General features: G+C 44.2%; 1 protein-coding gene and 4 non-coding genes across 5 annotated transcripts; 4 read left to right on the top strand and 1 right to left on the bottom strand.

Annotated features, from left to right (window-relative positions):
- The first annotated feature begins 3,262 nt into the window (after positions 1 to 3,262).
- On the top strand, positions 3,263 to 6,511 carry LOC120837997 (progranulin-like). Its single transcript, XM_040207713.1, has 3 exons — positions 3,263 to 3,348; positions 3,433 to 3,734; positions 6,061 to 6,511. The coding sequence occupies exons 1-3, from the start codon at positions 3,263 to 3,265 to the stop codon at positions 6,306 to 6,308; spliced, it is 636 nt and encodes a 211-aa protein (XP_040063647.1). The 3' UTR covers positions 6,309 to 6,511.
- Positions 6,512 to 17,011: 10,500 nt separating this feature from the next.
- Trnat-cgu lies at positions 17,012 to 17,083 on the top strand. Its single transcript has one exon. It is a non-coding gene; the product is annotated as a tRNA-Met (tRNA).
- Positions 17,084 to 18,419: 1,336 nt separating this feature from the next.
- Trnam-cau lies at positions 18,420 to 18,491 on the top strand. Its single transcript has one exon. It is a non-coding gene; the product is annotated as a tRNA-Met (tRNA).
- Positions 18,492 to 29,048: 10,557 nt separating this feature from the next.
- On the top strand, positions 29,049 to 29,120 carry Trnam-cau. The gene has a single exon. It is a non-coding gene; the product is annotated as a tRNA-Met (tRNA).
- A 28,384-nt stretch (positions 29,121 to 57,504) lies between these two features.
- Trnac-gca lies at positions 57,505 to 57,576 on the bottom strand. Its single transcript has one exon. It is a non-coding gene; the product is annotated as a tRNA-Cys (tRNA).
- Between the last annotated feature and the right edge of the window lie 3,372 nt (positions 57,577 to 60,948).

The following is a 60,948-nucleotide window of genomic DNA, read 5'->3' as shown; positions in this document are numbered from 1 at the left end:
TATGCTAAAGCCTGCCATGCACACGACTTTGAAATAATGAAAAATAAATGCTCAAGAGCTCGGTGGTTGCGAGCGAAATGCTGGGGTGAACGAAATTTGTATCAATATGCCAACGAACTGAGTGTAATTCCACGCTTCACAAAAGTCTCTTTAGGTGGTGCATTTATCATACGCAAATTACGTAAATTTTAATTTGGGGGAAAAAAAAAGCCTAGATCATTTTTGTTTGTGTGCGTGTGTGTGTTTGTGCGTGTGTGATTCTTTTTTTTTTCCCTAAACACAGGGAGGAAACGGGTAAAGCCGTCTGATTGACGCTGGTATATACATATATTCTCACGAAAGCACAACGCAGGGTATAGAATAAAAATCAATATGATTTATATTCTGATTTAAATTATGATCTAAATCGTGATTCAAAGAACACCAGTTTTGCAACGATAGCATAAACTAATTCCCTTCCTGTAGAAATTGTAGAGACACAAGAATTGGCCGACCGACTGGTACCATAAAAACGGCATTTATAGAATCAAACGAGGTCTCACAGTCGGCGCTCGTAGCTCGAGCACGGCGAGCCCGAGCTCTTGCTCCAGCATGGTTGTCCCGGCATATGAATCAGGAAATGCACGCTACAATTAAAGCCCCTCGATGTTTAGCTACAATAGCCTCTCCCTTAAAAGAAAAAAAAAGAAAAAAAAAATACAGATGGGAGCATGTTCAGGGAATGTTCATGGTGTCTGGGCATGTGGTAGCAGAAAACGTACGAGGGAGCTTCGTGGCTGTGTCGAGGCGTCGCGTGAACGAGCAAAGTCATGTGAGCGTGCAAAGATAGCAGAGATTGGGTATATGCTTCATGTGTCCTGTCAAGAGATTGGGTATATGCTTCATGTGACGATTCTTGGTAGGCTGGTTTCAAGCGGTCAATGGATACCGTTTCTTGTTGGCCATTAATATCAATCGTGAAAAGTTTATCACCACGAGTTATGACTCGATATGGGCCGTCGTAAGGGTACTGAAGTGACCTTCGCACAGCATCGCGACGAAGAAAAACGTGTGTGCATGAATGTAGATCGGCTGAGACATAGACGGCTGACCGTTGTTGGGGGCGGGGAGGGGTAGGTCAGATGGTGCGCATTATCCGCTTCAAGTTTGTCGCGTAGCTCGTAGGATCCGGTGCTAGATCTTCTGGTCCGTTTGAAAAAAAATCTCCTGGAAGTCATAAAGTTGTGCCGTAGAGCATTTCCGCAGGGCTGCAATCGATGTCAGTCTTCAAGGCCGTGCGAAGCCCTAGAAGAATAATAGGGAGTGCGGAATCCCAGTTCGGTCCTATATCTTGGGCCCCAAGTGCGGTTTTGAGTGAGCGATGAAATCGTTCTACCAGTCCATTGGATATAAGGTGATATGCTGTTGTATGAATGCGCGAAGTTCCTAATATAGTCATGAGTTCGCGGAAAAGAGCAGACTCGAATTGGCGACCGCGGTCTGTTGTAAGGTATTAAGGCACGCCGAATCTGGACACCCAGTCGTTGATGAAAGCTTGGGCGTCCGTTTCTGCACGGATGTCCTGGATTGGGATGGCTTCGACCCAACGTGTAAAGCGGTCAATGCAGGTGAGAAGTAAGTATAACCACTCGATGATGGCAGCGGTCCAACTAAATCTATGTGGCTCTGGCCAAGTCGAAGGTCGGTAGGGGTAAAGGAAGAGAAAAGCGAAACTGTGTGTCGATTTATCTTTGAGCGTTGGCACTGGAGGCGTGCTCGGCTCCACGCCTTGACGTCGCGGTTCATGTTAGGCCAGATAAATCTCGAAGATAAAAGTCGTCGTGTTGTGTGTATTCCAGGATGTGACAAGCAGTGGAAGGAATCGAAAATTTGTTTCCGGAAACTGGATGGCACGAAAGGGCGGGGAGTGCCTGTCGACATCTCACAAACAACTGTCTCGCCGGGCATTTCTGAATGAATTTGCTCGAAGATAAGATGAGGAGATGAAGTACGAAGTTTGCTGAGCTCTTGATCATCTGCCTGTTGTTGTGCCAAGGCTTGGTAATCAAGAGATGGTGGTAGCAAAACTTGTGAAGCCATGACAATACGAGATAGAGTGTTTGCTACATTGTTGTCTACGCCGTTCACGTGACGTATGTCAGTGGTAAATTCGAATATGAAAGCCATATGACGAATCTCGCGAGAAGAGTGGTTTTCATTCGCTGATGATAAAACAAATGTAAGGGGTTTGTGATCTGTGAGTACGTGGAATTCGCCGCCTTCGATGTAATGACGAAAGTGTTTTATGGCCAGGTAGATCGCCAGCAATTTTCGAACTTCCATGGCCACCTCGGGAGGAAGGCACGCTATAAATGCAGTTTTTATCGTACCAGTCGGTCGGCCAATTCTTGTGTTTCTACAATTGGTGACCCGGATATGATGGAATTTTGCTTGGCTGAGTTGTAAATTGCCACCACTAGATGCCTCTAGAGGTGGACAGGTTTGTTTCCCGACGCCAAGCAAGGTTGTCCCGGCCTATGAATCATGAAATGCACGCTACAAAATAACCCCGAAAATATTTTGCGTTTACTGCTTGTCTATTTTTTCATGCTTTTTATGAGATTAAAAAAATTAAATAAGAAAATTAATAAAAAAAAAAGGAAGAGCCTGGCCACGAGCAAGAAGTGCTCTTTTGATCCAACCAAAGCGTTGAGCTGCATTCCACCTTCCATTTTGTTTGCCAGCTAAGTAACGTACCTACTACAACAAATTCTGAACGCAAGAGAAAGAAATGAAAGCTAGGAAAGTTATGGTCCGATAGCGACGAAATCGAAACGTGCAGCAGAACTATATAATATTATATTAAAACAGTTTTTTAACCGACTAAAATAAATTACTCTGTTTTTTCTAGCATAGTGTGGATTACATCAATAAACATTTGTTTAGTAAATCTTAAATTTACATTGATTCTTTCTTCCGCATCACTGATCGGACAAATTGATAAATGAATCTGGTACGTCAAAGAATCCAACTAGCAGTAAAACCATTTTCTAGCTACAGTGATGTTTATTAAATAAATTTATCTTAAATTAAATATATCTTAGTTGCCCAAGTTTAAAAACAAAAATCCGCTTTTTGGGGGCATTTTAAAGCTTGCAGACTTTTCTTTGTATCGGCGATTTCAATACAAAGGCTCTGGGAATATTGTGTCCTCCAAAGCCTTCCAAGCAGGGGTCTTTCGACGAAAAAAGGAACGCTCCGAGTTTGAATATAGAAATCAGATATGTCGTCGAACTCGAAAGAATATCTTTTTCCTTTGAAATTCCTCTGCAAGGAGAGGAATAAGACGAAACTTCACAAAAAGATAACGTAATATTTACTTTGTTTCAACTCTAATTTTTCTTTTTATGAGGGCGCGAGGGTATTACGAGGGCAAACGATTTGATTTTAAAGAACTCAAAATAGCAAACAACCCACGTACCGGGGGTTTCTCTGCCCTACAGTGACAGACCACCGGTGTCCCGACGGGGCCGAATGCAACGACGACCAGACGTGCTGCGAGCTCGCGGACCAAAGCTACGGCTGCTGTCCCTACAAGGACGCAGTGTGCTGCTCGGACCGCGCCCACTGCTGCCCCAACGGCTACACGTGCGACACCAAGGATGGGAAATGCGTCAAGAGCCACCGCAATCGAACGACGGACTCCCGGAGAAGACTCTCGCTTCGTTCCTCCCTCCGCCCGGTTGAGGTCAGACGTGAGTGTACGCAGCAGGCAACCCATTCTTCCTTCTATGTGGACCGCCAGTTCGTCTGCTTCTTTTGAAGGGGTTGTGATGACGTCAGGACGCCGATATCTGATTGGTCCAGACCGAAATATAGTGGGTAGACCTCAAGGCAGCCTGCTTCGAGGTTTACCCACTATACTTCAATCAGAGCCAATCAAAGCTCGGCGTCTTTCTGACGTCAACGCAACTCTTGCGCAAGAAGCAGACGACAACCAGACACGATCTTCTGCAAGGCAGAAGATCCTTCTCACCATGGGGAGAAGGAAACAGGCAATGGTGGACAGGGTAGAAGGCGGGAGAAGAGGAAGCGGGGGTAAAGTGGAAAGCGCAAACTGGTCGTCGGTCTTTAGTTAAGAAACGCCGCCTCATTGCTTGTACACCGTACAAAAGACGTGGTCTTCGTTGCAGACATGATGACAAAATAATTTTGCGGACGCACCTCAAGCGCGTACGAAGTTCGTTTACGCTTCGTCGTACAGATGTAGGCTTTTAAGATGTCTAATGCGTTGGACGTGTCTGAAGCCGGGGTCACATGGCTTACACGTTCACAACAAAAGAGACATTGTCCACGGACATCACTCACCGCGATATCCGTGGTACGAACGTCGCGTGCCAAGTCTTCTCCTCGAGCTCGTTGCCTTGCGGCATTCGAAGCACGGGCACGGATCTCGTGGTGACTTTGCGTTCGGGAATCCGTTTGCAGACTGTCGTTTTGATATGATGTATAAGCAGCGTGCTCCCGGCTTGATGCGTGTCTAATGCATCGTACAAAAAGACAGTCACTGTACTACGAAAAGACTGTCATTGTATCTACAGTGCGCACCATGTCTTTTGTATGATATAGGAGCAGCTTTTACCTTCAAAGCCCTACAATGCGTGACACTCATTGTGGCTAGGGTTCCGTGTTTTCGGTATTTACCGATAAACACCGAAAATCAACCCTCGAGGCGGTTTTTGTGAATCGGAGAAACAAAAAACTAAATATTTACTGTCCTTAAGCAAAAACCAGAAGAAAAAAAAAGGTCAGCTTCACGCAAAAAATTTTCGACCCTACCCTTTTTCTTTTGTCTCGTTGACGCAGAAGGACAGTTCAGCAACACTGAACTGCCCTTGGGGTTATTCTTTTCTATCGAAACTACATTGTTTGCTCCCTGTTCCTTTCTCTCATCTTTACCAGCATTCTTAGAGAAAACATTATAATTTATAAATAATAAGTTACAAGATTTTCTTCTGTAATTATATGGTTGCTTTACAATGCAAGCCCGATCTACACCGACTTGTCTCCAGCATTGAAATTGCACACCTAAAACAGCAATTCAAAGGGAAAAAATAAACACCGATAAATAACCTCCGAATTTAGAGGAAAATAAATAGCGAAAACATGGAACCGCAATTATAGGGGACTTGGTGAGGAAACTGGTGTGTCACGTGACGTGCATTTTCCCCGCTATACTTAGTGGAGAAACTGAATGGTTGTATAGGGGACGTTACGTCAGGTCAGGTCACGTCGATTTCTCCCGCTAAATTTAGCAGGGAAGCTGGATTGGTGTCTACACTCTAAAAAATGCCTGCGCGTCCACTTACCCTCAAAACACTCAAAGAGCCAATCTCTGCGATCTACGAAATCAATTCAGCGAATGATGAGGCGGAACATCCGTTTAGACTTAAAAAAATGAAGTTTGTGCTGTGGCATTATGTAATGCAAAACGTCATGCTTGCATTGCGTGATGCCACAGCGCAGACTTAATTTTGAGGTCTAAACAGATGTTCCACCTCATCATTCGCTGAGCTGATTTGGTTGATCGCAAAGATTGGCTCTTCGAGTGTTTTGCGGGTAACTAGACGCGCAGGCATTTTTAAGAGAGTAGGTCACAAGACGTGAATTTTCCCGCTAAATTTAGCGGATAGCTGAATCGGCATATAGGTCACGTGACGCTCATTTTCCGCTAAATTTAGCGGCGAAACTGAATTGATCTTTTGCCCACAAGACTTCAATTTTTCCGCTAAATTTAGCGGGGAAACCGAGTTTACGGAAGGGTCACGTCCCTTCAATTTCCTTAAGGTGTATAGGTCACGTTACCTCAAGTGACGTCACGTGACGCCACTTTCCCCGCTAAATTTAGCGGAAAATAAACAGACGTACGGACGGTGCATGGACGGACGGACGAACAACATTTTGGCATTGAGTGGTAACGTGAAAAAAAAAAAAGCATTTAAAACGAAAACAAACGATACAAACAAAACTACGAATGGTTAGATCTACGGAGGGTAATGTGACGTGTCTCACGGTTCCCAGTTCTGGACAACACGTGCGCAGACGGCCACGTCTGCCCTGGGGAGACCACGTGCTGCGTGACGCCCAGCGGCACGTACAACTGCTGCCCCTTCGCTTTTGGGGTCTGCTGTTCGGACCTCACGCACTGCTGCCCTCAGGGCTACACGTGCGACGAGAGCACCCAGTCCTGCAAGCAAGGCGCCCTTTACCCCTTCCTAAGAGACCTGCCCATGCTGCCAAAGTTTCCAAGCTCGTCAAACCGGCCCTGAGCCACTTGAAAGATCGGACCCGAAGCTGAGCTGGAGCGAGTTTGGTGGGATTCGGCGGATTGCCAGAGCACGTTCCGGCGGATCGCCAAAAAGTTGTGTGATAATCGTGTTTGCTTTTGTTTTGTATTGTATCCTTGCTTTATACGGGTCTCCACCTTTGGTGTGAGCGCCTAGAACAATAAAGTGCTCGCTTATGCGTTGTACGTCTGGTGGATCGGCCAATATAGATGAAAACTGAGACCGATCAAGCCGGAAAAAGGATGCCAAAAAACGGAAGTGTGTGTAAAAGCCGATGTGGTTAGTTGGTCATTTATTGTAGAGGATAAAAGTGCAAAAATATAATGGACAAGTGAACGAATAGGGAACATCACAGAGCGCCTTTTGGTGCGTTCGTCATTCTTGTCGCCTTTCCATTCTGTCTTAGTCCTTCTATCCTCTGCAGTGAGGTGTGTCGTCTTATTATCGGGCTTCTTTCTCCTTTTACGGACAAAGGTTTCAGTTGTGGTTAATCGAGCCAAATTGGTGGGGCTAATCGTAACAATAAGCCGGATAATTAACCAAACTATGCTAATTACCGTTTTGGTTATTGAAAATAAACATATGGCTCCGGTTAGAAACTTGCTGAACGTCATCGAAAACCACTAATTCAGTCAATGCTTGCAATAGTTGGGGCACGTTTTCATCCCAGCCTTGTGCCTGTTGCACGACGGGTGACTTTTGCGCACTACTGCGCTTCCATCGCGCTCAGAAAATGTCTAATATTGACTGGTTCAGAGGTTTTCGATTACGCCTAGCAAGTTTCTAATTGCACCCATATGTCTATAATCAAATAACTAAACGTTAATTAACAAATGTGTAGTTAACTGTTCGACTTATTGTGACGGTTAGCCCCCTATTTTGTGTTCCACTGACCGTGTAGCTCACCCGTACAAACCGCATTGGTGTAAGTTTGGCGGCTTTTTTTTTCTTAAACAAATATCTGGCGTATGGAAGAGGAACTTGCGCCTCCCGCCTTTTCCGTGAATCAGTTAAGTTTAGGATTACCGCGAACCTGCCGAAGTGTAGTTCGACCAGCTTCAACATTTTCGAACTTCCAGTGGACAAAGACTTTTTGTGCGCACGCACAAAATTTTTAAAGCGAGCTGACTCTACGTAGCAGAATAAAATTGGAATAATTTTTTTTTGTAAGCTTAATTTTATCGTTTTACATTAATAATCTAAATAAAGCACTAAAAATATGCATCTTTAACTTTAAATACTTGAACACTGGTAATAGTTTTGTAAAATATGAAATAGGCTACTTTATGAATTACTTGTACACCAAAATATGAAATTTTCGTGTATAAGTCGGGCAACACTGCTCATAAGTCGGTATTCGCCGAAAAGTCGAAGGTTCGCTGAATCAGTCGATTCACGAGGTTCGACCCAAGCTCGTGACACCTCTAGTTGAGTCGCTGAAAAGGCCGAAAGATGGTCCCGATAAAACGTGGCGTCCTAATATATGGACCGAAAAAGTGGCTCCGGAAAAATGATCCCGAAAGTAATTTTCCTCCCTGGTAGGTATAAAAAACCGTAGTGAGCTCACTCCATCATTCATGGCCTGGGACTGCTGCATAAATGCATCCCCAATGTGCCGCCGTAGAACCTCAAAGGGGTACCTCGACACTTTGCTCAGACACTTGCCACGATCTGCGAAGCCTACGGGGAGGAGTCCATGCCAAAAACACGAGTTTTCGAGTTGCACAAGAAGTCTAAAGAAGGAAGGGAGGACTTCAAGGAGGCGCAAAGCGGAAGACGTCGGTCAACAAGCCCAAACGAGAAAAATGTGGCAAAAGTAGAAGAACTTTTGTACTCTAATCGACGCGTGAGTGTGAGAATGATTGCAGAAAAGTTGAATGTACAGTAATCCAGCGTGCATTGTTACACGATTGGCAGCCGAGGAAGTTTACGAGGCTAGAAATTAAGCAACACTTAACTTACCAGCTGAAACTTGCTGGGCCGGGGCAACTTGATGTCGCTGGAGGGTATTTAAAAAAAAAAAAAAAAACTAAGAAGCTTTACAAAAAAAAAAAAAAAACACGTTATCGCCGTTGAGCTTCAAGCCCACGACCGGCTGGCGTGCTGAATGGAATATGCCCGCACGACCCTTGTGAACCCTTCCCGTATTACACTTTGATCGCTGACCTCAATTTTAGATTAAGAGGTCAATTTCTTCCTCTTGTTATCTCCTTGCTTCCCGAGGCAACGGTGACTCTCGCCGGTGAAAAAGCGGTGAATCTCCGACAGACGCAGAAAAGGTAAAGCAGCCATCGCTTTGACTAGCAGACGTAAAGCAGACGACGTTAACTGCGCCAACCCGCCGACGCCGTTAAAGAGTGAGGGGTCTCGCCGCACACGAATGGAGGGAAAAAGTATTTGGGAGGGAACTTGCGGACACTAACGCGCTCACTCTCGGTTCTAAGCAAACAAACCTCGGCGCCTCGGGACACCTCGCCAGTGAGTCCTTTCACTTCCCTCCTTGATGCGCGTCTGCTAGTTGTTAGACAAAAACAACGTACCGCTCGAGTTATTTCGTCTGCCCTCTTTTAATAAAAGCGAAGTCGAGTTCGCTCCGAAAGTCGCAGGAAAGGTAAGACAGACGCAGACGACGTTGCGAGCAGACGACGTTGCAAAGGAGCAGACGATGCTGAGATAGGGGGACGCGATCAGCCAATCAGGGCTCGGCGTTCTGACGTCACCGCTACTTCCTTTATCATGCGCAGAAGACGAAAATGAGCCCACTTGCGAGGCGTATTGAAAGATGAATGTCGTGGATACTTCTAGATTCCACAAAGTCACTACTTTCTATTTCGATGTTTGTTACAAAAATCAGCTTAACAGTTTTTTTTAATACTTGAATAAACTGAATTTCGGTTGTTTCCCGGTTTTTATGTTTAAAGGACAAAAACAGAAAAAAACAGCTATTGTTTTAAAATTCCCGGTTCTCTTCCGAGTACGTCGCAACCCTACTACAATGGCGTCAACTTGCGCCCCCTGCCGTTCAGAAAACACACTTCAGAAAGAAGTAGTTTGACCGGAGTACGAGAGATGGCGACACGTGTGACGCAATTCTTCAAATATCGGACGATTACAGAGACAACTGTGGACGACGTTATTATTTTTTTTTCTTGAATTAGCTGACAGCTGTCACACGAGCATTTACTATGACCATGTGACACGCTGCGCTGAAAGGTTTGTGTCAAAGGTGTCAAAGGACCGGGAATCCGCCATCCGCCGAATGGAGTATCTGTTTTCCTCTTGCGATGAAAACACTCGTTTCCCGCTCTCTTGTTCCACGTTCAGCGCGTGTCTCAAACGAACTCGTTCTGCGGTAGTGCAGTTGAAGTTTTGCGCGCCCGTACATTAGTGTTTTGTATTGTCTGCTCCCTTGTGATCTCGTTAACTGCCCTAGAGAATGGACCTTTTCTATATACCGACGGCACCAGGCGGTGGCTGCGCGAGCTAAAAAATCGAGGAAGTGACCTGCGCTACCAATCAATAATGGGAGCTACGTTACCAGTTGCTTCGCTCTCTGAGCAGCGTCGCGTGCCCAATGCAACGAGGTAGGCCTAGCACGACTTTAAAGAAGGAAATCCGTAGCGTCCACCCAAACGTCGTGTTTTTCTTTCCGTCCACTTTCTTTTTTTGTGTAACACAATTATATATATGCTGCAATTACGTGTTCTACTCGTCGATTTACAGCCTCATTCCGAATTTCCTCAATTTTTTCGTGCCGACTTCCACCGCTTGGCATCGGGCGCTCGCGCGTGCGCAGAACGCTTCTCGGAAAAGGTCCATTGTTCAACTTTGATGGGTAGAGGAGAGTAGAGGTTCTACTGTACTTACACGCAAATTCAGGTGATGTCAGCTGTTACTGGTCACGCGGGAAGAGTCTCCCCGCTAAACTAAGCGGGTAAAGGAAGCCCTTCTGTGTACGAATGACGTCACGCAACGTAAATTTTCCCTCGACATATAACGAGGAAGTGTAACGGGCGTCGTAGGCACGCAATGATATACTTCGTACACCCTGAAAGGGGTCATGAAACGATATCGGGTTGGAATGTTCATGACTTTGCCGAGGCGCACTGGTCCTAGTCTCGCCCCAAGTATACTCGCAAGGACTACCACTGATTCAGGGGCTTCTTTGTCGCGGTGACATTGCGAGGATAAAAGTGGACTATTTCTTTCAGTCTTGCCTTCGCAAAGCTTGATGACGTAATTGTGGGATCGAAATCTCCCGCCTGACGAGAGAGGAGCGCGGCTCATGGATTGGAGACGAGAAATGCGTGAACACGCGACTTCGGCTCGTAACAATCAATGCCTCGGCGGACAACTCAGGTGGTGGCTTGTGTCCGACCACTGCGATGATGAGAGAATAGCCGAACTCTAACAATGCCTGGAACTTAGCACGCGATTTCAACTTTGCCGACCCCGTCACGTGGCTATGATTAACGTTGGCAGCCTAAGATATGAACCAGGTCACGTGGCCGCTTGTTCTCGCTCCGAGTTTAGGGGATGAGCAATGCTCATATTTCTCGAATTTTTTTGGCAACTGCCGTTGCATAAAAAAAAAAAAATAATAATAAAAACTAAGGCAAAACACACGTAACCCGGATCGAGCAGTGGGAAGGTCTTTGTGATGTAGGCTCTCCTAAAAAAAATTGGGACCGCTGACTCGCCTGCTGGCTGCAGAGCACATAGCGGTCCCCAAAATTTTCATCGCGGACGTTTCATCGCGGAATTGAGGCGCACGACCTATTTAGCGGGTGTAACGTGCTCAATTCATGTTGTTGACGAAAAAACAGTCATACATGTTTTTTATATTAAAGGAACATTCTAGCATTCTGACTTTCAATATTGAAGAAACCCGAGTCAAAATATAAAGAGACTATGAACCTTTCTCAACACACCCGCTGCTGGCAGAACGTGTGTTGCACGATGAAGTTGCGATGAAGACCTTCACCACCGCGAGGGGCGCTGCTGCAGTCTGCAGGCCAGTTGTTTTCATCGCAACTCTACGCAGCCCTTCGCCCCCACCCGTCACATTTCCCCTTCCGGCCACCACACCACGTGACACCACGACTTGACGTCGAGTCGCCCCATCACGCGATCACTTCGCGTGACCTTCAGGTCACGCGACGTCTTGGTATTAGGTAACGTGATCCCACGCAAACTCAGAAAGAGCGCCTGCAGAAAAGAAAAAAAAAAATCTTTATAGTTACAAAACGAGACATTTTGCGGGTGCGTAAAACTTCATGCCCCGTGACCTGTGACACGTTCTAAGTTACCAGAAACTGTATACAACTTCATGCCCTATGACCTCAGGCATATTCTCACCATTACACCAAAGAAAAAAAAGTATTTAAAGAAAGCCTTAAGAATGATATCCAATTTCTGGTGAACGAGGAGCACACGAGTCAGCTTTATCCCTCTTTCTGCCTGACAGTTTTCCTTACACTGAAGAGCTCTTCATCAAACCGCTAGGGCATGCCTACTTGCTGATCACTGGATAACTGGAGGTATTATACGGCCCAAATTGTGATTACCTTGTTGGGTCTCGTTTTTAGTTTACCCCACCCGACGCATAAAATTAGAATGAATAAGATTTTCTATCTTTACTTATTCCAGTGATAGCAAAAGTTGTTTGAGTATTTCAAAGGAGTTTCAGCTGAGGTAAGCTGAAGCCGCTCATGATAAAGTGTGTCCACGCAGGCGGGGTCGGAAGGGCCTATCGGACGACAAATGATCCTTTACACTTTTGTTTTCTTCAGTGCATGCGTGAAGCCAAGATTCTTAACTTTTGAACGTGGCGCAACTTTGGTAATTCTAGACCAACTCATTAATCTCCATCTACGCTTAAAAAAAAGAAAAACAGGGGCCGGTCGTTTTTGTTCTCTTAACGGCACTCCCCTCAAACTCGAGATCTCTTATCTGCGGATGCGCTTCTGGGTGTTCGCTGAGCGCTTCATCAATGTTAATGTGAGATCATGTTGCGTCATCGAGCAAGGTTTGTTTCCTCGGTACGCGATGCGCATGGTGCAGCGCGTTAGAAGCCATCTGGTGTTTTACCGGCATTCTTGCCGCTGGCATGACCGCGCTGTAGGGTCGACTGGGCAGGGAAAGACGCGGGTAACCGATACCAAGCACCGAGCCTTCCGCAATAACGAGGGACTGCTGGAGCCCGCATGAATCCGCTCGAGTGAGCAGTCAACCTTAGATGTAACCTTAGCGTACTACGTGGAATACTATGGGTGAGAAACAAAAATATTTGTAAATGAAGCTTTTTTTAACCACCTGTAGATAAGGAAAACATGATTTTTATTCAAGCAAATGTTAAATGGACATTATCGAGGTGGGTCACCATCCACAAAATGTCCCCCCCCCCCCCCCCATACACACACACAATTTTTTTTTAATCGCAAAAAATAAATGCATAGTACAAACTACCGAGAACGAGCTCATATACCCCTTGAAAGTTTCACAAAATCGGTTATGAATGGGATGACGGTCACTTCTGAAACTGTGATATCTGGGGCGGAGACCGAGCTTTCGGGGAAGCGTACTTTATTTTTGCATTTAAATAGAAACACTTTTGTTTGCTTTTTGTTGTCGTATATGTTGGATTCATATATGTTGCATGGGCATGCTGCGTCCGCTAGGAGCCACTACCGATTCGTTTGCGAACAGCGCCGCGCATCCGTCGCTCGCGCTGCCCCCGCGCTTCCGTCGATAGAGAGTTTTAGCAGATAGTTTTTTCGCCCCGATAACGACACCCGATAACGATACGATGCATTCCCAAGGCCGTTGAGGGGAGAGGAGATATCGCTATCGAAGCGAAAAAAACGATCTGCTAAAACTCTCTAATGTGGTGGTAGCCCCCAAGCAGGCATGTCGACTTTGCAACATCCACCGGTGTACCACTGCAGTCGAGCTGCGACCGCCGAGGTCGTTTCCCAATGAGTACGCGCGACGCCGCCGCGCGAGGCGCGCGTATCGGCACTGAGTTAGATCTGCAGGGTGCCCATGTGCAGCATGCGCTCGATCTACCCCTCTCACATTATTTAGTCACTACTTACGCGGCTATATCTCAGTGTCTAAGATACTTTTGCGGACCCCTGCTTGGAAACTGTGTCGATTTTGAGTTAGAAGAGATCACGTGGGAGTGAAGTGTCCGGTTCACGACCTTCTCCACTTTTTGTGGTATCGTGAATATCGCTGCGAGGAGCGGGGAGACGGGCTGTCGCAGGTGCCGCGAAAGCGTCAGTGTTCACAAGCCTGCGGCGGCCAGCTCGAATTGAACACCGCCACTGAGCAGACGTCTCTCTCGCTACCAATCATCGCAACAATATAATGACTCCGACGGACCGCAATACCATCTTTTCACTGAAATTGGCCTAACTGGGGACCTATAGAGAGGTTATATTTTTAATTTTGTATACGTTTACGAAATTATTCACAGACAAGCGTACAATACATACACACACAAAAAAAGAACGGCTGGTATAAGAGCACACCATGGAGCAAACGCGGGCAAAGTGCGGAGGAGAAATATAGAACAATATACTTTGGGTCAAATACGAAGTCTTGTTTTATAGGAGTGCACCAGACTTACAGAAAAGATCTCGCACGTGTCACCTGCCGAGAAGCAAAATTGCAAAATATTGCAGCCAATGCAATTCTTGTATGAAACTTTGAATCGCGTTGTTTGTTTGCCTGTGACGTAGGAGAAGAGTAATAATCAAGAAAAAGAAAACAAAATTACTGGACAACTTACTGGACTTATCAAAAGTCTGTGTGGCGAGACGACCCGGTCCGTCTCCAGCAGTACAGCGCCGTTCTTTTTCTGCGGTTTGTGTGATGATCAAGCGTAAGAAAGGTTTCTTCACCAGGTGTATCTAAAATGTCTGTTAGATATCAGCTGAGATGGGGCCTTGGTCAATACACGTTCTATCGTTGGGGTGGTGACATTTCAAAGGTTGTCCACGCTCTGTTCATCTCTAGGATTTAGTAGCGGATCCGTGCGTGCTGGCAGTACTAAGTCATGTATGTTCCTTCTCTTTGTCCTTGTCTTATAGGGCTGTTTTCCCCTAATCACGCACAACAACTAACAACTAGCTCAACTACCTACCTTATTATAGTACTCAGATTGGTTCGGCTTTCTGATGTTCAAAACACCTTCCGATAGCTCACCGGTCAGTTTAGCCGAGAATGCCTGTATGAGGGCATCCCCGAAAATGTATTTAATAAAGTCGAATTTCTATTTTATCGCCGTGTCAGATAGATCCAGCACAAGGATAGAAGTTGTAGGCCTGGGTCCCTACCATCCGGACACTTGGCGGAAAAGTCAGTGAGAAATGCGGCGGCTATGATTGGCCGGCACCGAGATCAAGTGCGACGTTATCCAAACATGGCCGCCAGATTTCTCGCCGACTTTCTCGCCAACTGTCCAGATTAGGGCCCCAGGTCGGTTCATATATAAGACGAACATGTGCGATTCCTACGGTCATTTAGAAGCAGGTTCATTATAAGAGCCGTATATCGGCGTCTGGAATTCAATGGCGATGTAATATAGTGATTATCCCCCATAACGACGCCGGTGTAGAGTTGGCTCCAGCCGTAATTATAGGAAATGTAGTGGTCGAAATTGAAGGGGCGATACCCGTTTCTGAAACGGGCTCTGTGTTTGTGACCATTGAAGCGAAGGCAATGTAGGCATACAATCGAAGGCAATGAACTGAAGGCAATGAACCAAAGGCAATGTACGGCGCTGCTCTCGAAAACCACGTTTTGCGCATGCGCGTTCTTACGTGCTCGCCGTCACGCCTTTTTTACTCGGCTTCGTCCGACGCGCACGAGATGATCGGGACCGGCGCAGGATGCTATTTTGTCAACCGCCATGCCGCGTGTCTGCGTCAGTCATCGCGATGGGTGACGAGGCTCCTCGAGTGCTCCAGCTATTGGCTCGAGGCACCCTTGCGCCGGTTCCTGTTTTCTCGTCCGCGTCGGACGGAAGCGAGTAAAAAATATACGACCGTGAGCTCGAAAGGACGCACAGTGCGCCTCAAACTTAACGCCGACACGGCAATTGCGGTTTTTGACAATGCCTGCGGCGTCCAATTGAACAATCTGACGAATGTTTCGGTTCTCGGTTTCTAGCCCATCCTGAGAAGGCATCCCGAACGTTTTGACGACAAATCTAGCAGTAAGTAGCCCACACGAGCTCAATATTTGGGAACCCAGTGGAGGCGTTAAGTTTGGGGTGTATACATTCTCAAAGCGTGAGTCTTGCATGGGAGCGGCCGCGAGCCGTCGGGAGGTGCAGCAAGTAATTTTGGGCTAGCGCTCCCGTGTGCCACAAACTATTGCTGCCGACTGCTCATCGTAATCTTTGTGACCCTTGTACGGCTAGTGGACTTCAAGCTAGAAGCGTTCTTAAACGATGCGTTCCTTGTTGTGTATTTAATCTGCTCACTCAGTTACTAGAGCCTCGGATTGAAACGCTGTATTTCGCCAGTTACACGTGGATTCGAATACTCGGCAACCGAACCCCTTTGTTCGCTGAACTACAGCCAAAAGACTAATTGTCACAAAGAATGATGTTAAAAAAATGACGCAAGGAATGTGTTGCAGTATGAAGCTGTAGGGATCTTCAATCTTTCGCGAAGCGTATGGAAATAACTGTATTTTTTTTTTCAGTACTCACACACAAAAAAGAAAAACGTTTCGTTAAGTTTGCAACACATAACCTAAACCGCCTGAAAACAGAGGGGGCCGGAGGGGATGAAACAATTGTGGACCACAAAACACTTTTCGTTTATGAAGCTTAAATCAATGAATATTTGTTATTATACACTCACTAATTGTTGCAAACACAGTTAAAAGAAAATAAATAAAAAAGCGCAGCCAATTAAGGCTAAATTTATGGAGCGAAAACCTTGCGAAAGAGAGGCGAATTTCGACCGGCGGTCTTGGCGTTTTGGCTAGAAGATAAGACCAGCAGAAGACGTCGTCATGAGTGGATTCCCGGCCGTTCCCACAAGCGACAAAAACGCAGAAGCTCGAGGCGAGTCGCCGCAAAGCGGCAGATGTGTCGGTCTGTGCGACGCCGCGTCGCCAAGACCGACACGACAAGACCGTCGGTCTTGGCGACGTCGCGCACTTTGTGAGACGCTGCAAAACGCGCCATCGACAATGCCGACACAATGTGATGACGTACAAGGTGAAAGGCATTAGCCTTGCCGTCGAAGGGGTATAAGCTTTGCTCTGCTCGTGACGTCATAGCACAGTTGCTATTTTGACGCCAAGCAAACGCGCGCGCTCTGAACGAGGTTGGTGGGTTAATTGTTCTCCGCACATTCGCTTCGTGGTGTCTTCTATAACTTTCTACGGCCAACGTTCTTTTCCCTCCTCAGCTCCCGGTATGTATCGTCAACCGAACCGTCGAAGCGATGGAACGAATATCTTCTGGGTGCCTTGTTAGCATAGCACTTGTCCGAGGTTCAACGAAAGTATGATGTATAGAAATGTATCCTATGCAGTGCTAAATACCGGCGGAATTCCTGAAATAGTCTTTAAAATAGAAGGTTTCGCTGAAATATATTTGTTTTGAAATGTCGGCAAGTTCTGACACTTGAACATTGATATTCCTTAGTGATGACTTCCGTAGCAGAGTGGCGCAGTGGAAGCGTGCTGGGCCCATAACCCAGAGGTCCGTGGATCGAAACCACGCTCTGCTAAAGATATTTTGCAATTTTTTTTTTAAAGTCTACATTAAAAAAAAATGACAAATGTTTACCAAGTTTACATTTTTAATGTAACAGCGTGTAGAAGTAACATCGGTCGTCCCGTGTTGCTTGATTAAACCTGGTTCGCGTTGAGTTGGTTGAGTCCCTTCTGGACGAAGAGAGGGAAGCAAAAAATCTCATCGCTTTTTTACGAAAGATGTTGTCAGCCACGAGGCCTGCATCACTGCTAATGTCAGTTTCGAAAACAGAGACGTGGACCTCCTTTAGAAGACGATTCTTTTTATTCATATTAAAGCGAAGCTCTTAGGCGCCCGTTTCCGGGTTGAGCGGCTTCGGCGCCGCCGTCGGCGTAACCGCGCGTGTTGCGTTCTCGGACGTCACAGTTTCCCCACTAAATTTAGCGGGGAAACTGAACTGCTGTTGAGGTCACGTGACGTAAATTTCACCGCTAAATCTCGCGTGGAAACTTAACCCGCTAAATTTAGCGGGGAAGTTTTCACAACATGGAAGGGGAGGACGGGAGGAGGAGGTGTGAGCACGGAGGGGGAGAGGAACATACCCTCCTCCCCGTACCGTCCCCTCCTCCTCCTCCTCAAGTGCTGCGCTCTTATTGAGTGCTCATAAGTGCTGTTCAATCAAAAATCTAAGGAAATAACTGTGAACGTAATCAGAAATGTATATATACTTAGAAGTATACCTTAGTAAACAAAGGAGGAGGATATAAATGGGATAAATATCTTACACGAAGACATTTCGTGCCTCGGACTTGGGTTAAACAGAGAAAGAAAACTCGCAAGCTGCGATAATACGTTTATAAATACAACACAAGTTGGTGAAATTGTGAGTTAGTCAGCAAGGCGTTTATTTAATGACCACCTAATAAAATGGTTTTAAACTGGTTCATTTGAGTTCATCTTGACGATGTGCATCAAGATTAGTATAAAGCATGTTCTGCGGGTTATTTTATTTTAATGATTTTCTTCGCCTCCTAAGATCACGCCGTAGGTGGCACACAGTTTGTTACAAAGACCCTCCCCCCCCTCCCCCCAATATGAGGTAACCAAAGCATTCTTAGGAGTAAAGTCTTGTTGTTTCTTTTTCACTGTCGCTTCTGAACAGATTTTGTACTTCCTTTGTGTTGAATAAGGAGGGATATCACGCTATTTCTCAAAATACATTTTCCTAGTAAAAATAGTTTTATTATCATCATAGGAAACGCAGCGTACTGTCTGTAATATCTAAATAAATAAAAAAGAAGGGTGCCATTGAAAGGAATTTTTATTGAAGCTTTTATTTCCCCTATGAACACAACGAGCACTTTCCCTGTAGCAGAGTGGCGCAGTGGAAGCGTGCTGGGCCCATAACCCAGAGGTCCGTGGATCGAAACCACGCTCTGCTAAGTTTTTTTATATGTATATTTTTCGCTCACTATTATAATTAGTTGTTTTTTTGTTGTTTTTTCTTCACTGGCCGCCAGTTGCAAGCTACAATAATTTCGTGGTCTCGCTAATTTCCGTTGCGCTTTTCCAAAAAAGAGTGCCGTGCGCACAGAGAGGCCCAGTGGTACACCACCGGCTCCATTTATTACGCCACCCACTGAGGGCCAGCGCGGGAAAAAACATTGGACACGAATGCTGCGTCAGCATTCGGACGAAACTCGCCTTTAATCAGTTTGAACACGAGTCCCGGCCGAACGGTGACGCCACAGTGCTCGTGACCAATCAGTGAACGCAACTCCGACCCTCGGAAAGCAACGCGTAACATTCAGCTCCAGGTACTTTCTACTTAGACACGCATGTTTCCCAGTGCCAACAACGTAATCGCACGCGGGGAAAAAACAAAAAAAAAAAAGGTCGGCCAATAATTGGCTCTTCGGACACAAGCTTAGTTTTAATGCTATAGTAGTATTAAGCTACTACTCACGATTTTTTCCCCTATACGGCTATCCCGTTTCCCGGCCATGTTTTCAGTTTCCCCGCTAAATTTAGCGGGGAAACAAACAAAAAAAAGTGACCTACGCACCTATTCAGTTTCCCCGCTAAATTCAGCGGGAAAACTAGATGTGACGGGAAAATTGATGTCATGTGACCCGACGTCACGGGACCTACAGAAAAATCCAGTTTCCCCGCTCAACTTAGCGGAACTTTTACGACACTTGACCTATGAATCAATTCAGTTTTCCCGCTAAATTTAGCGTGTGTGCAACGATAAATGCTATCGTATTTATGGATATCACCCCTTCGGTTTCTGCATTTTTTGACTGCCGTGGTTGCGCTAAGCAAGGGTCAGACTACTCGCACATTTTATGCACAAGACACGGTGTTCGGATGTAGACACACTGACCCCGATTCTCTGTCGTCTCAAGCGTGTTTGAAGCACGTCTTGCTTCACCTACATACGAATACTTCGAACGCGTCCCGGCGCAGACAATTTTAAGCGTGACCAGCGTGACGAGTACGTCCTATACACAAGGAACAACCATGCCTCGGACAGTGCACGCACAGACTATCTTTTGTACGGCGTATTAGAAGCGTGACCACGGTTCCAAATATAAGACGTGTTGCTATATTGTAAGCTTACTGCGAACGCAGTACATCTCTTATTTGAATATAGCAAAAACCTTCGGTATCGAGTATACTGCGCGTCGTTCTAAAAAGAGTTGATCTAGTGGTTTTCGATGACGCTCTGTATAAGTTTCTAATTGGAATCATCTGTCTATTTGGACTAATTCGAAGTTAATTAACGAATTTTTATTAATTAGCCGACTGATCGCAAAGATTAGCCACCCACATAATGTCCCCCTGGCCGTATAACTCACCTGCACAAATTGCTTAAGTGTAACTTTCACAGATTTTTTAAAACAAGTCCGTAAAGCGGTCCCCGCTGGAAACGTCGTGATAAACTTCGAATTAGTAACTCCGGCAGTACGCATCTTTGACTTATGAACCTTTCCCGGTCCATTGTTTTTATATTTACCCCCCCCCACACACACACACACACACACACACACACACACACACACACACGCACACGCACACGCACACGCACACACACACATATATATATGTATATATATATATATATGTATATATATATATATATATAGGAGGCCCGTAAAAGGCCCGTAAAAGGCGTTTTTCGAAGCAACACCTTCGCGACACACTTCTGGAGGGCCAGCGGCAGCAAAGGGGAGCGCGTGGTGCCTCGGCAATTAAACGACTCTCGCATTCAATTAGTAAACTCTTTACGAATTCCGAGTGAGTTGATTGGCCGAAAGACTTCCGCCTTAGTAAGAGCGTCACGGGCATAGGCCCTCCTTCTCAAGGCGGTGCTCAATCCTCAAAGACACGTCCATTAGCGACCCACACAAGGACGTCTGGAGGACGTTCGGAGACCAATCGTATACCCCATATTTTTGTTTAATTTCCTAAAGCGTTCGGTCGCCGGAAGGCTAAACGGTGGATAACCTTCGGGGGAAGACCGTGCACATTTCAGTTACTTCACCGGTTACACCCGGAAACGCTGGACTATTGTAAAGCCTAATTATTTCTACTTACAGTCACTGAGGGCTTGAAGAACGAAGGTCTTGGTGACTTTTTATTATCCCTCTGCAGTAATCAGATTGCGGTATCAGGCGATAAGAACGCTAAACAACGAATCACGAAGCTGGAAGCCTCCATAACACAGGCGGTGTGTAGGGAACAAAATCGATGTCGACGATCACGACCTGTGCGACGAAGAGTTGCTGGGCAACTATACATGAAATTGCTGTCCGCACGCAGGATAACATATCAACTTCCGTCATTTGTTGTCCGGCCTTTGTCTTTAGGATTGCCAGACACTTTTTTATGGCTTCAGGTAGGCCTCGGTCTTGAAGAAAGACACGCGGGAAGGAGGAAGGCGGGAATGTATTAACGAGACAAAACCGATTCTCACGAATTTGCGATTATATGTCGGCGGAAAATGGCGACGTCAGGTTTCGCGCGAGAGCCCGTGTTGGCCACGTGCCCATCTCGGTGGCTTGACAAGGACTTACGATTAGGCGATAGACAAGGACCTACGATTGGAAAAATACGCCGCTTTTTCGCCCAACGGGACAAGCAAGGCGCTCGCCTTAATAATCTGAAGGAAAATACTCTGGTATAGCATTTAAGTTTGGAATCCATCAGAAAAGAGGTGTATCTTTATTATAGGTTTGCCATTGCTTGTTCTATTCTGGATTTCTGAGTTTAGATAGTTTTTGTTTTATATGTTTCTTTGAATACTTTCATTAGAAGGACTCTCCGCTACATGTATTCGAGATTGATTTGCTAGTTTGTCGGTAATGTCATTGCCGTTATTTTTACTTTGGCTTTTAACATGATATATATATGCTATCTGTTTTTTCTGTTAATTGTTTTAGTGTTTTCTTAATTTAGTTTACCTTAGTATTATTATTTATTGGGTTGTCCAGCGCTAGTAAAGAGCATACACTGCCTGTCATAGAACTAGCCGTTTATTTTCTCTCTCATGTTTTGACGTATAGAAGTGGTTTGTATATCGCGGTTAATTCTGCATAATAGATTGTAGCATTCTTTGCATTCTTTGTTAATTTATATTTTGTAAAAGTTGTTATGTCTGAGTTTTTTTTTTACCGCAAATACAGTACCAATAGTGTCGTTGCATACGGAACCATCTGCATATATATATATCTATGTCTGTGTGAATATTTCTGTCAATGAAAGTAATAAATTAATAATGTAGTATTGTTGCGAATTGAATACCTTTTATATCTACCGGAATATCTACTTCTTGATATGTTATTGCATCTTCAGCAAGGCTCAGATTTTTGTGAGTTACATAGAGAAAAAAGAGATTTTTTTTTCTAAGACTAAGTTAATTGGGGTTATATTTGCTGCTATGTTAAGGTTTATGTTCCTCACTATGCGGAAGCCTCTTGTTATTTTTAGCAAAGTAATCCTTTAATGGAAGTCAGTTTTGTTTTCTTTGATGGGAGGTTTTTCCAGTTTTATAATATATAGGACCTGCGTATGTCATAATTTTTTTCTGCAGATTGAAGAAACAATTGACGAAAGTTGGTTAGAGAAAAACACCAATTTAGACCTGAATAGTTGCCTAACGCTAATGTAGTTATTGTAACTTAGCGTTTTCTATAACTAAGGTGTGGTAAAATGATAATTGGCTATACAGAATAACTCCTAATGGTTTTAACTGTTTAGTAATTCTAAATGGTGTATTTCATAATTTTATTATTGTTCGTCTTTTTTATATGCAATTCCAAGAAGTAAAAACTGTGATTTTAGAGGCTTAAACCTTACTTTTTATTTCATACTCCAAGTGTCTACTATATAGAGAATTCGCCTAGCTCTAAATTTGAGTTGCCTTCTTGTTTGCCCCTTGACTAAAACGTGAAGTCGTCAGCGAATGCTTGAATATGCACTCCCTCAGGAAGTATTTCTATAAGGAGGGTTGATATTAAAACATTCCACATTGAACGGCTTAAAAGTGAGCCTTGAGTGCATCCCACAGTCATGATCTTAGTTATATTTCTTAAAGTTAATGTCTATACTAGATGTTTACTGTAAAATAATTCTTTTAGGAGAAAATAAATGTTACTAGGTAGATCGACATATTTGAAGTAAAAGAAGAAAAGGTAGCCAGATAGAGTTAAAAGCATGTGATATGTCTAGGGACATCAAAATACTTTTTTTTTTCGTTAGTAGCAAATCATGTTTTCTTTGAGATTATATAAACCTTAGTTGAACATTTTTCATATGTGAAACAGTATTGTGGTGTAAAAAGTAATCGATTCAATCTTTGGCCAGTTCTTCCAGAATTTTAGCAAACACATAGATGAAATACTAATAAGCCTATAATTTCGAGGTTCGTTAGTTCCTTTGTTCTTTTTTTTGTTAATAATATGACTTTTGATGTTTTACAAATATCTGGATAATAGCTTAATCTTAAATTTTGCATTGAATATATTTAGGAGATAGTATCTTACGATTATTAACTATTGCTTTGACAACACTTGTAGTGAGTTTATCTTTACCCGGTGAAGTTCAGGGAGTGTTAGTATTAAATTAAGCTCTGTTTGAGTGAAAGGCACGTCATATTTTGTGTTATTTCTTACATTTAATAAAGAAAAGGTCATTTTTTGATGTTCTGAATATGTTTTTATTTTATACTCTGGGAAGAGATAGTCTAAGGATGGATTCTTCTAGTGTTTCTGTTTCAATACCATTAGAGCCAGTGATCATCATCATCATCAGCTAGGCAGGTTTGATAAAGAGAGGGTAATGGCATCAACAAATTTGGTATTATCAATAATAGAAACGATGTTACAAGGTAGTGAATTCCAATCCTTGATGGCCAATGGTAGTGTGGAAGTCAGGTGAGAAACAGTTGATGATCGAATTGAACGTAATTTACATAGCTGATCTAGACGCGGGAAAATACGATGGGGAGGCGACAGCAGTGATTCTTTGAGGTGGCTATTGTGATAAAAAATTCGATGAAGAGAAAGGCGTGATACTCGGCGGCGAAGGGAAAGTGAATGAAGGTTAGTTGATTGGCTTAATCTTGATATGGTGGCATATGGTGAGTATTTGTTATAAATAAAACGAATGGCTCTGTTTTGGACGGATTCTAGATTATTTGCAAGGCAGGACTGCCATGGGGACCATATAGATGAGGTGTATTCTAACTTCAATCTTATAAGAGTAGCATACGCTAGTCGTTTTACGGAGGGTGTAGCTAGTTTGAGGTTACGGGGCAAGTATCCGAGAGAACAGTTAGTATCAGAAATAACAGAAGTTATGTGAGTAGTCCAAAATGGGGGGGTCAGAGGTGAGATGAACACCGAGGTATTTATGAGATGAGCATGCTATTGCTTGAGTGTTAGAGAGGTAATACGAAAATGGTGTGGCACGCGAACTGCGGGAAAATGATAGGGATCTACATTTACTTAAGTTTAACGTCATCTGCCATTTTTCACACCAATGGATTACAGACTCTAGGTCATCCTGGAGAGCATGATGATCATGCTATGAAAGAATGGGGCGGTAAATGACACAATCGTCGGCGACCAGGCGCACAGAAGTGATATTAAGGTGGAGATCATTAATATAGATTAGGAATAAAACGGGGCTCAGTGCGGTTCCCTGAAGGACACCTGACGTCACGGTAGAGGTGGGAGATTTTACGTTGTTAACGGAGGAATATTGCCTACGGTTAATTAGGAATTCAGATATACACTTAACAACAGAAAGATGAATATTAATATCGTTAAGCTTTCTTAAAAGACGTTGGTGGGGTACTTTGTCGAATCCTTTGGAGAAGTCAGGGAAAATGGCGTCGGTCTGAATATTCGAATCGAAGCTTGAATAAATATCAGTAAAGAAGGCGGTTAGCTGGGTTTCACAAGATTAAAATTTACGAAATCCGTGCTTATGTTCAAAAACAAGGTTATGAGAGTCAATAAAGTTTATTATATTTGAGTAAAGTGCATGCTCCATGAGCTTAGATGGAACACTAGTGAGAGAGATGGGACGGTGATTACTTATTAGTTAGCGACCACCAGTTTTGTGAACAGGTATTACGTTATCTATTTTCCTGTCACGTGAAACTATGGAAAGCATGAGCGATTGTGATAATATGTCACAGAGGACAACAGAGGAAATGTGTTTAGTGTTTATTAATACCTTCGAATTAATTTGGTCGTCTCCAGAGCTTGAGGAGACCTTTAGGTTTTTTATTGCTTTCAATACACCTGCGTGGTCAATTATGGCAGGATTCATCTGAGGGTGAGTTAATAGGCTTGAGTCGGGAACGTTTAGCAATTGTCTTCTTTAGTAAAGATTGATGTGAAGAAATTGTTAAGGTAAAGAGCGCTATCTTCGTCTGAAAGTGGGGTGCTGTTGTCGTTAATGAACTGCAAAGTGATAGGAGGAATTAATACAGGATGTTTTATTTTTTCGTTGCTATTCTGTATGGTATACTAAATCCTCTGTGTAGAAAGTATGCCAAGACGTTGTTTTTGCTTCTTTTATGTGCTTTTTATAACAATGCAATGCAGTTTTGTTTTTTTTATCTTGTCTCTTGCATATGTCATGTATTATTTGCACACCTTTGATATATTTTACGTAGAGCCCCTATTTTTTCCGTTTTATTTCTAAATCAGCATTCCACCGTATTATTGTTTTGGAGTGTTGTTTCACTATTATGGAGAGTTTATTTATTTAGGTGTGAGTCTTTACATATAATTGATATAAGACATATATTAGTATTTATTTAGTTGTACTACTCTGATCTTTAAGTTCTTACATCCATCTGTAGTTTTTGATGTGTTCTAGTAATTCCATCGCCTTTTTTTTGCCAGTCGTTTTGCTGACATCATGGATTATGCGAAACATGTTGTGAGTATATATTTGTGGCCACTTTCATTATGAATGTTTAAAATCTCCCAGTCAGATATATCTGTGAAAAGTAAACCAATAGTTAAGGATAGATCACTATAACTATTGCCAGTTGGTGAGGTATAAGATGGACCTTGATCACTGCTGTTTAATATGAAAAGTGAGTGATTTTTCGTGAATTAGGCGAGGATATCCCCTCCCCCCCCCTGCCTGGTGTTTAGCGGTGAAATCCCGCAGAATGGCTGTTTGTGGATTTTCATGTGTTGTAAAGATCTTTTAGTGTATGCAAAATGTATGCGATATCTTCTCCTGGAGACTTATATGTAGTCATGATTTTTTTTTTTTTTTATTGTGAGTGAAATTATATTTCGGGTTACTCATTCAGGAAGATCCACTTCCTCGTCCCGTACAACTATAGCTGCGCGTGGTTGCTCAGTGTATGGTATAATGAGGACTGTTAAAGAAGATCCAATTATTTTATTTTTAAAAGAATGAGGTCTTGCATTGCAATTATATTACGTTTCATTTTGTCTATGGAAATTTTTAGATGTTTTGTAGCTGAAAATGAACGATAAGGAGTTAATTTACAAAATTTTGAATGTTGCATTCATGTTTGTAGAGTGTCTCTTCCTTCTTTTAATTGGGATGTGATTTTTGTTCGCAACCTCTCCACTCGGGCGAGGTAGCTTGGGCATTGTTGCCTGAGTGCCGAATGTGTCGGTTTTTCTTTTTTTTTTTTTTGCGAAAGTGGCATTAAACGTACACCTTATGCATCTTTTTATTTTTCTTGACAGTTTTTCTTCAGTTGGTCTCTGCTACAATTGTGGCAACGAGGAGCAGTGCAGCGTGCCAGCAGGTGGCGAAACCGGCAGCACCTTTTTTGCAAAAGGTGATATAGAGGTTTTCCTTAAAAGGATACGAGGTTCAATCAAGGAAGACCCTCCCTTCCAGCTGTAGCTCCCTGAACATCCTCGGGATGAGCTCGAAGATGACTGCGGCCAATCCATTGCGTTTCGCAAACGTCCGCACAACCTGTATCTCCTCAGTGGTTCCTGTCCATTTGTTTTGATTTATCAGTTTTTCCTTTAGTTGTTCAGGATCGGTTATTACGATCCCCTAACTTGAGGGTTTCGTCTAAAATTTTTTTTTATTTCTATTTCGTCTTGCTACTGTGGTCTCTCATTAATTGCTTTTTCAACTTTGGAGATTCCTTCCTTAGAAGTACTCAAAATCAGCGCTTTTCCCTTAATGGTCCAAAACTTGGAAGCGACAAGGGCCAACTCTTCAGGGAGGACCGCCGATTTTAGGGTGGAGATTACTTGCAAAAACTCTTTCCCCTTCTGCGGTATTTTTGGGAAGACCAGAAGTGCTGCCTTTTCTGGCTGGCACCTCTTGTCTTCAGGTGGTGTTAGCGTTGTTAGTTTTGTTAATGTGTTAGTTTGTCTTTATGTGTGTGGTCTGTCATATCAGCATAGCTGCGAGGCGGCTGGAGGGCCCGCTCGTTCAGGCTCCAATTCAAGTGCGCATTACGTTCAACTAGATCGATGGTAATGTTAATTAAGTTTTGAACACCCAGTGCCAAAGTGTTGATCTGCCCCTTGGTCATTAGGGCTGCAGGTGGGGTGACAGCCTTTATGCATTGCATCTATGCCGTCATCAGCCTGTCCCGGAACGAGTCCAAGGGGACACCCCCGGAAGCACCCGCAGCAACCCCCCCCCCCCCCACCAAAGCGCCTTAGATGGGGCCGACTTAGGTTGTGTCGTCACCTTTGCTTCGTACGGTTTGCTTGTTTCGTCATTATTGTTCGTCGCCTCCTATTTATCTTCTTGCTCCTTTTTTTTTCCTTTCTGGGCATCCGTTCATCGCGGCCCTCTTCTCCTTCTTCCTTTTCCGTCGTTGACTCTCCATGGAGTCTGCTGTGTGCTCGGAAAAGCTCGGAAAAGAAAGAAAACACTGAGGTTTTATCAGTAGGGCCAAAAAAACCTCGATTAAATTTTCTGTAGTCAGGAACGCGTACGTTAGCTATTTTAATAAGTTGTACCTCACGGCTATCAAGCCTCTAGTGGAAGTTAGTACCGCCAGATAGATGTCAGTGCGCTGTACGTCGAACTGAAGTTTTGGGGTGTCTTATATGGGACAAGGGGTGCAAGAATACACCTTTTTTTTTTAGAGAGTGTAGGAAGTCGCCGGGGAGGCAACTGCCAAAATCCAGAATCTACTGTTGATTACGCGATTCAAAGGGGAAAGCCGTTGAATCCAAATCCAAAATCGTACGCGTGATGATGATGACGTACCCCTTTAACCTGGGTCCTTCACGCGGCCGCCGCGTGGGTGGAGGCGACGCCCTCGAGAGGACCTTTTGCCAGGCACCGAAAATATATAGAAGGCACTGATCGGTACATGTGAGAGCCGAAGGAAATATTTTCTTTGCCTCTAGACTGCGTGTATTTTGTTAAAGAGGTACTGAACAAACATTGTAGTATCCATAGTGAAGGGCGCACGATCTTTCCGCGAGCCAGCAGCCACCGGTTTGCGCAAGCACACGCAACGAAATTGACGTCATAGTCCTCCATTCACGCTTAGGATGACAGTGACATGTGTGGGCGCCGGGCAAAAGGAGAATAAAAAGGTTTTTTTCATCTCCACGAGCCAGAGCTACGTCTTTGTTAGACCAGTCAATCGCCAACCTTTTACACTAGACCGCACTGTGGATATGAAAAGCCTGTCTTACTACTTATTATACGCACCACTTAGTATACGCACCTAAATGTTTGGTTCAGCATTCCTTTAAAGAAGGATACAGTACTTGGTGTTTATTTGAATGATAAAAAAATATTTTATAGAATAATAATGCAATCAGGAAGTATATTAGCTCATTGCCTGCCTTATACTATGCTAAGATAATTGGAGTTACGATTCACTTTATGTTGCTTTGAGTTTTGCATTACGATTGTTTTCCTGTTGGTTTAGTTTGACTAAGTGATTTGCTTTGTTTGAAACAAGGTGAGATAAACCATTGCTTAACAGAAAATAAGTGAAGGAATACCAACGTTAATATGTGAATTGTTTTATTTTTTCCAAAGGCCCCTGTAAAGTCAAGGCCTTCTTATTTGCATTTAGTGCAGGTTGTTCCTAGCTTATGATAATGATCGAATAATCTTTCACAAAAGCATTCTGACAAATATGCACCCATTTTATAATTGTTTATAGCTTTTTGGTTACTAGGCACACATTTTATCTAACGACACGCGAGATTTGCCGACAGAGATAATTGGCACATTGTTGACAGCGCGCCAAAAGTGCATAACCTGTAAAGTTTGCGAAACGAGTGAAAGATCATATTTCGGCGATTGATAGTCCGATTAATATCGCATTTGTTCAGTTCCTAGAAATGTATTGAACAAATATTTAAATAATAAATACGCAAGAAAGTATTCATAAAAATAGCGCAAAACCCATCGAATCGGGTATATGAAGCTGATGAAATAACGCAAGTTCTACGATAATATAATAAACATAACGAAGAGCCTTCTGACGGAGCAGAGTGGCGCAGTGGAAGCGTGCTGGGCCCATAACCCAGAGGTCCGTGGATCGAAATCACGCTCTGCTACGATGTTTTTTTCTTATAAATATTTTTTGTAGTTTTCTTAATATTTTACTTAGTTTGTTGCTCTCTTTATTTATCACCCGTTGCCTGCTTAAAACTTCCATGACCTCTGAGATTTTCCGCATGCCCGCTTCGTGCTGACTACTCTCAAAAGACAGGTTTGATGCTCTGAAAGATCCAGCCCGTACGAGATTTCTACGCGTGGTAGAGTAGGGACAACCGTTTTGCCATCGCCATCCTCCATGTTGCATTACTTTTCAATAGCTTACAGTTTCTGAGCTAGAAAAGGGGAGAAATGAGAGTCGCTACTCAGACCTTATTTTAAACATCTCTTTAATGAAAACAAAAACAAACGGAGGTCAAACATCTTGTATTGATTAATGCGTGTACGCCGTTGTGAAATGAATGGATGCGCAATTAACAGCTCTGACAGCTTTGACAGAGTTGCACGGAGAAGCTGGCGCAGTGCAATGAGGGACCAATATGAAGCGGGGTTTGGCTTAGCAAATGTGCCGAAACGTATCGGATTCCTTTCTCGTAGCCTATTACCTTATCAATTTTAAGTCATACAAACGTTGCAACGAATGAGAGCATAGATATAGACCCCATGGTTGCACACTGCATTCCTAAAATACGTGCTTCACCATGATTAAATTAAAGATGTCATATTTCTGTGCAGACTTCTCGTAATATTTATAAGATATTTGTGTAGCATGTTTAACTTTGGTATTAAGAGGGCGCGGTACCTCTATTTATTCGTCCGTTTCAGCCACCAGATGGCGCGCGGCTCGAAACGTGGTTGAACGCGCAACTTCTAGATGGCGCCAGTATCGAGGTGTGAAAACGCCCGCGTTATCCGCTGCGTGAAATAGATCCCGAAATGTGCCGTGTTCTCCCGGCGGAGGAAGTTTCTCCTCCCCTCGCGCGCGCTTGGTATGTACGCAGTGTTGCCAGATTGGGCTACATTTTTTTCTAGTTGGCGTAAAAATTTCGGGGTTGGCTATGTGGCTATTTTGGGCTATTTCTAAGAATGCGGCGAACTTTTGTCGAACCTCAGGTTCGACGCCGAACTTTAAGGTTCGGCTTGCCAATTTTCAAACTTTTAATCGATTTCGAAAAAAAAAATGTTTCTCTTTTGGCTAGTCGAGAGGAGAAAGAGGAAGGAGAAAGACTCTAAACTTCTACAAACTTCGGTGCTTTTACAATGCGCAGTAAAGCAATGCTTGCAGAGTTCGAGCGGTCTCCTTACAGCGCAGTGGAGCAAACCAAACAGATTGCACTATTACGACGAGCCCGGTAGCGCGCCTTCAACTCGGACGCATATGGCTTCGCCTGGACGTAGACTGAACTCTTCATATGCTGCTTTGGTGCCCATCGCGAGAATCCTTAGACAGCCAGGTTTGTAAAAATGAAAGGTCGGCAGTTTCACCGCTAAACAATTGACTACCTTCCAGTCGCTGCCCACTCCAAGAAAGGAGAACACAATCAGAAATAGCGTGAACATGAAGGGGTGACACTAATATTCTTCACAAAGAGAAAGAGACGGGCGGGATATTGGTAAGGACCTGATATATGGGGGTTCTGGTTTGAAACATCTAATGTTCTGACTGCTCTCCTTCTGTATTTCGTTCTTTTACTGTAGGATCATATCCCCTGGGCTTCACAATAAAGTTGTCTTTGTGTGTTTTGTACTTCTAAAAATTTACGAAGCAAGTGACAGTTTTGTACGAATTTTCATCATTCCGAAGCTTTTTTTGAGAAATTCACAAGTAACATAATGTATACAAAAGGTGGTGCATCTGAGGGTTGAAACAAAGATTGTAACGTGTATCTATGAGTGTGAAAAATAATTAATATATAAGCTTAAAAAACATTGTTTTTAGCTTTGGCTATTTGGGCTATATTTTTTTTTTACGGCTCTGGCTATATTTGGGCTATACCTCCCAGTCGTTTGGCGGTTTCTTGTGGGACCATCTGGCAACACTGTATGTACGCGCGGTGACCGAGTCCGGCCTCTGCGCTGTGTGATGCAGCGGGTGGCGCTCGTTTCTGTTCGGATGTAAGAATAAAAATGCCGGTCCCCTTTTTTACGACGCTCGTTTCTATAGCTTGTTTTTCTTTTCTTTTTATCTCAAGTGACCTACAGTACCGCCTGTTCGAAATCGTCCTTTGCGGTGAGCGATTGAGAGTCAGGTTAGCATTTTATTTGGGTCAGCACTACACGTTCAATGGAGACCTCGGGCGGCGATGTAAATATGCATTGCTCCCCAAAGTGTGTCCAAGGTGCGCAATGACAATTGGAAAGGGTATTGAAGGCGCGCGACCGTCGGTTGGTAAAATACGTGCGTTAGATTCACTTATTCAGTCTAATCATTTTTGCCAACGTCTTTTATCTGTTTCGACAAATGCCATGGTCGAGTCTATTGATAACCTTAGCTTGATTGGACGTACGGAGTGTCCGGGCTTTAAATAAATTTGCTTCGTTTATATGAATGAATAACTGTTTTCTCTTTTCCGTGCTCGGTGCTATGCAAAAATCGCTGAGATGTTATGGTAGCTCAGTGTGGCGGCGTTTTGCACGCTGACTCGCTATTGCATTCGCTGTGCACAATATGTGTTCAGATGGAATGTGCCAAATCGTATTTCCGATCGATATGATAGATTTACTTTGCTACAGTGTTAATTATATTTTCCTGATTTAAACTGGTTCGTCCCTGATCTGGGCCTAAGTTCAAATTCGAAGGGCAGACAGACTTAGCGTCGGAACAGCCGTAATGCGCAGAAAGAAATTAGTACCATGAAAGAAAAACAAAAGGATACAAGGTGGCTCAGTGTTATAGAAGTAATGAGTGTGCAAAGGATGCCATCGTACGTGTTTTTTTTTTTTTTTAACTCTTCGCATCGCTGGGAAACGCTCAAGGTACCAGCAAAGACAGCGAACTGGCGTGAAATTTCCATCGAGCGGAAAACGAGTGTCGTTTTTATTTCATCATGCGCTTTCATTTTCATATGGCTCAAAATGGGCGCGAAATAGTAACAGGTAAGGCAACAAAATTTAGATGTTAGGTCTGGAGCACCGCCATACTCAGCCGTGTTAGGGGCATCTCTCGCGAGTCAATACGGCAAAGGTATTGCGCGTCGAACTGTACGTGAGAGTTATCCATTTCAGCGAAACCTTGATTTCGCAAAACTATTGTGGCTCGAGTCGTGGCTTCCAGTACTTGGAAGCCACTAGCGAGAAATAAATGACAGTTGATTTTGAAGGACAATCGCGACGTGGAAACCCATAAAAGAGAGTTCCAATAAGACGAGAGCTTCCCCTTCTCTTCAAGTGCGTGGGTTACGCTCTCAATCCTGCACCTGTGGTAACACTGCAGGCTCCTAAAATCGCTTTGAAAACGTTCCTGATCGCAACAATTTTTTTTTTTGTCGAGGCGCTATTTTTTTTTTTTTTGTCTACCTTGATACCCCATCAGCGCAAAAACTACCATAAACAAAAAAAAAAAAAAAATAGTGGGCATACAACGACAACGCACCCACTGGGACCTGAGTCAAGGCAAGAACAACTAGCTACTAAAAGGGGAAAAAATCGTGTTTGCATACACAGACAGAACGCCTCCATCGAAAGAAATGAATCATGCGCTTGTACTGCCAGTCTCGTTGTGCGTCTGTCAAAAGCCACAAAGGAGGAAGACAATCAGCGCCTACACCACTCCAATCCCCTTCTCCTCCCCCCCCCCCCCCCCCCCCCCCCCCAACCACCCCTAAAAAGAAGAAAAGAAAGGTTTCCTGGGCGCGCGCGCGGTCGCCCAAGCGATGATCTTGGAAGGGTATGCGATTGTAGCACGTTTGTCCCCAGGTTGTGCCCCTGTTCCAAATGCCACGGTCCGTTTCTCCCAAGTGCCCGTCTTATCTTCCCGAGTATCAACTCCGCAGTGATTCTGAATCATTCCGATGCTTTCCAACGTTGCAAAACTGTTAGACGAATATTTGCACAGAAGTATGCACTGTTCGCAGAACTATCTACGGCGCTAAAATTCAAAAGCGCCGTGTTGGATTCGGGAACTCGTGTAGGTTTAGCTCATTGTTGGAACATTCTTATTCGCTCGATGAACTCCACAAAACGTGTAAATATTAAAATGAACTTTCCAGAGAACGATAGTTGTTGTCGGGGTTCCAGGCGACCGGACAGGTCGCAATTATTGGCTGATTAAAAATTTGATTTCATAATCACAATCGCATCATCAAGGGCACGCCATTTTCTTATCACTTCTACGAAAAGAGTTGCTGTATTCGTAGCACACACAGACGGAAACGGTTGAGACTGTGCCCAAATAATATCTTCTTTTGGCAGGTACTGCGCAGCGATTACACACAAGGCCTCTAACATAAACATGCTGCTCCACATGTCTATTCACAAGATGCAATACATCGTTCTCCCAACTTTGTTGAAATGGGCATGAAAGCGCGTAACCGTCACTTTTTTGAAGTTCACTTAGAGGTGAAGTGTTTACCGTAAAAAGTCGTTAATTATTTTTTTTTCTGTTCCACTACAAAGCTCGATTCACTTAAATTTTTGTTTTTATATCATCTCTACAGCGCTTTTACGTCGGTACTTTCGTGTTAAAAGACATCACATAATGTGCGAAAAAAAAAAAAAACGGTAGGATCGATGCTGCATAGCCTTTTTTTTTTTGTGGACATCAAGAAAAAAAAAAGATAGTAGTTGTCTTCACTTCGCACTGCATGTTTTAGCACGGAAGTTCCTATTTGGTTATGATGTCTTTATTTTCTTAAAAATTGTATACAGTAATTTAAATTACCGAATTACAAAAACGTCGAAATTGTATAATTGCTTTTCGTTGGGACGCCATGACGACAGCGACACTCGTGTTCCCTCGTGGTTTTCGCCAGCATTTCTACGATGAATTGCCAGGATCGCGAGATGCAACAGCGTGACACTTCGTCTTCTGTGACGTCATTTGTTGCACTTCGGGACCACTTTTGATGTATGGCCAGCATAAGACGCTAAACACACCAGTCGGAGACGCGCTGCAGGCGCCATAGTACTGTTGCTAAAAGTAGCTGTCACGTGCTTTGCTCCGCGACTGTGATTCCCTCACAGCAGCTCTGACTGAGGGTTGCCAAATTACGGTGAAACGGAGTATAGACAAAACAGACCGGAAACGAGCTGCCAGCATACGATAATCAAACTCCAACAAAAAGGATTAGTTTCTTCCCAAGCTAGACGACATTTACCGGGCATCTTTAGAGCTGCGAAGCTCAAAATCACGCGTACTCATAAGATTTTTTTTTTTCGCGTGTTTGTGATTTTTATGATGTCCTGCAAGCAAGAAAAAAATATATATGGTGAAGTCGCTCCGAGGGGGTACCGATAACTGCGAGCCACGAACATGAAGGATTCGCTAACATCCGTCAGGAGTGTGAACGGTAAATCGTCACGCAAACATATTCTCACAAGCTGCAAATATTTATTTGGCTTAGCAAGTAGAATACTAGTATACTAACGACATGTGATTATTGTACACAAGATACCATTTCTCGGTTCTTCAAAACCATTTCCCTAGTCTGAACGGTCGTGCTACGGGCCGCGGCTAGCCGTGCCCTCGATAGACTACAGAGCTGCGTTGTGTCGTCTGCTACTGTACCGCCAACAGGAGAGCGATAGCTCTGTGTGCTTCACAGATGCGTGTTGCGGTATAACTCTGTACGTCTGTCCTAGAGGAAGACAAAAAGATAGGCTCTCTGACCCCCCTCCTAAGCTAACAAAAACAAACAGAACTATACTCGTTTGGACTGAAAGGTTTACAAAATACTGACCAGACATTGGAAAAGCATATATGTCACAGAACTTGGTTTATGAAATGGCATCATTGTTTCGAGCAAGAAATCACCTGCTCACCACTGGGACGATGAAATCGTCAATATTTATTGCGTCAGGTATATTTGCGCTCATGAAGAAAAATCTGAACACATCCTTCTCCCAAAGTCCTATGTCGAATAATAAACACTTTTTTAAACATCTATGCACAAATAACTCATTTTTTCTACACTTGTATATACACGTTAATTAAACGACGTCAAACCGCATTTTTGATTAGATCTTGATGTCTACACCAACTACATTCATATTTTTTAGGGCTTTATTGAACGATAATTTCAACTATAGTTAATGGAACACGATGGCTCGATCTCAACAAAAACCTCAACGTGCGAAGCTTCCACAGACGGTCGCTTGCGAGTATTCTCAATGTGAGACTTCAGAAGCTTTCGCTTGCCATGGGAGCTTGCTTTCGACTACAGCACTGCACGGGCCCGGAAAGCGCGCTGCTGTGGGGAGAGGTTGACTTACAAGATGACGTGTTACGTGGTCACGTAAGATGGCGTCATTTCGTGCAGCGTGATCACGTAAGATGACGTCATTTCGTGTAACGAGATCATATAAGATGACGTGTTTGTGTCACGTGATCACGTAAGATGACGTCAGTTCGTATGAACTGACGTCATCTTGCGACAACGCCAACAACATTAGTGCCGTCCGGAACCATTGACCTTTGAAACGTGCCTCTTCGCTTGAAGAGCTGATATGCGTTGATTGTTATTTGTTTCTTTTGCCAACTACAGACCATTCAAAAACTCGCCTTCTGGGTGTCACCAACTTCGTCTACTGGGCTGTGAAGCGCGTTCGAGCGTGCACAATACCTCTCTAGGCCGAAAGATTGTACGCTGAGTATGCGTTCACAGCTCAATGACTTAGGCCTTTTCCGTCAGGATAGATGCTCCCACGAGAAGAGCGTAATGGATATGTGAATAGAATTGGAAATTTGAAATGTTCTTGTCCAATCGCATTTTTCTTTGGTTATCAACGCTTTTTAGCGTCATCACAACACGTTCAACCCAGAATACACTGGTGATTAAAAAAGAAGCACCGAAAAACATGCACCGATTTTCGCTCAAAAATAAACACCGGAAAAAACATACCGTAATCATTACCCATGTCACCTTTTTGGGTGATATGTGAATTTCCAGAAGAACAGCGAGTTATCACCCTCCCCTAGGAATACCCTGACTACAGAGCAGGCGACCCATTTTTCCCCGCGTTAGATTGCGGTGACCACGAACCGTACGGAGGTCACAGGACGTCCGTGAAAAATAAAAAGGAGGAAAAACAACGATCTACTCTGTGCACGCTTCATCCCCAATTTCCATGACCCCAAGGCCGAAGGACGTTTGTGTGAAGGATAACGATAAAATAAAACTTTCCGTCAAAAAAAAAGCCCGTTTTTAAAAGAAAAAAAAAAAAGTAGAAACAAGCACAGTTAACGCGTTGACGGACCGCGAGGTTGTGGAACCCCTCGCGGTCCGCTTGCCACAGGACGGTTGTCTTCGACCCATAGCTCCAAGGTGAACTTGCCACTTACGAAAACACGGAGACCTACCCAGCGAGAACCAGGAAAGCAAGACACGCACACTGACGCCTCGGCGTGCAGAATGAAACAGGATACGGGCGCGGAATACGGCCGCGGAAGAACACCTCGCACAGTGCCGATCCGGCCGATCTCCGAACGGACGATTTCGCATTTCGTGGACAGCGAGCGCCACCGCACGGGAGAGAGAGGTACCTTAAAAACGACGAAAACAAGCACCGACACCTTGGTTCTTTATATTTGCTGTAGTTACGGAACAAATCGACTTACATGAATAATTTGAATATTATTCGATTCCGTAATAAATTTAGAAGACATTAAGCGCAATACTTCTTATGTTTGAATTTAGATAATTTTGTAAATTCGCTCCGAACGCAAGAGTGCCGAATTAGCCGATTTTGACCATTTTCATGATTTTTTAAAGAATATAATTAAATTTATGATGAAACATTTTTGTTGCGCTTAGTGTCTCGATAATGACTCAATGTCTTTAAAGCCGAAATTTTCAAGAAGATCCGCGCAGCCGTTATTATGTGAGAATTTTTTTTAATTTGGTGAAAAACCTCATGTATTCTCTATGGGGCTCTGAGGTGCGCCCCCTCTTAAGTCTCGATCATTTCGCGGCTATCTGAATGGCGCCCCAAACTCTTTTCATGTTTTCTGGGGGGTGTCGTTACTTCCTATTCTATACTCAGGCTGCACGCGTCAACATTATGATTTCAATTCTAATCAATGATTGGTTTACAATGCAGAGGAAAGGGTTATATTTTGCGGGTATATTATTATCAACATCGCTTCAAACTCGACGTGTTACCAGTCAAACTGCTTTAAAGTATCCCTCTACAGCAGGAGTATCAGACTTTATTTCCAGGTAGACCCAATCTACGTGAGATAAACGTTAGAGCAACACATTTTGAGTTATTATTCGACTAAACTTTTCCTGTTACTACTTTCGATTTAATTTATTTTACCCTAACGCGTTGTTTAGAGATGCATCACATAAAGGATTTCGCCACAATATAAAACCTTATCAAGAAAAAATAGACATTCAGCCTAATACGCGATAAATAAAATATTAATTTTCAACTTGATTAAGAAATAAGTGCCAATGAAGGAAGAAACGCTCTGAGGTCATTCACAAGTTCTTTACAACAAAGGCGCTCGCACAGTTCTTTAAACGCTCCAGAATTTAAGTTGGCCACAGTCTGATCGGGCAAGCTATTCCATTCACTATTACATAACATTATCATAACCTTACTTCAATAATATTACGTTGAATCTAGCATCTTCGAAGTGTAAAATGCAGTAGCTGTCTCCAAGGGAGACGCAATGGCCGCACAGGTTTTCTTTAGTTTCTTCGCCGTCGAGACAAAATTATCGCACAGAACAGCGCAAGACGGAAAGGGTGGTTAAAGGGTGGTTAGTTTGGCGGTGGGATAATTGATGATTGGGGTATGAGATAATAACTCTCGGCGTACCGCAATAGACAAGGTTGACAAGCCCTTGAAATCACCCTTGCAATTTTCGTGTTTTTTTGTGTTTTTTTTTGCATTTGAATTTTGGAGAAGCGGCCCAGCATTAGAGGTCAAACTTCGTTCCGAAATACCTACGTTATCACGCCTCGGTGGAGACTACATTTTACAGTAATTTAGTTCGGTTATTGCAGAAGACAGGGTACCATGTGTGGTTTTGTAAACGAGGCGACTTCGTTATATGACAAGAGGTGTTCAATCGAAGAAGGATGCCGTGTCATATAAAGAGAAACTGATGTCCGCTTTAAACGAACATTGGCAATTTAATGACGACACTATGGGCATATAGTTTCTGACATTAAAGTTCGTCTTTTTTTTCTTTTCTTTATTCTTAATTCAATTGAGACCTCTCCACTTGATCTCTATTTTTTTATATAAATTTTACCCGTGTAAAGTTCTGCTCCCTTATTCCAGCAGATATTTTTCAATATGTGAGACATATATATTTTTAATAAATTTCTCAATTGAAGAATTTTCTATATGTCAAAATCGTTCAAGCTTCTGTTTAAAACCACGGTAGCGAGCGAATACCGTCATATAGACGATAACTTTTAAGGCATGTAATCTGGGATGCAATAAACTCCCAAGAGGCATCATACCTTCATGTGTGGTACAGCAACGCCTTATGCTGCACGTCGCCCAGACTTTGTCCAAAAACTTGGCAGGATTCCGTGTAATAGAAAATGACGTCCTTATGTAGTGCACCACAGACACTGTTTTAAGAGGCATGTGACACAACCCGCCCTGAGCAAATATTAAGAACATAATCTCGACACTGCGGACCCCTTCACATTAATCCCGTAGTCCTGATGATTGAAAAAAAAAGTGTACACAATTTCTTTACCCAAGACGATTTCGCAATTGTCGACTTCGCCCGAGGTTAAAAAGTGCCACAAGTGTCAACGACGCCAAAGGGGACGCCAGCTTGTGGTAAAATCAAAGCTTAATGATGCTATATAATGAAATAAATGAAGAACAACAAGCATATTCCGGGGGAGAGAAAAAGGTGTGAGCGAAGACCATCTTAGCTGATGGATAGCTGGGGTCCGGGGTGTTAGTGCCCTCGGGAGAACTCAGAGATCATTGAGTTATGGCGGTCTTTATTCAGATGCCTGCCGCTGCCGCGAGGTGGCGCTGATAATAGGCCGGAGTGGGAGATTACGATCGGCGTTTTAGGACCACACGCGAAGGCCGCCTAACTTTCTATATCATTAAGAAAAATAAAATCTTGAATTTTATGTTGTTACAATTGAGCAACATCTCTGGCTTTATTTTTTATTTAATTGATGGTATACGCTGCGACCATTAAAACGACACGACCTGCTATGAAATAATATAAAGCGATAAACAGGAAGATAAACGCCTTTTTTTTTAATCCCTCCATAGGAACGAACTGGTGACGCGTTGAGTTAGAGGTAGTAGATAAAGCCACATGAATTTAATAGCTAAGGGCTTCAAGTAAGTTCTACAACCTGCACCATGTGAAAACAACACGCGAAAAAATATCGCAGGGTGAAAACAGAACAGAGCAATTAAAGCACAGCGTAAAAACACACATATTGACAAAATGGCGCGTGGCATTAAAAAGTAACAACAACAACACATGTCTCATAGCAGTTTTGGCAAGTGAATGGATGATAGTGATAACCGGAAATGCCTTAGCAAATCAGAAGTATCGTCGCTTAATATACGGTAAAGTGTCTCTAAACAATAATCAAAAAAATATTTAAACTTTTTAATTTTTTTGTGACGCGTATTTAATTCGTAACTATTCCGAAGTAACACAGCGCACAGTAGCACTGTCCATTCCATTCGAAATAGCTACAAAATACTTACGCGTCAAAAAAAAAAAAAAAAAAGTAAGTGTTTTACGACAGTTTTAATCCGGGAAGAATGAAAACTGCGTACATGCCAAGATATGTATAGCAAAACATTGTAGGTGACAAGTCAAAAGTTCTGTAGAAACTACGTGCCACTCATTACCTTCAACCTGGGGTCTGCCGAGGGTGCGACGAAGTGTTATCACGGGCTGGAAGCTCGGGCTGTATGGGTAGCACCAACTGAATTCTTAACCCTATTACCGACTGTGCAACATTTGCCAAACTGCTTCAGTTAATAGTGCTCACCCCCTGCATCAATAACCGAATCACTATACAACTATAGACCGCTTCCACAGATGGCGAATTCCCGCACGGAACACTGCGCGCGTTTCATAATGTGACCTATTTGAACTCGGAGAGGAGTGGCATGGTTTCGGTTTCGATTTCCCCGTTGACAAAGTTGTGCATCTCGGCACTGCGTGAAAATCAAGTCAGCGCTCACTTGCATTGCGCCCACTTGTCTTCGTGAAAGCCCCCGTTGATCGAAACAGGGACCTCCAGCGGCCGTAAATGCCAGACTTGGCAGGGAGTAGGAGCAGGGTGGGCGGCGCGCCATACTTTTCTGACTGCTCGGCCACCCCTCCAACGTGCGGCATTACCCTTCCGACTCATGGATCAATTAGGAAGCCTAGGACATTGGGGAGACGATGGAACAGGGTGATCTGTCCAGTATATAGTATACTTCTTCTTTCTATGTGCTATCGTAGTACTGTGTTGACCTGCGCACAAACTCTGGCATGCCGGGAGGCTCCGAAGTATTTTTCCCAGCATCTTATCCGCATTGGCACGCAACTCCAGCAGTATTTTACGTTTAAAGAAAGTCACATATTCCAAAACGCAAGTATTGTATTTGGTCACGACGGGATGTCGTAAAGTGAGGTTGGTAAATTGAAACCAAGACTTTGTTGCCAAAATTGTTCCCAAGCAACTTTGCGCGCTACTATTATACGAGGGTTGCTTCGATTTCGGGAGAGATCTGTACGGTCCCCACCGAGCGGAAGACCCTTTCGAAGAGGCCGTTTTACGGCCTGATCCACGTGAAGTGATTTTGCTTGAGATTTCGCAGGTGCGGCGTTGAGCACTGCAACCTCCTCCCTGCTTTCCTTGTCGCACAAGCGAGGTCGCAACTGCAAAATCGCAAATAAAATCGCACCGTGCGAATCAGCCTGGATTCGCACGGCATGAATCAGCCTATTCTGGATTCACTTTGTCCAGGCCCAAGTTGATTGGCGGGACGAAATAAATGCTGCTTTGTTCTATAAATGTCTCTTGCCTAAGCGTGTTTAGTACCGTCGTATAAACTGATTCGGCAAATGTGTCTCTCCATTACTACACTCTCCATTACTACACTCTCCATTACTAGAGACTCTCCATTACTACACAAGTCCTACGTCGATAGCAAAAAGGCAGCCGATAATTTGTTTTAAACTTGTTTGGGTTTGATCAGCTTTGCCTATGGCTGTTACGTTTTTGGGCAATAACCTCCAATTCGTTTGATCATGTCCGCAGGTTTCTCTGGGCTGGGGACGGCCTATTATGCGGAAAAGGTCCCCGCCCTGTTGCCCACGTCGCGCGCAACGCTGAGGGGGATCATTGTGTGCGACTGATTAAAGAGCGTGGGCTAGCTAGTCCGCGAGCCACTCGAATAAAAGGATCAATCGTGGCGATCGCTCGCTCCCATTGCCTGGGGTACTTTCGTGGATGTTGATCGCGCCGACTGCGGCTTTATTTATCAGGAGTCTGAGAGGCGAGAGTGAGGCAATGCCAGTCGGTGTGTCAAAGGAATTTGGGCTTTTCTCTCTCGCAGTACGAGAACTATTATTCGAATTTTAATATTCCTATTCGTTTTCAGGAATAGGAGGAAGGCTTTAAAAATAATTATTTCCGCAATAATTAAAGGTCAAACAATATACAAACACAAACGCAGACCGAAGTCGCGAGCACACTGTAATACATCACACAAACGAGTCTGTAGACACTAGATAGTTTAAGGGAGCCGTTTTAGCACATTCGATGCGGTACAATGGGGCACTCCGGTGCGCACTGCTCACGTGGGAGTCTTATGCTGCAGCGCATGCGCAGTTCAATCCGGAGGGCCCATTGTACGTATCGGATGTGCTAAAACGGTTATCTAAATCGTTCTAATGTCTGTGGCGTGTACGGTGGTCCTGTTTAATTGGTCACAAAAAAAAAAAAAAATAAAAAAAATCTACATGCACACATGCTTAAAGTATACACTTTCTAATGTGCTTGAGGCGTGCGCGCACATACTTCTGTCATCGTGTCTGGAGCAAAGATCGTGTCTTTTTGTTGAAGTATAAGAAAAAAAGGTATATGTGCGGCGACGAGTTACGCTCTTGGCGCCTCTTGATTGACCCCCTCTGCTCGGAAAGTCGGCTGCGGTTTCTACATAACTATGGCGAAACAAAACACAGTACTTAAGCTTTAAACGCTCATTTCGGTTATATCTTTCTCGAGTATCAGTGGGATAAATTCTCCATAAAACATTACGTGCATTAAGCCGTCGTCCAGAAAAAAAGAAAAAAAAAAAAAAAGACGCTCGCCCGTTTAATTTTGCTACTGTGTAATAATTGTAATAATACACCGTGTTATAGTACGTGATGCTGAGGAGCTCTGCTTTTCATCGAGTGGCCTAAGTGACGAACATCAATTGCCCTCGTTATTCTGATATAATGCTAATTTTTATGAGATTTGTTTTCTGCGGTTGAAACGTTCCGTTAGCTATAGCCGAGGCCTTTGTTCCAATAATCGGGGGATTTCGATTACGTAATCGCTGTTTCCCCTAGCAGCAGCAGCAGGAACGAGTCTGTGTTTAGGCCTGCGGCGCGTTCTCCTATTAGACGCGCTGAACACATTTCTCTCAATTAAAAGTCAAATACCCCGCCCGCGACGTGCCGCGGGACGAAACGTCGACGGTTCGAGACGATGCCATCGCGGCGCCGGCCACTAGACGCTTTTCGTCGTTTCCGAACCGCCGGAACGCTCGCGTGAGCAGTTAATATACTCAGTCTCGCCTAACGATGGATCTCAGCGGGACGCTCCGAGCCAAACCCAGCAAATCCAACGCCGCGAACTAATCACCTGATTAGATACCCCCTGTGCGTCGCTGAGCCCACGTGACAATTAGACAGCATTGGACTCTCGGACGTTATTATCACTCAAACGTCACTCAGACGTCAATGGACACTCAAATGTTAATCAGACAGCATTAGACATTCAGACGTCGCTTACACTGCGTTAGAAACTCGGGTGTCGCTCAGACGATATACTAATGCCGTCCGAGGTAACGTGACGTTCAGACGACTTTAGATTGGTTTACGTGGCTTGTAGCGGCCTCCGCGGTCCATCTGCAGGGTGAACGGATTATAAACTTCATTTACGCCTACATTGACACTACGGAGGGGAGTTAGGTGCTCGCCGGTCCAATTAACCGCCTCCCTTTCAATCACCTGACACTGGTCTCAGCGCGTTGATGTGGGCCGGAGAGCGTGACCACGTGATAAAAGACAGACGTATGATTGGTGTAACAAGCACGCAGTTTCCGGCGTATACCGTCAAGTTAGAGGTCGGCGGAATACAGGGGCTCTTCCCGTCAGACGAAACCCCCGGAATCTCACCCACCCATTAATGGTGATTATTCATCCGAGATCGCGACGATGAGGATTGTGCAAATACGCTTTCTCCAAACCGCTTCCTCATACTTTACCAAACGTCGTTCAGCATGCGCCGCCATTTTTCACTCGTGTGCGATGGACAAACGGAAGCCGCTAAAAGAACAAGAAAAAAAAAAAAGACAAAGAGAACGATCGCGATTAGAGTAGAGAAAGAGTCGTTGACGTGAAGAAGCATACTAAGTGATGGTCTCTCTTTCGCTCTTGCCAGTCACGACTATGCACTGGACGCGGTTAATGTCGTACTCAGTTTCTTTTGGCACTGTTTTGTTCCTGTTACGAGATGGGGTGCTTGTACATGTTCACGCGAGCGTGTGCGTGCGTGTTTTGTGTCAACGCGTTGTTTGCACAGAGGTTATATATCCCAATTGGCCGCGGTTAATAATGCCCCCTGATTACCTAAGAGTAATATGTTTTCCCTTCGGCACGAGTTTCCAATTTTGTGCGCTCCTGGCTAAAAACGTGCGGACAAAGAGATAGACAAAACGTTTGGGACTTCCTCGTTCAGGAACGCCGTGCCTGGTATGTGGCGTCGCAATGGCTTGACCTCTCCCAAACCGCAGGCCAATAAATAACATGGTTTAGGGCTCGGAAAATAAGCTTGTTAAAAAAAGAAAGAATAGAAAGTCAGAATATTCTGCTGAGTTTTGTTGGTATTTTTTGTCCCCCCACATTTCACCTCCTTACCAGACTACGTGGTTCCTAAACCTAAAATTGGTGGTAATCGTATATTTTCACGATATGTTCCTATCGCGGCCAACGTATCTGCACATAGGTTTACGCGTTCCACGCTTAAACAACGCAGTTCAATTATAATTTGAGCGCGAGCTGCCATGCAACTTTTCCAGAAGCGCACTAAGAAAGGTTTTGATTGCATTCGAACTTAAGCCGCAACATCAGCTACGCAGTTACCGCCCTCCATTCCCCGAGTTTCTTTCGGGGCCGCCAATTGGTTGCTTAGTGCAGGGCTGGCGCAACAGACCCTTTTTTCAAAAGTCTATCTAGCAACATCGGCGGTCGCCGTTGCTTAGGCTAGGTGGGGCTAGCTACCGCCCGTTACAAAGGCTGTAACCATTAACATCCATACATTCATCCACCCTTGGACACGAAGCACGTGAATGGATCCGAGTCCACGCCGAACATTTGCGCAGCCCTCGTGTCCAGTACATGCTTAGTCTATACTCTATTTCACCTTATGATGTACCGCAGGAGAGGCTACAAGCCAGAGCTCCTTGCTCTAAGGCACATCTCGGCGGCACAAGCTCTAGCAGCTCCCAACGCGATGAGGTCGCGCTTCTAGCCTTCTCTGCGGTACAAGATAAGGTGAAACGGAGTCTAGTATGTGCCCGAGCAATGGCGGACAGCCGTTGGCGCAGACTCTTGAAAGGTGGCCAATGGCGCCCGCTGTCTGACCTTTGGATGCGGTGTCAGGTAGCTCAAGCGACGTGTCATTTTGCTTTGTTGCAGTCTGTCTTAACGTTTGTGCAGGAAGAGAAAGAAAAAAAAAAACCTTCCTTGAGACTTCAGTTAGAGATTAAGATGACTGGCAACAATGATTTTGGGCCCCGAAAACAGTTAATGTGTCGTGATTCTGCTCTTAAGTGTAGCTTATGTAATGACTATAGCAAAAATACAGCTGTTCTTTTTTTCTTTCTAAACTTCTCAATCTTTTTTTTTTTTTTTTTTTAGAAAGCCATAAAAGTTACATTAGCACGGTAGACGTAGATGAGCTATATGGCCAAGGGGACTCGATATAGGGGTCTAATCAGGCACGTAGCCAGGATTTTGGTTCGGAGGGGGGGGGGGGGGGGGGAGGGGGCTCCGCCCACGACAAAATGCTGTATGAGGGGCAGGGGTGTGCTACAGTTATTTTTAACATAATGACCTTGGCAGACGACAAAAAAAAAAAATGTTACCCATCAAGCAAGTCAGAGTGTGCAAACTTGGTACTCGACTCTTTCCTTTCCTTGAGATGCATCCCCTATACCTCTCTCTCTTCCTCGCTACGTCCCGTCAAGCTGGTGAACCGAAGCGAGGAGGAGAGAAGCGAGGCCGCTTCTCCTCATTCTCAACTTCTCCCGGAGGACAGTTACGTCGAAGAACTCGCTTGATCGCGCCCTTCTTTTCCAAAAGTACGGCCATCAGTTTGAGATATCGATGTACGGGTGATATTTTGGAGTTCGTAGCGTCCCGTTCAATACTTCTGCAGCCTTACTTTGCGAAATCCAAATTTCGGTTCAGTATCCCTTTAAGGCCTACCAGCTGCATCGGGGTGCCACAAAACGCGATTGACTGATTCATCGAAACAAAATCAGCTTTTGCCACGAACAGCGTTCCTCAATACACTCCGTTCACAATCATTTCTTTTCGGTAAGTTAGCGACCATTAAGCCGGGGTCACTGCTTGTACATCAGGCGAAGCTACAGCAAGAACCTTGGAAGATTTCAGAGTGTGGGAATAAGCGTTATAATAGAAAAATCTAGAATATCGCACTCTAAACCTTTGCGCAAAGAATAGCGTCATCGCCACGGCGCATGCGCCAAACTCTAACCACGTTTTGCGCTTTGCGTGTGCTATTTTAGCGTACGCTATTTTTCGGAAATTGCGTGCGTACGCACAGAGTATTTGCGCTCCTCCAAAGAGGATTCGTGATGAGAAGTTGGCTAAAGCCAAGACGAGCACAGTTAAAAATGGCGGCTCCCAGTACCGTGGCTGCGGCCGCCTTGGCGGCATCGTGAGTGCGACGTCGGCGCCATCTTTGCGGCTGCGAGTTTCAACACCGAACAACATTGCACTCCAACGGGGTGCACGTCAGAAACTTTTTGGAAGACCCAGCAAGGTGGGCAACGATCGCCGGCAACTTGCTGCTGGCGACGCGCGAACGTTTCTCGGCGAAGGTGAGACCTCTCTTGCCGAGGTGACGCAAGTGGGCACGACCGGTCGACCGCTCCCGTCGCGTTCTCCTATTTAAACAAATCGTGTGTGAAATAAAAATCATTACTGCATCTTGGTAACGTTGCGAGCGCGAGGTGCTTGCACTTTTGCGTCGCGGAAGAGAAACGATACTCCAAAACAGTCCTGCTTTGCGCACGCTAACACAAGCGCGAAATGTAGCGCTAGCATGCGCTATAATTGCGTTCGTTATTCTTAAACTCCCTCATGGACGGAGAATGCGCTGCAAACGTCTGCGAAGCGGACGACGAATGGACGGAGTCGGACCGTGTGGAATCTGAAAGATAAGGCCTGCTCATGACGTCATCGTTAGTGAATCTCTTACGCGCCCAAAGTGGCAAACACTGAAGTTCTTCTGTCTCTTGCGCAGGAGCTTTTGGTGACGTTGGAACGTCTAGGTCTGATTGGCTATGATCGAACGATAGCGGCTAGAGATCGAGGCAGCTTGCTTTGAGGTCTACCCACTATCCTTCTAATCAGGGCTCGGCGTCTTTCTGACTTTAAGAAGCAGACGCACGTTGTGACGCACTGAGGGACACGCAGGCTGTATACGCAGCGCTGCCTGGGCCCACAAGTGATGACGTTTGGGTGGGGAAAGACGTCTGGCCTTGTCTTCTAGGTGGTATCGGTCGGACTGGCTGTGAACACGGCACGCGTTCCAAGATCGTGACATTACCGAACGAGCTTTTTTCTTTTAATGTTCTTTAGGTGCACGACGGGTGAGATTTGATCGAACGAGTCTGTCGCCCTAACCGAGAGATGGCCGACCTCGACGTGTGACATTGGTTGCTTGGGTGCAGCCCGGCCTCTTAATTTTTCGCAGACCCAAGGGTTGGTTGGCCGAAAAAGCAGAGGAGGGGGCCGTTCTACAACTTCGATCGTTCGAATATTATCCATAGTAATGTGGTAATTTAAGCTGGTTGGTAGTTCTGCATGATAAAACAGCGCACAGATCACTGAGGAAGAGAAAATAACAGGTAGAGCGAAACAGCGCTCTTTAGGTATACATGTCCTTTCTCTTCCTCCGTGTTCTGTACGGTGTTTTATCACGTCGAATATTATTCATTTCTCCATGTGAGATTTTTTTTTTGTTTGTTTTACATTCATACTTTGAAATGCTGAATATCAAACGGGATGAAGGTTCCTGCATATTATTTACCGTATTTCTCGGCCTGTAAGTCTAACTTCTGTATAAGTCGCACCTCTTATAAACACTTGTTTTCAACAATAAACTAAAATAATATAAACAAAAAGGTTGGTATATAAGTTGCATATTTGTTCTAAGCGAAACTGAACTCAAAAGGCCGCATATTTGTAATATGTTCGAAATGTACGCACAAGGGAGAGAAAGTTTCGGTACTCTCGTCAACGAATCGGACGAGAAATATAAACCCCGTGCCAAATGTCTGCATTAGAGTCCATGCTGAAAGAAAACTAAATGCATGTAAGTCGCACCGTTCTATATAATTGACCGGCAAAGAAGTTGCCGGTGAATTATATACTTTGTGAGGACGTCTTTCGTTATAGTGTACCGTTTTTGCCGGTGTATTATATACTTGGTGAGGACGTCTATTTTTGCAGTGTGCCGCTTGTATTGCAACGAAGATGCGACAGCTCTTGAAATACTCAAATTTGAGACTCTGAACACTCGTGGCCTCTCCACGAGGCGCAAACAGTGCCAGTTATGGAGGATTCTAGAAAACAACTATCTTGAAATTTTCGCTGTACAAGAAACAAAAACAAAAAGCGAGGCAGCGACGACGAGTTAGTAGTTGTCGCTTTTAGCGACAATTCCGATGTTTGTGCAAGTCATGCAAACGGCACGTCCGGGGGTTGCTTATTGTTCATTAGAAAAGGGTTAAATTCTCATGACTGTTTTAACCGTTGATGATAACGGTGGGCTTATTGTGTGTAATTTTGTAATGTACGATATAAGTTTGGAGGTATTTGTGTTTACTGCCCTAACAAAGTGCATGACAGGAAAAGATTTTTTGAGGGGCTCGGCCACTTCTTGAATTCCACTCGAAAGATAGTTTTACCAGGTGATTGTAACTGCGTCTGTGAGGTCGATGACAGGTCGAGCACTAATTTTCGTAGAGACTTCCGTGCATTGGTGTTAAAGGAATTGATTGATGAATGTTACCTTCATGATGTCTATTTTAAGAAAAAGGTGGAGACGCTACGATATACACACTTTTTGTTTTCGTCTAGTAACGCTCTACGTGACAAAGCTTATGTGCGTGCCTGTTGAACTCTTAAGCGGAGCATATGAATATCAAGTTCTACCCATTGTTTTCAGTGATCATGCTCTGGTAACATTCACCTTGGACCAGTGTAAAGTAGTGAAAAGCCGATTTAATTGGGTCGCGTCAATCGTCGCGTAGCCTAACTTTCTAAGTGTGGCTTGTCCGGCAGGTGTTATTTTAAGGCGTTATGTAGATATGCGAAATAGACTATCATGGTTTGATAAGCTTCGACGAGGAGATAATCGTTCAAGCTGTCGTCGAATATTATACTCAGTTGTTTCATCGTAATGATGCCCTCAGCAAGAAGCAGTTTGATAACGCCTTTTTTTTAACATCTAATGCCGAGATTAGAGGAAGAAACGACTGATTGGCTCGAACTACCTATTACGATGAACGAAATCGCCGCAGTGATTGACGAACTTCATGTAGGGATAACGTCGGGGCTTGATGGACTAAATGCAGCCGTTTACAGAAGGTACAGCTGTAACGGGAAAAAGATTAGCACAAGTGACCGACGACCGGAGCAGCAAAATCGCCACATGCGGCGCTATCGTTCCCAAGCGCGCCGATAGCGAGAGTGCCAGTCACGTTCTATGTCTCAACGCGGGGGTGGCCGGCAGAGAGCAACCCATCCTAAAGCCAGCATTTCGAAAGCTAAATTATTTCTCAATTTTTTTCCGGCTACCCCCGCCTTGAGATATGGAACGTGACTGGCGCACTCGCTATCGGCGTGATCGGGAACAATTACGCCGCGAGTCGCGATTTTGCCGCTCCAGTCATCGGTCGGCTGTGCTAATCTTTTTTCCGCTGCAGCTGTACAAGAACATTTTAGCAGAGCAACTTTATAAAGTGCTCTCGAATGTCCATGTGACAAAACATTATCGCCTTCCTTCTTAAGAAGCCATACTGTACTCATTACAATAGGTGATGATGAGGAAAAGTTAAGGAGTGTTAAAAATTAGACCCCTTCTCTTAAGCAATGTAGATTATAAGATATTAATGAAGGTGCTTTCGCGTAGGCTTCAATTTGTAATTTAAAAAAAAATTATAGAACGTCACCAAACGTGTGGGATTAAAGGACGGACCATTTGGACAAACGTTCATTGTGCGCGCAGTAACCTTGAATGTTGTGATATGAGGTAGCTATGCTCCAAATATCTCTCGAAAAGGCATTTGATCGTGTACAATATAGCGTGTTATTTAGGGTACTAGAATACGTGTGGGTGGGTCAAATGATTCATTGTAGAGTAAAACTGGCGTGTAGCGCAGCTAATGATTAACGTACGTCTTACAGAGTCTATTCCAGTACTGTCTTCTGTAAGACAAAAATGCCAGCTTTCACCTTTAGCGTTTGACATTTATTTATAGCTCTTTTGTAGAAGCCATAATTCTAAACATTCTAAGGAATGCATTTCGATTGCATTCCTTAGAAGTGAAACTGCTGGCGTGTGCAGCCGATATAGCTGTTTTCTGTGGAGAAAAAAATAAGTATTTCCGAAAGTGCATCCGTGGTTAATTGAAGAATTTCGCGAAGTGACGGGGGCGTCTGTTAACTGGCAGAAATGCGTGGGATTTTGGCATGGCCCTTGGGCTATGAAACCAGAGCGTTTGGAGTGTATTAGTTTTATGTCGATGCTTTCCTAAAGTGTCTCTTGGACATTATGAATGCAGCAATGCGTACTGGTTCGCCGTCATAAACGAAGCGTCGAGTAAGACGCGTTAATGGGAGGGATGTGCATTTTCGATTTTTCCTCTCGCCACTGCGTGCAATATGTCTTAGAGCCCACTTCTTAGGTGTGCGTTCCCGTGTTTCGCGGCGTCGGCGTCACCGTCGCCGTTGGCGTAAACCGCGCTCATTGCATTATGGGACGTCACAGACCTATGCACCAGTTCATTTCCCCGCTAAATTTAGCGAAGAAACTGAATTGGTGTGTAAGTCTGTGACGCCCCATAATGCATCACGTAACGTCAATTTTCCCGCTGAATGTAGCGGAAAAACTCAATTTGTTCGTATATGACGTGAAAGGAAGTCATATGACGTCATTTTTTCACTAAATTTAGCCGAAAAACTGGGAGGTGTGAAGGGTATGGAAGAGGAAAAGGGGAGGGTCCTCCGTACCCTCCCCTTATTCCTATATAAATAATATTATAATAAATAATTGCAGGAGTACGAGCTTTATATTTCTATAAATAGATATTTCTTCCTCAAATACTTTAGCTCGGTATTGGGCAGGAGATCGAACTGTACACCAACTCATGTTTATAAACAAACCGGAGCGCCCGGAGCGCTCCTAGCGGACGCCACCGGCGCCGTGCATGCGCGATGGGGGTGTGGGCAAGAAGCTCGTCGTCGCCCATAAACAAAATATTGAAATGCGATGTTGTCAGCGTCGGTATGAGTCCCCGCGCTTTTTTTGTCGTTGAAATTGTTGATTCTACGTCCTCCTAACGATGTCTGACTACTTGAGCGGCGTCAGCGAAATTACCGAGGCTCGTTACACCGCAAAACTTCGCGTGAATCATCTGACATGCGGCGATTCATTCCGCGTAGACGCCGCAGAATGTACGCTAAAGCCTGATTCACAAGATGAGATTTCGCTTGCAAATTTTCAGTAACGACGTCGCTCATCCTGCAAAAGCGTGAACCGTAGCTGAGATGTCGACGTCGATACTGGAAATCGCAAGCAGAATCTAACCAAGTGAATCAGGCATAACAAGTCGGTGATGGCCACTGGTAACAATGATCAACATCTCCTTGTATCTACCGTTTACGTCCAGCCTGCTTACCAACCTTCAAACTTAAGTCTTTTGAGGCCTGCACTTACTCCTTATCGCAAGTACAGTCTCCGGCAATATGAAAGACCCACTGGGAGCGCGTGGCCGAGGCGGTGAATGGCGGGGGCGCTGCGAGCGCTCCGGGCAATTCCAATCTGCTTCGAGGGAAGGATGCTCACTCGGGCTCAGCTAAAGCGAAACGCGCTTATCAAATTGTGCTGAGCCCCGAGTGAGCGTCCTTCCCTCGAAGCAGAATGGAATTGCCCGGAGCGCTCGCAGCGCCCCCGCCAGCCACCGCCTCGGCCATGCGCTCCCAGTGGGTCTTTCATATTGCCGGAGACTGTCCCAGGCCCACGTTTGGTCTACGGGCCGGTGTTCTCTAAAAGAGCAGACGACAAGCAGAAACGTTTGAAAGAGCAGACGACAGTTCGAACAATCAGGCGGCTGTTTGAACTTGAAGACGCACTGAACGTAGTCCGCAGGTGGTCCGTACAACTTGACGATTTTCCGGCGCTCATTTTGGAACAAAACAAATAAATTTGAGGACCAGAAGTATCTGTAAATTCAACCCAAAATGCTTCCCGCCCAAGCAATCGTGGTCCGACGGCATCTGGTTTTCCCTTTTCACGGCACATATCCGCGTTCTCGGACGAACCGAGCGCATGAAAACTGGCCTTCAAATTTTTCTCGACACTTCTGGTACAGCCCCAGTCGCGGCATTTTGACGAGAAGCCAGGTTTCTGTCTGGTTCCTTTCAAAACAACGCAGGAATACACGTCTCACATGGGCACTTCCGCCCACGTGAGACGTCGTCTCACGTGGGCGGAAGTGCCCATGTGAGACGTCCGACGCGCCACCACCGCGGCGTGACGTAACAGAGATGAGTTCGTGTATAGGGGGCGCTCTGACCCGTTTGTTTTCCTATTTCTATTTCTATACACTGTTAACACAGTGTATAGAAATAGCGCAAAAAGAAAACAGACAGCTCTGGCTGGCATTTCTGGATATCAAGGGTGCCTATGACAATGTGAACCAAAGGAACCTGTGGGACATAATGGAGAGCTCAAACCTAGATGAAGGACTAACTGCGCTATTAAGGAACATTTACAAAGATAACAAGGTGATTATAGCATGGAAAGGAAAGGCGACAGGGAAAACAGAGATAAGACGAGGCCTTAGGCAGGGGTGCCCGTTATCGCCTTTGCGGTTTATGTTGTATCTGAGAGGATTGGAGGATAGACTAGAGAAGAGTGGGCTTGGATTCGACCTTTCTTACAGTAAGCTAGGCCAAAAAATTCAGCAATCCTTACCGGGATTGATGTATGCGGATATCGTACTAATGCCTAACAACAGGACAGAGTTGCAGGAATTAATGAGCATCTGTATTAGGGAAGGAGAGGAATTCGGTTTAGAATTCGGTAGCGAAAAACCAGCAATCATGATTTTTAACGAGGATGACGTTGAGAGGCTGAAGATACAGAATATTACAGTTGAGAGAGTTAGTAAATACAAGTATCTAGGAGTATGGATATGTGATGGTGCAGAATATCTCAGGGAACATGAAAAATATATAATAGGTAAGGGCAACAGAAATGCAGCTGTAATGAAAAATAGAGCAGTTTGGAATTACAACAGGTATGAGGTAGTGAGAGAGATTTGGAAAGGGGTCATGGTGCCTGGCTTGACTTCTGGAAAAGCAGTGCTATCCATGAAATCCGAAGTGCATGCGAGACTAGAAATAAAACACCGCGGAGTAGGTAGACTGGCTTTGGGGGCACATTGCAAAACGCCAAACCAGGGAGTACAAGGAGACACGGGATGGGCGTCATTTGAGAGCAGGGAAGCGGTGAGCAAGATAGAATTTGAGGATAGGTTGAGACTAGGAAATTAAGAGGAAAGTTTTTGGGCTATAGCGAAGTAAGGAAGAGCATGTCTCAGTTAAGGAGAAAGTTAAGGCCACAGAACGAGATCGGTGGCTAGAGGGAATGCAGACAAAGACGGCTCTGGAAAGCTATAGATTAAACAAACCAGTTATTGCCAAAGAAAGCATTCATGACAATTCTAGGGGAAGCTCATTGTTGTTTGAGGCAAGGACGGGTGTTCTGCGAACCAGAACATGCAGAGTGAAGTACCAGGAAATCAATACAGTGTGCACTGCTTGTGGAGAGGAGGACGAGACGGCTGAGCACTTGATACTCTACTGTAAAGGGCTTCACCCTATGCCTACCGAAGACAACATAGATTTAATAAAGTCATTGGGTTTTAGAGACAGCGAAGGGAGAGTGGATTTCAAGAGGGTAGAGATTACCAAGCAAAGATTAAGTGAATGGTGGCAGAAATCGAGAGAAAACTAGGTATTTTCTCATGCACTGATGGCAAGGGGGTTTCATAGCCTCACTTTCTTTGCACTGCGGAGTGAATATACACCTTTCCGAAAAACACTCGACCCCAGGGGCCACAAACCGTTTTCGAGCCCAGTCACTGAGTTTGAGGCTAGACTCTCGCCGGTGTCCCTCCTAACCCTAACCGAGTGGACTGTGATTTCAATAGGCGCAGCCTGCGTAGGCGCAGTTTCAAACGCTGCTGGCGGCTAAATTCTTGTCTTTTCCCGCTATATTTTGTGTTTCATGGTACATGTATTTTCCCGAGGACATTGAAAAAGCATTGTGCCACATTTAAAAAAAAAAAAAAAAGCAAAAAAAAGAACTAAACTATTTTTGTTGGGTACGCGTGCGACAGAACGAATGCGACTGGAATATGTAGAGTTCTAGTTATTTGTTTTTTTCTTACGATAAGTTTTGAAGGCGCCGCAGGATTCGCCGCATGTGAAACGACAAAGCGCTTTGCTGTTAAAAATAAATTACATCAGAAGAGGGCCGAAAGGCATGCATTTTTCACGCTCACAAATAACGTGTTCACCGATGGACAGGACACGGACATACAATTGAGGAATTGTTAACATTCGAACAATATATCGTACGTACCACACGATGCAGCGTTATCCAAAAGAATTTATTTGAGAAAGATCTCAAATAACACAATCACAGTCGACGACAGTCACATCTTGACGATCGGACGGAATCCGAGATGACTTCGTTTTGGGGCACGTTTTGGGGAGAGCTCCCTTTTTTCACAACCGCACCAAGGCAAAGAAACAAACGCGACTGACCCGTTTCTGACCCCAACCCGGACAACTATTTTTGGAGATGACTGAGGATTCTACGTGGATTATCCCTGGGAGGGGGGAGAACAATGTTCGATAAATCGCGTCGAGGGTCGTTCGACGTCCTTCACCTTCTTCGTTTCCCGTGAATGTCAAGCAGAAATGCTTGAATGGCAGGCACTTACCAGCCTTATTTCTCACAAAGGAAGATAACACAAAAAGGGTACGCAGCACGCATAAAAAAAGTTAAGTGGAAACTTTCAAGAAGGGCGAGAAAACGTCGAATGCGAAACCGCAAAAACGTAGGTAGGGAACCGCGCTGAGCGGGTCTTCACAGTCCCAGAGAGTGGCAGAAAATTTCTAGCTGATAGAGGGCGCGAGGGTCGCACCAGCCGCATCATCATCAGCAACATGGCGGCGGCCTAGGAGCGGTTCTTGGAAAGGTGTATAGATTTCACATTTAAATATTCTAAGCTTAAATGGTAAAACAAAATGGCTAGGTGGCGTAAGCTACCGCCCGATCCAAAGGGCTCAGCCGTGTTCATCCATCCATCCATTTCCCCACGCTCGGTGTTTACTCAACAGAAGGCCTGTGCACATGCTGACAGGCCTTATGGGCATGTCCATGTCATCTTCTACAAAAGAGCGCGGGGCACAGTTTAATGTAAAAAATACTAATAATCGGCAAAGCGACGTTAAGTGCCGGATCTATCCTCAGAGAATGCGAGCTTGACCCACTTCGGCTTTTGTGCTGAGCTGAGAGGTGCATGCTGCATTGTTGATGCAGGCCGTAGTGGAAACAAAAGAGCCCCTCCTCCCCCTCACCGGAGATCCCGAAATCCAGCCGAACGCTGACGCTGCGTTCGGTTATGTCGGCTGAGCGCTGCGTCATTGTATTTGCTGTCCCCATCCGTGTAGTTCTAAAGTTAACCGCTTAGGGCGTCACGGTCTTTCCTCCTCCCCAATATTGCAAAATCAAAATACCTCAAGAGCTGCGCTCTATTTTGCATTACCGAGATTTGTAAACGTCCTTCAAGTTTTTAATAGCAAACATATTAATAGCCAACATTCCAGGGTGAATATTTTGAAACTTCATCAAGCGTTTGAGGGTTGTATGGCAACCCACCTGGGAGAGTCTAAGTCGGGATAATCTTTTTTGTCGCGTTTCTAAAGGCGGTCTTTCGCGGTTGCACCTTTTGTCTAACAGGTTGCATCTATATTAATGTTTGTTCAAAATCAGTCAGTTCCTTTTCTCCGCAAGGTGGTGCAAACTAGTTTTGCAGAACAGGTTCCTTCCTTTATTGTTTCGTCGTACAATCATGGTCTTTGTCGACCAAGTGCATTCTTGGTGAAGTTGTCAGTTCATATACGTTTTTGACTGTTCGTTTTTTTTTTTTATTATCTTTTTGGTGTGACGCGAAAACGGTTAACTAATGATTTATACGATGTTATTTTTTCTGAGGGTAAAAGCTCTAAAAACAACGGACAAGCAAAAGGAACGAACAACACAGAGCGCTACTTGCAACACAAGTAGCGGTGTGGGTTGTTTGTTTCTTTTACTTGTCGGTTGTTTTTAGCGCTTTTACCCTCAAAAACATGGATCACCAACTAGCCCAAGTGCATACCCTTCTCATGTTACTTTTCCCGTGCCTTTGTATCACCACAGATGCTATGAAAGACAAGAGCACGACGTTTTGAAACGCGCCAAGAAGATGCAGGTCCAACCGTCAGCCAAAACCTTGTTCCTTAACATTCACACAGATATGCTTCCTATATATGAAAAAAGTTGCTGAAAGAAATGGGGATATTTGTTCCATCGGGAGACCATTGTTTTCTTTGTAAAAAAATGGAAACAATTGGACACGTCTTTATAGAATGTTGGGATACTCTGCTGTTTTGGGATGTCTTGCAAAGAACTTAAAGAAAAAAAAAAGAACTACATCCAACCCCCGATGGTATGAGATATTTAAATGCCCACTAGGATGACACAATTCTTTTAGATATGATCATGCTGATCGGTCTTCACAGCATCTAGAAAAGTTGCATGTCTGGGAGACACGCCGATGTTAACATATGTCAGTAAGAAAACATTTTGTGCAGACGGTATGAGAATCGGTGGCTGTGTGCAAAACCAGAGTTCCCATCCAGGAGTGGTTGCCTAAAATCAAAAAATTAAAAAAAAGTTTAAATAAGTTTTACGCCCCCCCCCCCCCCCTCCCACCCCCTGAAACCTGTGTGTCCTTAATCGTAACAATGAAAACAAAAAAAAAGTGTCTGCGGTGTTGATAGGTTTTGTCGTGTGTCTGGCTTCGAACTGAAAGGTCGTGGGTTCGAATCCCGCCTAAACTTCTTGAAATTGTTTTCTGTAGGGCAAATCAATTGCTTTATAAAACGAAATGAAATCATGTGGAGACATGCGTCGACCTTTAATTCGCACTACATGTCATGTTTTAATGACTTTAATTCCACACGTGACGTCACGTTTCAAGTGGTGGGTTGTTTGAAATTCCCGCGCGAGATCATATGGTTGTGACGTCAGGACCCTATCGACCAATCAAGATTTTCCCATCCCACCAACGCCTGCTTTTCAGCCGACACGATCTCCATAATGCTCTTGCTTAAAAGAAAAAAAAAACACATTTCTGCCTAGAAAACGGTTTCTTTACTATCCAACGATTTGTATAAAAAAGGGAACGCCCAGGGGGCACCCGGATTTGAACCGGGGACCTCTCGATCTGCAGTCGAATGCTCTACCACTGAGCTATACCCCCACGACGTCGGAGCGTTCTCTCAGGTGCACCTCTCTGCGAGATAACAAGAGCAAAGCGCTGTCGCCGTGGCCTGCTACTCGTATCTCCGACGTTTTTATTATTTTTTTTTCTTCTTTTTTGTTCCTGCAAAAAAGCTGTAGGTGTCGGAAGCTCTTAATTCCCAGTACTCGGCTGCGTTATTTTCTTATGGCTGAAGTGTTTTGATGTAAATCTTTAATTTTGTTCAAGAACTAAAAAAAAGCGCAAGTAAAATTGTAAGAATCACTAGCCGTATTCAGTGGTTTTGTTGTAATTAGTTACTTTCGCTAAGTTTGGTATTAAGTTTGCTGCTTTTCTAGCACTTTATTTTAACTAGCTCGACTCTATTTTGAAGCAATACTGCTACCAGGAGGATATCTGTTTTTTTAGCACCTATACGAGAGCAATTGCAATAATAATTACAGTAATCGTAACCACGTCAATAATAAGTGACATCACACGGTAAAAATAAAAATTAGAATACGCGGACAAATATAAAACCTGCATCAAACATATTGCAGAGGACTGGATTGCGTTTACATGAGAAATGGCTGTGTCGCATACCTAACTTTGACTCTTAATTTATTTTAAATAACCCTATTAAACCATACATTAATTTATTTTACTCAAGTTCAGGTGTAGTCACTTTGTTTGTTACAAACACAACGTGCGTTGAAATAAAAAAAAAGAGAAAAACCTGCCTTTATAAGAAAACTTTGTACAACTGATTTGCTTCAAACTGCCAAGCAGCAATCACATTTCTTCCTGCAACAAAAATTCCAGGTCTCAGAATCATTTCCGACTAATGTTTCGAAGTCACTAAAACGCGAATAAAAAAGAAGACGTTGTAGGGGCAACATAAATTCAACGTGCAGAGTCTTCGGTTGGAAGCGCTCTGCTTCCAATCGTATCTTGATTGCGCTTAATTCGTCTATAAAATAATGTAACATATGCGGCCAAAGACAAACCAAGAGCGAGTTACTGTAACGGGCAGAATGCACAGCAGCGAGCTTCCACCTCGCTCTCTGTCGGTGCGTCAGCAGAGTCGATCAACCGAAACTTCGTGTCCCGCGGTCGTGCTCACTACAGGTACCACTTCAGATGTGCCAATAGACCAATATGTGCCCCCCCCCCCCCCCCCCCCCCAACGCCTGCTTGATGCATTGTGCGATGTACGGCACAAATGAGATTACCCTGGTAAAGAAAAAGTTGACGTTGGTCTAGCATTTTACCATCTCAGAACGCATAGAAGGCAGAAGGAAAACCGAACAGAGTATGTGGTGATCTCCTTTTGTATTTGCTTTATTCTTTGTGCGTTCTGAGCTCCCAATGCCATGAAAGAATGAATCGTGCCGTTTTCAGTATATACGAAGTGTTAGAGTCAACAGGAGCGTCCATCTGAACGCCCCCGAAAATTCGCCTCGCCGAAAGGTCTCCTGGGTTCTTCCTGAAAGGTCTATTTACGAATTCGTGTAATGCTGCTTGCTACATTCCCCTTTCCAGCACAGTTATGACACAGGCAAAAAAAAAAAAAAAAAACATTGAGTCATATGGGCTGGGGACGCGCGTGCACGCGTTGTCTGATACCTGCAGAAGAAAGCGACTGCACAGGCGCAGAACGCGTTCCACAGCCCACCAGACAAAGATGGCAGCGTATACACAAGGTGAATATTGATATGGTCTGCACAATTTCACAGACTCTCAGTCCTTTGTGGGTGATACGCGGGTCCTGCGTGCCGGCATTGATGTGAGAGATGGTGAGTTCATAAAGATCGGATGGCTAGACGAATGTTCGAAGAAAGCACCCGAATTATTATATTGTGATCACAATAACGCACATTATAGCCACTGTACAGCTCAAGAAATGCGAGGCGTGATTTATTACGTTCCGTGCCCACACTGCAGACATGTACAAGTTACTAAAAAAAATAATTAAGTTATGTTACTGAGTATTGGCCCCAAGAGCAATTTGAGAAGAGCAGAAATTACTTAAATGGAAAGTAATTTAGTCAATTACTAACTACCGTAGAAGAAAATTCTAATTACTTTTGAAGTTCCTTTTATATTGTTTATGGTAATAAGAAAGTATATAGGTTTTGATCTGTTAGCGAAATTCTGCTAGCCAAATATAAAGCAGCTTGTGTTTTTAGAGATATGCTATAATAGCTTGTCCTACTTCTGCGTGCCTAATTGTTTTGTACTTTTTTTTTGGTGAACAATGTGCTGCGGATGTATGATTTCTACTTTGAGCTGTAGCACTGCCGGAACTTGATTTTGTGGATAGTGTTTCCTGGTTTACAGGGTTGCGTGAAGTAGATCTAACAAGTACTTGAAGTAAAGTACAAAGTAAATGAGGGGTTTAGTACTTAAATTAAGGTAGTAAGTACACCTGGTGCAATGTACTTGAAGTAAAGTTTTCTCAATAAAATGTACTTTTAATGTAACACGATCTTTCATGATGCCCTTTCAACCCCTGTACAGTTTTTAATTTTTTTTTTAAACTGGTATGCATCGCTTTAAGGGTAGTCGGAGGTGGATCAGTTTTTTCTTTTTTCGGAAATGACGGCAAATATTGGATGAAGTCAAGTCGCCACAGAATAGTTGCCTTACTCTCGCTGATAAATAAACTCATAAGGCACTTATTTCTATCGGTCTTAAGCCGCCATTACTTCACTCAGCGAGATGGTCACATGACGTCTCAAAAGACGATAGCGTGTTTTCACATGGTGATAAACTGTTTTTTTTTTGTTTTCAAATTTAGGGAATGTACTTTTAAGTCGGGAGTTGAACTGTCCTCTGAAAGTAACAGAAAAAAACTCTCTAGTAAGGTACATGCTCAGAGAATGTACTTCAGGTAAAGTACAAGTTTTCTAAACCTACTTGAAGTAGTACTTTCCAACACTACTTGTTTTTTTTTTTTGTTTTTTTTTTGTCTTTTGCAAAAACGACGGGGGAATTACTAAGATTTCTCGAACGATCATCGAATCTTGGAAGACCTGAATATTTTGAGTTTCGGGAGGAAAGGCAACGCAAAGAGGTTACCTTCACGTTGCTCTTTAGCACGTGATTCTTCAAGTACAGCACAAACTACGGGAGCACAAACTGAGCTTCGGAGCGAGTGCTGCATTTTGTTGCCTCTTCTGAGCGAGGATGCATGTGTACAGAGTGGCTTGAGCGCAAGCAGTGATCACACCAGTCGCGAGATACATTCTGTTTAATCTGCCATCGTGCAGGCCCTTTTATAGCCGAACCCAGGTGGCAGGTTCAGCCAGCAGTGACGTCATGTGATGTCATAACCGATACATCTTCCCTCTTGAGACGGAGTTCACGAGTTCTTGATGGAAGTTTTCGTCG

This window comes from Ixodes scapularis, unplaced genomic scaffold (assembly GCF_016920785.2).
Source record: "Ixodes scapularis isolate PalLabHiFi unplaced genomic scaffold, ASM1692078v2 PGA_scaffold12__126_contigs__length_90152505, whole genome shotgun sequence".
Lineage (NCBI taxonomy): Eukaryota > Metazoa > Arthropoda > Arachnida > Ixodida > Ixodidae > Ixodes > Ixodes scapularis.
This window is presented reverse-complemented; position numbering and strand designations above follow the sequence as displayed.

What these genes read in the sequence shown, in the direction of transcription:
- LOC120837997 (XM_040207713.1), top strand. Translation starts at nt 3,263, where the DNA reads ATGTCGTCGAACTCGAAAGAATATCTTTTTCCTTTGAAATTCCTCTGC. An exon ending in AAACTTCACAAAAAGATAAC is followed by an intron (nt 3,349 to 3,432) that starts GTAATATTTACT and finishes TTGATTTTAAAG; the next exon opens with AACTCAAAATAGCAAACAAC. An exon ending in CCGCCCGGTTGAGGTCAGAC is followed by an intron (nt 3,735 to 6,060) that starts GTGAGTGTACGC and finishes CACGGTTCCCAG; the next exon opens with TTCTGGACAACACGTGCGCA.